This window comes from Dufourea novaeangliae, unplaced genomic scaffold (assembly GCF_001272555.1).
Source record: "Dufourea novaeangliae isolate 0120121106 unplaced genomic scaffold, ASM127255v1 scaffold286, whole genome shotgun sequence".
In the NCBI taxonomy this organism is placed as follows: Eukaryota; Metazoa; Arthropoda; class Insecta; order Hymenoptera; family Halictidae; genus Dufourea; species Dufourea novaeangliae.
Genome location: NW_015374181.1, coordinates 314,626 through 372,988, shown reverse-complemented (window position 1 = coordinate 372,988; position 58,363 = coordinate 314,626). Strand labels below are relative to the sequence as shown.

Here is a 58,363-nt window from a genome sequence, read left to right as displayed (position 1 = left end):
GCTCCTTAGGAAAAATCACAGACAGTATCTCGTGACATTCAGTGACGGTGAAACATGTATTCGTCGCACGAATATTTTGGTATTTTTCTTAACGTAGGAACAACACATTCCTTTATAACAATAAATTCACTAAGGAACAACACATTCCTCTATAACAATAAATTAACATAGGAGCAACACGATAACTAACAAAACTATTTAAAGTAAATAATATGATTCTGACAAGTGGACAGTGTTAGTGACCGTACAGTGAAATAAACACCGCCACACGATGGTTCCAAATGCCTGAATTGCGGCCAAAACTCGGTTTTTTCAATATTTTATTCTGACAAAGTTTGATGAAAACTTTAGTAGAAACATCCTTGGGGATTTTAAAAAGATCTTTCTTCTCTAAGTATTTTTTTTGCGTGAAATCTTAACTGAAAGTTGGCAATAGCGGAAAACGTAAAACAGACAAACTTTGGACACATCATAATATTTAAAACATAACTCTACAATGGTTGAAAATTTGGAGTATCTATCGAGTTTACCACAAACAGATACGTCTAAAATATGAATTTAATGTATAATTATAGAACCTGATAAAGGTCGAAAATATTGGAGGCAGTTAAAAGCGTAACCTGTGTTTTTTACATTTTTATTTTTATTTCTTACTAAATAAATCTTTTCCGAATCTTCCCAAACCAGTGCTATTTAATTTCGAGTGTAAGTAAGAATGTAGTAAACAAATTCGGAAAGGAATTAGGTGCGATCATCTGCGATTTCGGCGTCAATCCGCTTTTACTTTGTAAGCGACAGTGGCTGAGGTGGCTGCAGCGCGCAGCGCACAGCAATCTGTTTGCCATTTTATTAAGGAATATGAATGGTGTTTTATGCCTTCATCAGTACACAAAATTTTAGTTCACGGGAAAGATGTTTTAAACTCGACTAGTCTGCCGATTGGTCAGATGTCGCAAAAAGCCCAGAAATGTAGAAACAAAGATTTCAAAAGATTTCGGCAATTTAACACAAGAAAATGTTCGAGGTATATAACAAATGAAGACTTGATGCATAACTTGCTAATATCATCAGATCCTTTTATTTCGAATTTGAGATCGCAATGGCCAACTCCATCTGTCGAACTTGAAGAAGGCGCAAAAAATCTTTTATCAAATTGTAGCCATGAAGAAGACACGGAAGATGTAGAAAACATGGAAGAAGGCTAACGTTTTCTTGATAAAATCTACATTATTTGATCAATATTTATTTTTTATGTTATCTCGATTTAAGTTTTTATATAATTCCTATCGAAATATTTTGTTCGTAAAATTAATTAAATTATAATAATTCATGAATAATTTACCACTAAATATATATTTTTGTTTCGTGTTTTTAGAATTTGTTGTTTTTAGCTTACTGTATTTATCTTAACAAATATATGTTATGTCTTATATAGGTAAAATAAAGAAATACAGAATTACATTTAAAACTTATTCTAGAAAGATTATTACTGCTGGTATTCGAAATTATAAACATAAATTTTTTGTCCCTGCATTTATTACTTCGTTTTTATCCTTCGTATTATCCTTGTGTTTCGTAACATAGATACTACAGTAATATTTTTATGAAAAGTAATTGCATTAGAAGTGCATTTGGTGGCATATTGATAATAATTTGTGAGAGATGAATTCTGAAAATATCCAATTATTTTCAAGGAATTCTACATTCTATACAGGAAATACTCGCCTATGTGATATCTGGCGCGTTTAGTCTGCAGTTTGCATGAAGAAAATGTAATCTTGGCACTTGTTATCACGGTACATTTATGGCGCCTATATTTGTTTCGGTGTGAGGTCTAATCAATCTTTGGAAGAACAAAGAACATTCTACGCTGAGTCTTACTTAAAATTGGCAAGCACAAATTATCATTTAGCATTGTAAAATTTCGTTAACAACAAAATTCACTTTGTGAGTATTTAAATTTAAATGTTTAATAAATGTGTTACGAATATTTTCACTTATATTATCACTTTTATGTATACTAGAGATACGCTCTTGTTCGCCCGATTCGTGCGCTACAGCGTAGAATATACATATATGTAATGCAGAATGGACAACTAACTATATTTGAAACTAAAGCATTATCAAAATACACTATCCTAGAGTGATTATTATTAGATAATTATACAGTTTTCTTTGTGTGTAGGTATAACAACTTAGGTGATCAAAATAATTTTGATCTTTTGAGTAGAGTAATACATATTTTTTTTATCATTTGAAGGTGTTTTGACATCGGCACAACAATTCACAATATAAATCCGCTTATGGTAAGCATAATCATAAAAAAGTTTTAAATTTCTATATCAGAATAAGTTTTTGCAATAGATGAAACTTGTTCACAAGAAACATTTCAAATAATCGATAAAATTATCGATTCAATGCTTTAAATTTTATATGTCGTAAACACCTGCAATTATGAAGAAAACAGTATTAACATGTGACATTCATTTTTCGTCTTGTAACTTTCGTTCGACAATATGTTTATAATTATTCTGGTTTCGAAAATAATAATTTACTTATGTGAATATCAACTTATGTTTTTATGCGGGTGTTGTTTTCAATCAGACTATATTCATCAGACTTCTATAATAGTGTTTCATACATACGTAACTTTTCATATTCATAACGATAAATCACGAATTATCAGAGAATGAATATACGGATGTTTTCTAGAATTGAAAAGATTAAATGTATAACCCTGTACGTATTACGAGAAAAACTTTATCATAATGTTGATAAAAAATTTTGAAATAGTGTTTACGTGATAAATAAGTAGACATTATACGAGTACATTTTACAATTTCATTCGATAAAACTAATGGAATATTATTTTCTTGTATTTTGTTATTTTCATCTTTGTAATAAATAAATATCAATACATAACAGAAATATTAGATTGAATAAAACTATATACATATAGTTTAACATATTTCGTGTTTTATGTTTTTCTGATTATTATAAAATCATTAATTGCTAATATTTCTAATGACATTAATAATAATGAATTTACTTAAAGTAGAGTACGTGTGCAATTAACGTAATATAACTTCAGTGCGATATTGTCCAGACACGATGAGCCACCTATTCTGAAACATCTTTTAGAAACCAAATGATAAGAAACAGGATAAAATCAAATTTGTAATCTTAGTACGTTTGGAATAACTATTGTTGTAACTTTAAAAACACCCCCTCTCTCTCTCTTTCTCTCTATTTACATTGTAATTAAATACATTTATTTATTTACCATTCATAACCACATTAATGAATGTTATAGAGTAATGAAAGGAAGTGATTAATTAGTGTAATTAAAATTCTGGAAGTGTTTATCATAAATAGTAGTTGTATTACGGGTACATAATGTAAATTATAACATGTGTACGAATAGGAATAGATTTGTTTTGCGCGGTACAACGAAATCTCGAGAGATCGAAGTCGAATATTCTCGAAGTGTTGCAGTGCGAGCAGTCACAAACTATCTGACATCAGTGCTAACCAGTTAACGCGCATGCATTTTTCTTGATAATTCGTGGTATTAATAACAAACTGTGGGAATTCTCAGAATACTGTGATTCTAGAACTCGACGAACTCCTGCGGGTGAACACACCGAAGACAACAAAGCCCATATACAAAGATGTGTGGCGGCTTTACTTGCTCCAAAAACGCATTGACGGCGCTAAACATACTTTATATCGTAAGCAGAACTTCCGGAAACAGAATTGACAACACCACTTCAAGTAGAAGCAGCTTTTAACTTTAATGATACTGCACTGTAAAGTTTTTTATATATTTCATGAGAGATTGTAATACATATAAAACGATTAAAATAATTGTTCAACTTTTTTTTATTATTTATTGTGAACTATTTACTTTATAGTGCTCATTAAGAAAATGTATTTCAAAGAGACGAATTGTTTATTTAATTTAAATATTTTTGCATTATCTTAGGTATCTATCATTAATTATTAAACATTAGTATACCCAAATTACTACTTTTTAATGCATTTTATAATCTATCCAAATAATTACGATTTAACATCTATAAGATATATAGATACATAAATATCATTTGATTTTTGAGTATATTTCTGAATTATTTGAAGATAAATGACCTTATAATTTCAGGTTGTTGCATTTATTCTAATCGGTGTTGCTGTTTATGGAAGAGCATCTGCACTAGTTACAAATCTCCCTATAATTGGAGGTATTTTAGCATGTGGTGTGATTTTAATTCTTATTTCAATACTTGGTCTTATTGGTGCTGTTAAACATCATCAAGTGTTATTATTCTTTGTATCCTTTTAAATATTCATAGCGAAACATACATAATGTGTTATTAATATATGTTGAAATATTTATAGAGCTGGTAAAAACGCTTGTATGAAATACAATACGTGTTATAACTATGCCGTCTCATTAGAGAATAAGCAAACTACATTTATCATAGAATTTTTACATAATATTTATAATAATGAAGGTGATCTTCATCAGAACAATTTCTTTGAGAAGCCCTACTCAGATGTAAATATTTACTATATTCTTTGAGCCAATGTTGAGTAACTTCAATGTGTTAGTTAAAGTTAAATATAAAGTCTCTGTCGCATTTTATTGCTTAGAAATGTGTTTCTTGCTTCAAGGAAAATTGTAACTGACCGTAACTGCATTGCTGTGTAGATTTTAATGCTGTAAATGTTTTTATTAATGAAAAATAAAAATTGTTTAACGAGGCACTATTCCCATAAGATTACAAATATTCAGATGCTTTAATTGACCAAATAAATACTGTAAAAGATAAAGATATAGCGTTGCACCAAGAAGTTAGTAATACATACTCATCAATGTGTCCCCTTTCAATAGAACTATTTAAATGGACAGTACCTTGATTGTTAAAGATGTCATACAAAAATAGTTTTGTAAAAATAGATCCGTTCTTTCTGGAACAGCTTGCGCTGACTGAAATTTTTGCATTTATAACACATATTATTGTTATAATCATCTATTTACTACTGTCAAATTCACTAAAAAGTTTAATTGTATTCAATGCAGTTTTCATTTTACTTGGAATCTAACTGAAACATTAATAGATAAGGAGCATTCCACGCGAAATCGGACACGTTTTGGAGTAACATTTCAGATTTTGTTGACATTTGGATACTTATGTTGCAATCTTTAGTGATGTATAAACGTATCTTAAAGGATTTTGGAAAATTTTTTAAACTGTTGATTCTACAGCTCTTTGAAATATAGCATCAACCTCTTTCCCAGCTTTGTGGGTGCCTATAGTAGAGACATAACGGTACTTAATCAAAATTATTTCAGATAGAAGTTTACAATTGTTTGAAACAAATGCAATGTTATAATAGCGAGACACTATTAAAAAAATTGAAAAATATTCAAAATGTACTCCACTTTATGAAAAAATTTTCAAAAATATGAAGACTTTAAAATTGGCCATATGAAAATTAATTGAAATTACACCGGTTCGACCGGCCGAGCCGTACCAGTTAGCCTAGTACCATACACCTTGGACGATCGAGCCTATGTAATTCAACGCAGTGTTAACTTCAATTAATTTTCATATGACCAATTTTAAAGTGTCCATATTTTCGAAAATTTGTCCGTAAAGAGGACAAATAGGGCTATATATTCATTTTTTTTTAATTTTTAAATCGTGCCCCGCTATTACAACATTGCATTTCTTTAAAACAATTGTAAAATAAATGTCTTCAATATAAGCTTCTTATGTCTTCACTATAAGCACCCACAAAGCTCGTTTTGATCGGTTTATTAGTTCAACAGTTATGATTTATTGAAAAAACGTTGACACTATATTTCATATAGCTGTAGAATCAACAATTTAAAAATTTTCAGAAAGTCTTCGAGATACGTTTATACAGTGAGTCACGGGAGTATTCGTACTCTCGCAATTCTTGAATTTGGGTGATTAATATTCTTTAGCAATATACATTCTGAAACGTTTATCAATAAGGATACACGTGCAATAAGTAACCTTTCTAATAATATTAATATTGTATATCTTTAATGGAATATAGTAATATATGTAAACGGAAACTGAAGCAAATCATCGAAAATTTAATCTGATAAAGGTATTCTAATTCGTACAGTTTTAGGGGCCACAGGAAATTTACAAATAATTACAAATATTATGATTACTCTTGATACTTTTGTGAGATTCATTTACATCACGATAAATTTATGTAATATGTGACTATATTACTATGAGATTTCATTTATGTTACCGTGATTTGTTATTTTCCAATGAAGTACGCATCATTCGAAAGCTTAGTTATTGCACCACATATCCCTATTGATAAATATTTCAGAATATATATTGTTAAAGAATTATTAAGCCATTTGAATTCAAGAATTCCGAGGGTACGAATACTGCGGTGATTCACTGTATATCACTAAAGACTACAACATATCCAAGTGTTAACAAAATCCGATATGTTACTCCAAAAAGTATGCGATTTCACGTGAAATGCCCTATAATTTTATGCATATCAGTGAAACAAAGACATTTGAATAGGTTGTTGACTTAGACATATCAGCTGTTAAAATAAGTTTTGTGTCCGTGTGCGCGAGTGGAAGGGGAGGGGGGATGTGTGAAATGTTTTAACACAGCAGATTAGCAAGTCTTGCAATATAGCCTAGGTTATAAATTGACCTAGGTTAGTTAGCTTGGGTTGTGTTGCAAGACTTGCTGCTAATTTGCTGTCAATTTGCTTTACCATTTTGTCAGCAGGTTTCGCCTGCAAAACCCCAGCGAAATGCAGAAACAGATAGCTATGGTTTTTTAAACAAATTTTGTCATTATTTACTGGTAGTTTGCTCGAAACTTGCATACAACTGATTATCAGGGTATACAGTAAAATATTGAAATTTATTTCTAGATCTTCATTTATAATTTTCATTTAAGTAATTATTTATCGCGACTATTTGTTAATACTATTTTCAATAAAGTGCCCAGTACTCATACACACAGAATGTACTATAACATGTTTTTTTAATACTTTTCAATCATAAAACTCTCGATTCTCGATTTGCTGCCAAGAATGTAAATAGAAATCCATTGCTTTGTTGAATGTACATAAAAAATCTTCGTCTCTGCTTAGTGTATAAGACACACGTTATAAGTTGAAGAGAAGAAGTTCGGTACTAACCGACGTGCATTTCAATACAATAATGCATACACTACATTTACATACAGTATACAGGATGTTCATGCTAATGTCCACACAATTTTTCAAATGTTCACGACAATGTAATAAAAAAAGTTGTGAACGAAACTTTATCCGTGTCGAGTGGACAACATATAGTAAGAAACATTATAAATAATAATAAACGTTTCGAAAATACATTTTTTCACAGTGAACCCATAGTCACTTTGAGTTTTTTTTAAATGGAATTGTATAATTTTTTCCCCATTATATTGTAAGGGACATTAAAACGAATTCAACCAGTACAAAATGTGACATTTTTATTTACACAATACTACATTTACAGCCGTGAAAGTGGAAAGCTTTCGAAGGTTGACGAATCGGCAAAAGCGTAGAGCACTTCGATTCTGTGCTTCTTTTCGTTCTACTACTCTATTGCTGGTAATGTAGTATGATGTGAATAAAAGTGTCATATTTTGTACTCGTTCGATCCGTTTTAATGTTCTCTACAATATAATGCAACAAAATTATGTTTCAAATTAAAAAAACTGAAGCTGACCTCGGATTCACTATAAAAATAATGTATTTTGGAAATGTTTGTTATCGTTATATTTTTTCATCTCAACGCATATGTATCAAATTTGATTAATAACTTTCTTTACAACATGGCAAATAGCTAAAAGATTGTGCGAATCATTAAAATGAACACTCAATATCTAAAAACAATTAACAAAATTTTAGTGAACATTGTAATATATTTTTTAGATAAATGAGTTTAAAGTTTAGGAATGTCGCCTGGATCAGTTTAATTCGCCTAAATTGTTCTAACTCGATTTCAAACCTTATGGAATTCAGTTTTTTCATAGACAAAAAAAATATATTGGCCAGCCAATTAGTCGGCTTTTTGGGTGCCGATTAATCACATGATTATATTATAAATGCTGTACTCGTTATATCAACACAGTATCTATTTTTCTTCGTCTATAAAAAGACATTTACTTCGTTCTTATATTGTTGTGCTATTCTTGGCCGCGAAAAATTGTACAGTGCCTAAGAATGTCTTAAGGAATGTTTGAAAGTAGTAACAGTTGAAAGCTTTCACTGATTTACTGTTAAATCTGATTTTCATAACGTAATAATCTTGCATATTCTACATTCGACAGTTCTGTAAATGTTTGGCTAGGTGTGGGTTAGGTGTTAGTGCGAGTTATGTTCGGGTCATTCCAAGCAAAGTTGTCTAATGTCATTGCTCGACCATTTTTATAAAATCTCATTTTTTGTGCATGTAAATAAATGTTTGTTTGCATGTAAGAACCGTTTTTGTGTCGTGCGGAACGTTATTTCTTGCGGTTCCGGGGGTTCGTGGAAATAAGAATATCCCAGTGTCTACTAATCACAGCAACATGGGACAAAAAGCATCTTTTTCATAAAAGCACAAGTTCCAAGTACTACCTTACACACCTTTATCCTACTTTTTTTCCAGTAGCTACAAATTGTATTTTCATTGTAAGAAAAATGAGAAGTTCAGTCGAAAATTTTTTCAAGAAGGGGTAAAATCTTGAACTTAATTCTTTCTTTCGTTGATAGAGTACATGCCAATTTAGTTAACTGATAAGTTTCAAGCCTGAGACTGAATCCTTTTTTTTCTATAATTTCTCAAATATTCCTATTTCCGTAACTTTTTCACGCTTTAGTGTTAATTATCTCTGGTAGGGGACTAGATAAAATTCTGAAATTTTGCCACTTATTTGTACTACGTGCATATATTACACAGCAAAAATTTCGAAATTGAGATTCAACTGGAAACTGAGGTACATTGACCAGCAGTGGTTCCCGAAGTATAAAATTTTATGTTAAAACTGTTACATTCTCGGTAAGTTTAAGCCAGCAAATATTTCTCAAGCGGTTAACGACTGACAAAAAATATTAACATCCTTAGAAGTTTTAGATTTTAATGTAAAGTAACATCTAATTTTAGATTTTGATAATAGCACAAAGCGATGCCTTAGTAACCAAATTAAATGCTTAGTCAAGTACCACCATCTTTACGGAAGTTCATGCTGTAATCTACTTAAAATACATAAGAAGTCAATAACAAAAGAACTAAACTTTAGTTAGTTACTTCCGTAAAGATGGTGATATTTGACTAATCATTTAATTTGGTTACTAAGGCATCGTTTTGTGCTATTATCAAAATCTAAAATTAGATGTTACTTTATATTAAAATCTAAAACTTCTAAGGATGTTAATATTTTTTGTTAGCCGTTAACCGCTTCAGAAGTACTTGTTGGCTTAAACTTACCGAGAAAGTAACAGTTACAACATAAATTTTTGCAATAGTTATATTTCAAACAACTCTTTCAAATAATTAAAAATAACAAAATTAGGACAGGAACCGAAAGAATTCTGCAAAAAATTGCTCCTCTGAACGAGCTTCTTCGGACACCACTTCTGGTCATTGTACCTCAGTTTCCAGTTGAATCTCAATTTCGAAATTTTTGTTGTGCAATATGTGCCCATAGTATAAATGAGTGGCAAAATTTCAGAATTTTATCTAGTTCTCCACCAGAGATAATTAGCTCTAAAGCGTGCAGAAGTCACGGAAATCGGAATATTTGAGAAATTACAGAAAAAAAAGGATTCAGTCTTAGACTTGAAACTTATCAGTTAACTAAATTGGCATGTACTCTATCAACGAAAGAAAGAATTAAGTTCAAGATTTTACCCCTTCTTGAAAAAATTTTCGACTGAACTTCTCATTTTTCTTACAATCAAAATTCAATTTGTAGCTACTGGAAAAAAGTAGGATAAAAGTGTGTAAGGTAGTACTTGGAACTTGTGCTTTTATGAAAAAGATGCTTTTTGTCCCATGTTGCTGTGATTAGTAGACACTGGGATATTGTTATTTCCACGAACCCCCGAAACCGTAAGAAATAACGTTCCGCACGACACAAACACGGTTCTTACATGCAAACAAACATTTGTTTGGATAAACTGACGGTAGTTTTGAAGTGTCAACATATAAGGGCAAACATGCACAAAAAATTAGATTTTTAAAAAAATGGTCGAGCAACGACATTGGAACACTTTTGTTGGAATGACCCACTGAATATAATTCCCAAATTTATCATTCGTAGAACGTAAAGGCCGTAAAAATCACAGGCATTTTATATTCAGCAAAATGAAGTCCCCCAAAATGTTCGGTCTGTCGCGTACCTCATCTGTGATAAGGTATTATCGCACTGTTGTATTGTTTACATTATAGTAAATCCTCAATGAGTTTTCGGGGGCTCCTCAGCACTGACAAGGAGGGGTTCCCTGTGTAACGCTTACGAGTTTTTAATAAGGTCTAGCAGAGTGATAAAGCTTGGAATACTGAAGTCAGTGATATTTGTTTCAGTCGTATGTGACCATTGGTTTATGAAATATAATGTTCAATGCCCGGAGCCTTCCAACACTCATCGAAAATTTACTGTATATGTATATCAATACTAATTATTAAGGAAACAAAATTAAATGGAATAAATAAAATTTCAAATACTAACTGCAGAAGTACTCGCTTTAGCGTACGCATTTCTGCCCACGTTGACATTCGTTTTTATCCCCACCTGTTCTTGAAAGAGAGCTCATGAAAACATATTTGTTTTCCGAACCTACTGACTCGTGTCCACGTTACCTCGTGTCGAATATCAATCACTCCCTCACACTCGTAATTTCTTCCTCGGAAATCTACCCGCCCAGGTAACAAGGGGAACTTACGGATCGGCTAATCGCTTTTGGAATGACACTATATAGAAGTTGTAGTACACATATAGTGTTACAAGGTTGGTAAACATAATGTGCGGAGACAGTTATCCAACATTATCGCAGTATATCCCATTATATACTGGATTAATAAATGTGATTACGCAGGAAAGCTTGCAAAACGAAATAATCGCCGACATTTCCAACAATCTCTGCCAGGCATTAATAGTAATTTCTATTCTTTATTGTAACCCCATAGTTCGAAACAAAACATTAACTTGTATTGAATGTCTTTATTTATAGGTACGATTTGAACCTCTGACAAGAAATGATACATTAATTTTGTCGATGATGTTGGACCCATGCTTCAAAGATCGTTTTCTGTCAGAAGAGCAGCGGCGTGAAGCGATTGAAAAATTAAAGCAAATGGCTTCTATTAGTAATCAGAGTCAAAATGAAAACATTCAGAGTACATCATATACAAACAACACTAATAATAGTAAGTTTTCAAAATTACCTACCAGTATATGTATATTATAATTATAATAATTTCTATTGTTTTCTTCTAGGTGAATAAAAATTAATGAAATACTTCCACAAAAAATTAGGAAATTTGGAGGGAGAAGTGGAGACACCTGAAACGTGTAGAAATCGAGAGATACGCACGTATTTCTGCGAAGAAATTTCACCACAAAGTACAGACATTGTAAATTGGTGGAAATGCCATAAAATACCATTTCCGCTATTATCAAAAATAGCCAGAAATTTTCTTGCCATCCCGGATACGCAAACATTGAGCGAGCGTTTGTTTTCGAATGCAGGAAATATCGTTACACCAACCAGGTCGAAATTATTGCCGGACAATGTCGAGGAATTATGTTTTTTACATTACAATTTAACATAATATTATATATGTCTGTATGTTGTACGATAGATTAAATGTCTCTAATACTGCCACTTTATTTATTTTACTTAATAAAAACATAACGTACGAAGAAATGTGTACTGAAGATTGTATTATTAACCTTGTCCAACCGCAAGATTTCGACCCGATCCCGAAATATCGGGTACCCGCACACCCCTGGTGGTTATGCGAGTAAGTCCTTCAAACCACTTTTGACTGGTTGTCAGTTCGCATTGATTGACTGTGCGAGTAACATTAGAAGGTACCGGATCACAATCCATTTCAGCATTTCAAAATACTGTTTTCTAATATTACTCGCGCGATGAATCAAACCGTACTGATAACCAAATACGAAAGTCGTTTGAAAGACTTACTCACATAACACATGTAAGCTTGCAGTAATACCGTCCAAGTGTACTCCGTTGATGCAGGCCTGCGACGTATATTTTTATCGCCAAATCAAAATTTTCATTAAGAAACTTCAAAATTGTACATATTTGTTAGAAAATAATTTGTGTGAAATAAATTTTTGTGCAAAATAATTAATATAAGATAAAAAGAATTATTTGCACTGAAAAGACCGTTTTAAAGTGAAAAAAGAGTTTATTTTCGGATTTCTGCTTTTGTGAAGCTCACGAAACTGGTTCTCCTGAAACAATAAACAAATAACCCATGATCGAACACCTGGTATCGGGATCAACTGGCGTACTCTGCGTCCGAATAAATATTTAAGATTATTTTATACCTTTCCATCACCCTGATGTAGGATGCTGTAGTTCAACCTCCCTTGTAAATATCTGAATATGTGTTTCATAGCACGCCAATGTCTTTCGTCATAAGAATAGAGATAGCGACTGAAATAACTGACTGCAAAACCTAGGTCTGAACGAGTAATTCGTGCGAGGAACATAAGACTTCCAATAGCCTCTCTGTAAGATATATTCGAGTTATCCTGGACCACGCTCTCATTTTCCTTGCATCATGTTGTGTGTGGAACACGGGGAATGCTCACTGGTCTGGCATTCTCCATACCGAAGGGGATGAGAATTCGTTTGGCATAATGGTTCTGGTGAATGAAGATTCTTCATTCAAAATGTTAGAGTTGTTCACAGTTATCTCGAACGAAGATTTTAATGATTGGAGTACTTCATTCATCACTTCCTGCGTTTCCGTTAATAGGAAACTATCATTCACATACAGTGGCAGCAGGACACGTCTGTCCTTAAATTGGCCCCTACTGACGCATGGTTTTTGTATAAAGTTAAAACCCTTCAAAAAACAGTTAAAGTTGTGGTTCCATTAGCGCGATGACTGTTTTAATCCGTACAGGTATTTGATATATCCATATACACTGTTTCTTTCACATCTCGTAACTGACGACAGGAGTGTATGTCTCTTTATAGTCAATTCCATGTTTCTATAAGGAACCCTGTGCACACAATCGTGCTTTGTAACGTGGTTCTTCTCCCGATGGTGAGGGTTTCATTTCAAAGACCCAATTTGAAACTTTCCAATTGGCCCTCATATGTAGCGATGAACAACGCGTCTCCTCTTCGATCTTAGTAGTCTGCGTTGAACAGTGTTGCTTCGAATCGTCTCAGCACCTTGTCTAGTTTCAAGCGCCAGCTCCTTCCAACCTGTCTCAGGCCGTATAAAGATTTCTTCAATAAACAGACCTTGTTTCCCGTTTCCAAATCCTTGAACATAGAGTTCGCTTTTATTGGAATCCTGCTGTCGCTTCCTTCCATTTGAACTCCAGAACTTCTGTCAGGAAGTTCGGAATCTCCATGAATACTTCCTCCTCAGTCATACCATTCAATTACACAATTGTGATGTCGAATTGTTTGATTGACATTCCATACTCAGCCACAAGCGCCACCAACAGGTGAATGGATCCTAGACGAGCTACTGGCACGAATGTTTGATTAAAATGGATTCCCGGACGCTGAGCGAAACCTTCCGTTACTATTCGCGCTTTTCTTCTCTCTAATGTTCCGTCCGGTTTATATTTGTTTCTCAACACCATTCGGTTGTCGATAAATTCCCGATCATCCGGACGCTCTACAAGTTCCCAAGTGTCATTTTTTATGATCGACTTCACGTCGGCGGTCATTGCTCGATACCACTTTGGAGCGTCAGGACCGGATACTGCTTGCTTCGTGGGTATCTCTGCCAGATGGATCGAATATTACACCACACGACGTGTTTCGTTTTTTCGTGCGTCACTTTGCTCGATAATTTTCACGCGAACCACTTCTGGTGTTAGTAATTCGTCGCGAGACACGATTGCGATGGCAAACCTAAAATTTTCGACTGTAGATGGCAGCCTGTACAAGAGCATGACTGACAGCAGATCCGGATCAATGTCTACGCTCATCTCACTCAACTTGTCGATTACGTCGAACATTTTTCCCATGTGTTGGCACACGTCTTCACCATCACCCATTTTCGAAAATGTAAGTTGCTTAAAAAGGGCGCTTTCCGTGCTTGCCCGTTTGACTGGTAGATTGCTTGCAGCTTTAAACACATTTCACAAGACGTTTCGCAGCCCATTATTTGTTTCAAATCAGAAGGACTGATAGGGAAGATGAAATCCGACTTTGCTTTATTGTCACTTTTTATCCATTCATCTGCTCGGGCTGTTGCTGTGGCGTCACCAACAGGAGCTTCTGGTTTTAGGATTTCTCCACTCACATAACCCCAGAAATCGTTTTTTACAAGTAAAGCTTATATTTGCATCTTCCACGTGTCATAGTATGCTTTGTTACGTATCTCGATTCGAACAAACTTTTACGCACTGATTTTGCTTCTTGACTCGTCACAAGGCACGCTAACTTATAAAATCATCTATCATACGTTTCCAGTTTTTCAACACACAGTCACTTTTACCGATAGCCCTGGGCCCATAATCTGGTAAAACACGATTGGGAAGCAGATTTAGGTGTGCAATAAACAAACACGAGATACTATATATACTGGTTTATTAGATACAAAAGGTTATTCTTACTCAAACGATGCGTAGACGTAAGACCTTTATTGCGTCAGCCAAACAAAAGCAGCATTAGAAAAGACAAGAGCACCAATTACTTAAAACTAAAAACTCTAACTTTAAGAGACGGCGCTAAAGTAGCGCTACTGTTGGCGGCGTTGGTATGGCAGTGCGCCTGCATCGCCATATATCCCCCTCCCCAGCGACGACATCGCGATTTGTACTTTTTTTGCTGGGTACGTCTTAAGAAGGGGTTGTTCAGAGGCACCCAGTCTGCAGAGATCCAACTCTTCGTTGGGAAGGTACACTGGTTTCAGTCTTTCAGTGGTAATTGTCGTCGGAGCACCGTGTATCGTCTACCACCTGTGTTCAGTCTCTCTAGTATCTTGAAAGGTCCCGAGTACGGCGATTGCAATGGTCGACGCACCGCGTCCTCACATACGTATACGTGTGTGCATGTGCATAAATCTCTAAAAACAAAAGATACATTCTTAATGTGTTGTGTTTTGGGGCGTGACTGGAGCTGTCGCATGAACCGTCGGTGTTTTTCGACAAAGATTTGCGGGTCCGTGGATGTCTCTTCCTCGTCGAAACACTCTCCCGGGATTCTCAAGGTTGTCCCGTATAACAACTCCGCTGTCGAGGTTTCAATATCCTCCTTGAAACACGTGCGAAGCCCAAGGAACACCGTTGGATGTGCTTCCACCCACGTCGACACCTCATGAAACATGATCACTGCCTTCAGTGTCCGGTGCCACCTTTCCACCAGTCCGTTAGCGGCTGAATGGTAGGTCGTGGGGCGGATTCTCTTACAGTATAGAAGATTAGTGAGGGCTTGGAGAGGAATCGGGATCTTGGAAGATCAGAGGGGCCCCGAACCTTGTCACCCACCATGGCCACTGTGTCAGCCGTAGTGTCCCTGAGCGGGATGGCTTCAGGCCACCTGGAGAAACGATCGACTGGAATTAAACAATAATGATAGTTTTGGCATACCATGAGAGGGCCTATGAGGTCCAGATTACCATGTTAAAAACGCTGATCAGGACCCGCTAGTTTTGCCGGTGGCATTTTCACGTTTCTGTGGGTTTTCGCCCTCTGGCAGGGAAGGCAGGTGCGACACCACAGCTTAATATAGCTATCCATTGCGGGCTATACAAACTTCTCCCAGATGAGACGGCTGATGGGGTGAACCAGACTGTGGACGGCGTCGAAGGCCCCTCTTCGGAGCGTGTCTGGAACGTAGGGCCTGATGCGGTCTGTCGAGTTTATGTAAGATCTTTCCAGCTTCAGTACTGTGCTACCTCCGAGCAAGGCACGGAGCTCATCGTCGGAATCTTGTGCCTCGGCGAGTTCCTCCATGGTAACTGTTACCGGCAATGCAACTGCATCAGTTCTTGACAGCGCATCAGCTACGGCGTTTTCGTCACCCGGAATATACCGTAAGTCCGTAGTAAATTTTCCAATGAAGTCCAGATGTCTGGCCTGTCTGGGCGATCCTCGATCGAGCTTCTGAGTGAACGCATATGTGAGTGGTCGATGGTCTCTCCGTATTATTACCTGGCGTCCCTCGAGGAGGTGCTTGTAATGGTATATAGCGGCATACATGACGAGTAGTTTCCGATCGTATGCGTTGTATCTCTGCGTCGGACAGTTTCTTGGAGAAAAACGCTATGGATTTATGTTGTCCGTCGATGTTCTACTCCAAAGCCGCACCCGTCGCCACGTCCAATGCGTGGGTCGTGAGTGTGAGAGGCGCTGATTGATTCCGCCGGATGCCTAAGCGTTGCTGCGCGAGCCAACTCGGACTTGGCATGCTCAAACACCTCTTCTGCTTTCGGAGTCCACTCTACTGGCCCCGTGTCTCGTTTTGTACTGCCGTTGGGGTATCTGAACAGGATTGCCTGGTATTTTTCCGAACCTCTCATCGGCGGTAATACAGGGTGGGCCATCTAACGTTTGGAATTAGAACTATAGGTTATTTCGAGGTTGGAAGGTTTGATGACATTTCCGATGTGACAGAAAGTTAGTTTTATGTTTCACATTTATGAAATGGGTCGCTTTTCGCTTGAACAAAGTCGGGACATATTAAAAACTTATTTCCAAAGTGGTGAGTCTTCTACTCAAACTGTTAGAAATTTACGACAAAAATTTGACAAAAAGGATGTGCCAAAAACGCAGTTTGTGGATCAATTTGTGAAGCGAGTTCGTGAAACTGGATCGTTGTTGGATAAAACAACCCGTGTACGTACTCGTCCAGTGCGCTTAACCGAAAACATCGCTGCTGTTGCTCAGAGTGTGCGTGAACAAGCATCAACATCAACTCGTCATCGTTCTCAAGAATTGAACATTTCACGCACTTCTTTGAGAAGAATTTTGCATAAAGATCTCGGTATGAATGCGTACAAAGTTCAATTAGTGCAAGAGCTGAAGCCGCATGACCATCCGATGCGTTTTCGGTTTGCTCAATGGGCCGAAGACCGCTTGATCGAAGATGAGCATTTTTACCGAAAAATCATCTTTTCAGATGAAGCTCATTTCCACCTCGGAGGATACGTCAATAAGCAAAATTGTCGTATTTGGGGCTCAGAAAATCCACACGTCATCGTGGAGAAACCAATGCATCCACAACGAGTGACTGTCTGGTGCGGATTTTGGTCTGGCGGCATTATTGGGCCATTTTTCTTCGAAAATGAGCAAGGAAACGCCGTTACAGTGAATGGCGATCGCTACCGCGCCATGCTAAGCGATTTTTTGTTTCCCAAAATTGAAGAGGATGACATAGACGACATTTGGTTTCAACAGGACGGCGCAACGTGCCACACAGCCAACGTAACAATCGATCTTTTGCGCACTGTTTTCGAAAATCGCATAATCAGCCGAAATGCTGATGTCAATTGGCCACCTCGAAGCTGCGAATTGACTCCGTTGGATTTTTTTTTGTGTGGAGTCGTTAAGGACAAGTGTTACGCTAATTCTAACCATCCAGAGACGATTGACGACTTGAAACATGAAATCGAAGTTGCCATTGACGAAATAGAGGCCCAAACAATCGAAAATGTACTGAAAAATTGGACTGATCGAATGGGGTATTGTAAGGCTAGCCGTGGCAGTCATTTGAATGATGTTGTCTTCCATTCCTAAATGGAAAGGTTCAATCTTTCTAATAAACTCATAACTTTGAAAAAATATTCATTAGTTTTTTTTTTATAGCCGATTCAAATTCCAAATCTTAAATGGCCCACCTTGTAATTTATTACGCCCAAGAAACGGCGCAGCTCAGCGATTGTTTCTGATTTCTTGAACTAGAGAATGTTTTCGACCTTCTCGGGTGAGAGTGAGATTCCCTCCGAGACCACGAAAACGCGGAATGGAATTTTCTATGCTCCGAACGCGCACTTTGGCGCATTAATTTGTCACGCAGTCCCGTGGTAAAATCTTGAATAAGCGTTCAAACCCCTGTAATCCCTGCATGGACGTCAGGTCTCGGTCTTACCTTGTCGGACCATATAGAACAGTGCGACGCATGGGCTGTTTGATGACAGAACCCGAACTCGACCATATAATTGTACTCTGTCATCGCCGCTCTGCGCATCTCCAGCGATAACCTTCTCGGTGACGCCGCGACAGGTGGCCCATTTGTCGTTACATGATGTTCTACACCGTGTGTCCTCTCCGTCGGTTCCGGCACGAAGTGAGTGATTCCTGGGAATTCTGTGAAAATATTGTGGTACCTGGATTCCGGAACCACGGTGCTGCCTGCCGCGTGGTCGTTCTGCATTATTTGAGCTTTTGTGACATTCTCGTTATGTTGTCGACCAGCCGCTGATTCTTCAAGTCAACCACCAAAGCAAAATGGCTCAGGAAATCCGCGCCGAGAATTCATGGTCGCACGTCCACCTCGCAAAACCTTCACTGTAACCAAATCGGGTGTCAAAAGCTTCTCGTCGAACCTATCGAATGTGGTGCCGTTTGCTGCAAACAGCTGCACTCCTATCGACGCTGCTTTTTTGTATCTGTCCTGTTTAGGAATGACTAAAATATCGCCGGTACCCAGCAGAAAGTGCAAACCTGTGTGCCAGTCCGTGACGTGGAGGCGCCTCTGTGTAACGGCACCATCTCCGGCCGCCTCTACCGGAGATGGCTCGGGTCGTTTCCCGTATTTGGGAATTTGTCGGCCATCAAGCAAGGGCTCGTACATTTCCAAGCCTTGTCGCCGAACTTGCGGTGGTAGTAGGAAGGTCGTATGCGTGTTGGAGCTGGTGATCTCGTCGTTGACGTCGGCCTGGGTTTATTTCTGGCTCCTTTATCGTGTTTCATTCGACTGCGGTTGTAATTGGCCTCCATGGCCAATGTCGGAGTCACCAATTATGTGGTGATTCCCACCTGCTAAGCCTGTTTGACCGGAGGAGGTTACCACATAAAATTACAAATATGTATTATTACTAACAAGGAGTGTATTTTAGGTGTCCGCCTCCGATTGCTTTGGTTTTCGGATATGTTTTAGAGGACCGAAAAATAAGAGATACGTGTTTTTATAACGGCCCGTTCTCATATTTAGGGGGTGAAACCACCCCTCAAAGTTTCGACCCGGAAGTACTATCTCGAAAACCAGAGGAGATACATGAAAACTTTCAATTGGTGGCTTTCATGGTTTTTTATGTACAATAAACTGGTGTTAACAAATTGTCAAAAATACAATTTGTTTATAACAAAAAAATTTGTTATAACTTTATTTTACAACTTATTGAAATTTGCGTAATGATATAAAATGACGAGCACTTAATTCCAAATCCATTGGTATATTTATTTTTCAAAGTCTGCGAAACATATTTTTCAGGAAAATAACGTCGCCAGAGTTATTCTTGTGCCGCTGCATACGTTCGTTGAAAAACAACAAATATGAATGACACAAGACATCACGTTTGCAAATAAAAGTTGCTTTTGCAAACAAAAAGATTCATAAAAATTATATCAAATTTTTTGAGAAATCGAAATTGACTTTTATAAATTGACCATTATTTAATTTTTATTAATATATTCTCCGAAAACCGAGGCACTCGGAAGCTTAAAGAACGGGCGTGCGCACAGGATATAAATAATAAAAAACTGCGAGACTAAGGAGGCAATTTCAAAAATAAATATACCAATGGATTTGGAATTAAGTGCTCGTCATTTTATGTCATTACGCAAATTTCAATAAGTTGTAAAATAAAGTTATAACAAATTGTATTTTTGACAATTTGTTAACACCAGTTTATTGTACATAAAAAAACCATGAAAGCCACCAATTGAAAATTTTCATGTATCTCCTCTGGTTTTCGAGATAGTACTTCCGGGTCGAAACTTTGAGGGGTGGTTTCACCCCCTAAATATGAAAACGGGCCGCTATTAAGAAATACGTATTTCTTATTTTTCGGTCCTCTAAAACATATCCGAAAACCAAAGCAATCGGAGGCGGACACCTAAAATACACTCCTGTTAGTATAAGTCTGTCTTTTTATTAAGACCTTTATTGCGTCAGCCGAACAAAAGCAGCATTTCAAAAATCAATAATTCCAACTACTTAATACTAAAAATCCTAACTCTAAAAAGCGGCGCTAACATAGCGCTGTTGTTGGCGGTGTTAGTATGGCAGTGCGTCTGCGCCTCCATAACCGTGTGTCGATCCCGATCAGATCACGTTCCAATAGTTATCAGCACACTCCTTGCACGTCACGTACTCGTTTATTAAAGAGAAAACTGTAAAAAAAAATTAGAATTCTGTAGCCAAGAGTTTCTTCTTTAGGCACATGCACATCGTGAGCAGTATTAACATATTGTTGACAGTATGCTGCAAAACAAATTGAGCCTCAGTTCCCCCGCATTTTTGGTGTATATGTGAAATATAAACATACCTATTCAGAGCAATGTAAATATTTTATTAAACTAAGTCTTGTAATAAAAATTGGTTAGTACTAGTGGTAATAGGTTAGTGTGGTCTGAGTAACGTTGATTCGCGTTTACCGTTTTCAGCGCTTGAGAAATGAAAAATATAACTCTTCTTGAACAAATCACGGGCACGCACCTTCGTTTGGGCTGAAAGATCCTCATTGATTCGCAAATCCTGTGGGGATACCCGAGTGTCGCTATTATCTACTTCGATATTTATAATGTCTATACTCTCTTCTTTATTTATTAACGATAGTTTCGCTAATTTCTTGAAATCACGTCCTAGCACTATCGGGTTTCGCATCGTTTCGTCTGCAGCTACACGTAATACCACATTATATTTCCCGTAATCGCAAACAAACGTCGCTCCTACAATACCTAATACTCTTAATCCACTGCCGCTAACGCCAGAAAACCGTTCGCGTCTTCAATCGCTAATTATATATTTCCGAGGAGTGAAACATTTCTTAACAAAACAGATGGCTATCCGAATCGATTTACGCATTCAAATCTATTTTAGAATTACCGTCCTTATTGTCTATCAGCAACTCTACCATCCGCTGGAATTCGTCCTCGTCTCGCTGTTCTTGTATGACACAATTGCTGGAGAATTGCACTGATTCGCTCGATGTTCGAATTTTGTACACTTCATGCAGGACCCTCGTTCCCCCCGTGATTCCGCGCAGTCTGCCCCAAAATGACCCACGTTGTTACAATTGTAACACCTCCTCGACAAATCCGCTTCCCTGGGTTTACGTTGCTTCTTGTCCTGCTGCTGTCCATCTTTGCCTATCACTGGGTAGTCCACATGAAGTGTACCAACATCGCGATGTTGCGTATGAGCTCGGTAAGGAGGTTGCAAATGCCGTCAGCATAGTTTCTATAAATTGGTAACAATGTACTTTAGCCTGCGTGCGTAGTTTCTGACTAGGGATGCCCCCAATGATGTAGCCGATAATTTCGAATCGTAGTGCAACGTGTACTCGGTTTGCCAGTGTCACTTTATCGTGGAAACAATCAGCGAATGTTTCGTCTGCATTCCAGACCTGTGCCTCAAATTCGCGACGTAACATCAGCTGGTCGGATTGTTGACCGTACATCGTTTTCAGCTCTCGCAGAAGATCCTCATTGCTTAGCTCGACGCAGTCAACTCTCGAATGGTACCATGCCAGTGCTTTGCCGCTAAGTCAGATGCACACCAACACTTTTGCACAGTGTTCGCCTATATCATAAGAGGCTAGTAATTTTCTTATTTGTTTGTCCTATCAAATAAAATCAGATCGTTGCCTCTAAATTCGCCGACTAAATCTTTCAGTTCTTGCCAAGCTGTTGCTCTGGCTCGAACAGACGCAGCTGCTTTCGGTCGCGATGACATCCTTTAAGCCTCCAGTCCTCTTCTCAGGAGCTCAGCTTCGTGCGTCGCGAAATCTCTTTCCATCCGTATGCGTTCGATCTCGAGAGCACAAATTGACAGAGCATGGCTTCAAGCACTTGTCCCCTGTTCAGGCTTGCCGGCCTGCGATTCGTGCATTTCATCGGGTGTTTGCTCTGCTGCATGTAATTCTTCAGCACTCGTCAGCGTAGTCGCGGTTAGTTGTAACGTCGTTTGCAGGAGCCCCGCATCCAGCAGCTTGATTATCAGCTCGGGTTTGTTGCCCGACGTTGCGTAACATGCGTGACTGTCTTAGAAACGCCTAACCTTTCAAGTAAAAAATAACATAATTGTAATGACAGGCCTGGCTGCTAGAGGACAATTACGTCATTGTTGTAATATCACTTGTTCACTATCTCCTTTCGTGAGAACATCAACATAAGTGATAATTGTGTCGCAGATGTAAAAAGTCGCTTTGTTTCCGCGAAGGTACCAGTCCACCGGTCACGCATGGCGTCATGTAGTACTCCGGCCAATTCTGAACACATTTACAGGCATTTTATAAATTATGCTGACATTGTATATGATCCTTAATATTATTTGTATAGTACATGTTTATTCTGTTTCTGTTATTCTTGATTCAATTCAGTATCGCTTGTGCTTGCCTTGCCGTTAATACCAAACAGCAAGAGCAGCTAGCAGAACAGGTAATATCACAGTATCGTATGACTTTATTATTTATAACAGCAGCTATATTTTTTATAAATTTTAGGGTTGGAGACGTGTTGGAGATGATTTAAAAGCAAAGGTTCAGACTACTTTTATTTGCTGTGGTTTTAATAGCACCAGTACATTTGTAGATGATCAAAGTCCATTATCTTGCAAACATGTTAATGTAAGTATACTTAAACTAAATAAATATACTGTATAAACATAAACTAATTTTTTACAATTTTTCTCACTTTCATAGGAAATCTGTTGCCCATATCCCACGGAGAACGACTGTATGTGTCCAGCCTGTATGCAAAAATTACAATCTACAATTGATTATGCATTTAAATTATGTGGCAGCATAGGATTGTTCTTTAGCTTCACCGAGGTAAATTTTAATAAATAAATTTTTATTTTGTATAAGATCACTTTCAAGTAGTATACAGTATCACATGTGTAAAGTGCAGTGTGAAAGTTATATACTGTTTCGAGGATACATTACATTTGTGAAGTGTTTCTCTTTGTTGGAATGAACAATGTTATTATGCTGATGTTAACTTGTCTACCCATTGCAGTTTATTGGGGTTTGGTTGACCGTGCGGTACAGGAACCAGAAAGATCCACGAGCTAATCCTAGTGCTTTTCTCTAGTCTAACACCATCGCTATGTCCTCTGTCACCTCATATGATCCTCCTAATAGATGGTGGGTGGTTTCATTTGTGACTTTTAAATTTTATATATTATCATATTGGTACTTAGAACCATATTTCTTATGTTGTGTCTACAATTCGCGTATAACATTACATCATTTAATAGACAAGACTTACAAAAAGATATCAAAGTTCGGATTTAAATATGTTTTTATATCAACCCTTTCGTTCCCACTGTTGTCATGTGGCTACGTATTTTAAATTACAAAATAAAATATTAGAATGATATATTTTTTCATATCTGTGAGTATAGAATAGTTTCTTCTAATGTAGTATAAATGGTATGGTATGGATTTGAATGTACATTTAAAAGTTTTTCGGTACAATACGATATTATTTGTCCTTTATCCCCTTTATTTGATGGAAGTCAGGAGTTCACATTGTTACAAATATAATAGAAATTTATAAAACTCAGATTTCTTTCAAATATTTAAAGAGGGTTTATTGATGAAATGTATGTATTATAATGGAAACTATTATATATAACTGCGATAAAAGTAAAAAGGTTCCCAAATGGCAACGAATGAAAAACGACATTAGACAGTTTCAGAATGTTAAAATATTCTTGTGAATCATTTGTCATGTATTATACACAAAAGTAGAACAAAATAATTCTTGGGTAATATTTATATAATGTGGGAATGAAAGGGTTAAACAGTCTTATTAAATTGTCATAAATTATACACTTCGACTACTGGTGTTAGAAACTTTAAAGGCTGATTCTATATGCCAAAATAAGACGAAAATCAAGAATAACAATTTTGCGTTTAAGGCACCGTTTCCGCATAACAGTAAATTCTTGATAAATGCTCGGAAAGAGTCAAGCGAGTACTGGAACATATCAGCGGCTTCGCTTTCACGAGCCGATGGCTGACAGTTGAGAGCTAAAAAAGATTGAATCTTGAATAATTAAAAAAATACAACTTTTTTATTTTTAATTATTTTGTTATGAAAATTTCATTAAATTAGTGACGAGATTATTCCGATTACAATGTTATTAAACACAACAAAATTGTGGATCATTTGTAATTTATCAGAGGTGATTATGCAAGAAAATGATTTAACATGAAATAAGTAGATATGATCCAAATGATATAATTTGGTATTATTTTAATCAGAAAAATATCACTAAAATGATATTAAAATTTTCATTAACGCATTGTCTGCCACAATAAAATAAGCCGTATGTAGCCAAATACACTTTATTTTGTTTTTAAATCATAAATCGTCGAAAATATATACGATTAGTTAATACCGGCTGTTTGTCTTGTTTTAAAGTACATTACGATATTACTTTTACGCAAAACTTTTGTGACGGTTTTTAAATAACCCAGCCCCTTTGCAATGTTTCAACTACGAATTATCTCGTAGTTGAGAGTTAACGTGTTAACAACGAACTGAAAATAAAATAATTTCATCATTGCATTAGTATTTTCACGCCCATGTCTAGACTTCTAATCTCTGTCAGCTGCCGCAACCGTCGCTGCCAACAAAATATACAGTGGGTAAAAATAGCATTCGTACACCCTTTAAACCAGAACAACTCTTTCATAATTGGGCCAAGTGACTTGAGTTTCTGTGTGAAGTTAGAAGGATTAGTTTACTAAAGGATGTGTTAAATAGTAAATGTCTTTCTTTACAACTTTTTCGTCTGAGACTAATGAAAATTTCATAAATACATTTCAAAAATTTATGTCAGTTATATACATGCTGCAACTTTTATTGAAATTGGTTAATACAGAAACTAGTAACAGGCATCGAAAGATGTAAGAATCTTTAGATATACTACAGTTGTAGGTCAAACGTAGCAAAGATCTGCGATTTTCAACATTTTTAACCGTTTGTATGTCATAACAACGTTAACCGATTTCCATGAAATTTCCAGCATGCATACAACTAACATAAATCTAAGCAACGTATTTGTTAAGTTTTCGTTACAATGTCAGATAAAAAAGTCGCAAAAAGCGACCTCTACTATTTCCTTCGTGATTCCGACCAATTGCAACTTTTTCAACATTTTGTCAACACATCATTTAGTACAGTAATCCTTCTAAGTTCACAAAGAAACTCAAGTCACTTGGTCCAATTTTGAAAGAGTTGTTCTGTTTTAAAGGGTGTACAAATACTTTTCTTACACACTGTAATATGAAGACGAGATGCCAACGCTTGTAAATGCTCGCAAGCGGTCACGAGTTTTTAGCATTTATTAAGAATCTACTACACTGCTTCAACCACCTATAAAAACCCACTTACCTCGCAGCTGAAGTGGTGACTTTATATAACTCCTTGTCATATAGCATGTTAGGATTAAGGGGAAGGCAGTGAGGCGCAGACCGATAACACGTGGATAGTTAAGAACTGAATTCAATATATAAATATATAAGAATACACAGAACTGGATAAAACGCGGTGAAGCGTGCACGAGGTACGACGCGAAGTGTCGCAGACGCTACGAGCGCGCGGGGGCACGCATCAGCTCGCTACCAACCTAAAATCGCGGTACGATGATTGGTTGCCAATGTCGTACCAACACCCCCCTTCGAGTTGATGTGTCTACGCGCCGATCTTTACTATCATTAGACGGGCGCGCCGAGTCCGCAATTTTTAATACACCATTCGTGTTTCGGCCTGGGGAGGCCTTTAGTGAATACATCGGCAATCTGATGTTCTGTAGATTTGTGTATTACATCAAATTGCTTCTGCGTGAGCATGTCTCGAATGAAGTGGTGCCTTATATCAATGTGTTTACTTTTCGCGTGAAAAGTAGGATTTTACGCCAGTCGGATCGCGCTTAGGCTATCGCAAAATACATTAATTTTTCCTAGCTCGTCGAAACCGAGCTCTCCTAAGATTCTCTTCAAATGCACGCATTCCTTGGCGCATTCCGCCAACGCAATGTATTCCGACTCGGTTGTCGGAAGTGCGATCGTTCGCTGCCTCCTCGCGTCCCAGGAAATCGCAGACCCGTGCAGCAAAAAAACGTATCCCGAGTAGGAGCGCCTATCTTCAGAGCTGCTTCCCCAATCTGCGTCAACGTATCCGTTGACCGGTCCGGATTCTGGTCCATACACCAATCCCAAATTGATAGTTCCCTTCAAATAACGCAGGACCCGCTTCGCGGCCCTCCAGTGTTCCTCGCCATAGCAATTGTTGAACTGGCCAAGGAAGCTCGCTGCGAAGCTGATGTCGGGTCTAGTTGCAGTCGCCAAGTATGTCAGGGCGCCGACCAGCTCTCGATACGGCAGTTCGGTGACCTCCTGATCTCGCGACTTGTTCTTTTCCAATTTCAGAATCGCCTGAATTGGTGTGGTCACCGGGGTTGATTCGGTCATTCCGAATCTGCTCAATAAGTCGCTGATGTACCCTCTCTGGTGCATGGCTATGCGATCTTTGTGTTGCGTGAACTCGATACCCAGGCAATAATTGACGTTCCCTATGTCCTTGATGTCTAGATGCTTCGATAGCTCCTGTCCAAGTTTGATGACATCTCCCCGATCTCGCGACGCAACCAAAATGTCATCCACATAAACGGCTACCAGCGTCACGTTTTCTCGTGTGTTGATGTGGTACAGGCATTGGTCTGAATTGGTTGGAGTCATCCCGCAACTTCTTAATATTTGGTCGATCTTGGTGTGCCAGCTTCTTCCGGCCTGTCTTAGGCCATATAAGGCTTTCTTTAATAGGCACACTTTGTTGCCCTTCTTGAGATCAGACAACATCTTTTTCGCTTTAAGACCAATAGTGGTTTCTTGTTCGCTTTCAGCAATTCTTTGCAAAGTTTCATGTAAGTTCTTCGGCGGCTCCATATATAACTTTTCTTCAAGTTCTCCGTTCAGGTATGCTGTTGTGACGTCAAATTGCCTGATTTGCATTTTGTATGCAGCTGCTAACGACGTCATCAGTCGGATAGTTCCGATCCGAGCCACCGGTGCAAATGTTTCTGAGAAATGAATGCCCGGTTGTTGACTGAAGCCTTGCGCCACTAAACGCGCCTTGCGCCTTTCCAGTGTGCCGTCGGATCTGAATTTATTTCGAAGTACCATACGACTTCCTATAACCTTTTCATTTTCAGGGCGACCGACCAGTGTCCATGTATTATTTTTGATGATCGATTTCATCTCGTCATCGATGGCTTTGCTCCATTCATTTGCCTCAGGGCTGGATAGAGCCTGCTTTATGGGAACTTCGGCGAGATGCGCTTGTTCTTCTTCGACGGTGTTCGCATCTTCTGTTACTGTATTGAATAATCGTCGTGGTCTTCCCCTCATGCCCGTTCTGATTAGGGAGGGTTTGTCGCGACCTCTTCTTGGGGGACCCTGAGTGTTCTGTTCTCGTTGAGTTTCAGGTGTACTTGGTTCGATATTATTCGAGTCGATACCATTATGCAATTCGATGTCTGTGTGATGGGTTGTGGACGCATCTTCGTCCTCGCCTGGTTGCTCTTCAGGGGCGAAATCTACAAATTTATTTTTGTCTTGTGGCGTCTCGTCGACGAATTGCTGATAATGACCTTCCTGTCATCTGTCGACCAGATTCGTAAACCCTTGCATTCCTCAGCGTATCCTAGAAATATACCTTTCTTTCCGCGAGGATCAAATTTTCCTCTTCCTAGTTCTCTGTTTAGGAAATATACTCGGCTGCCGAAAACACGAAAATGATTTACGTCGGGTATGTTCCCGGTCCATACCTCGAACGGCGTCCGCCCGTTTAAACTTTTAGAGGGTGAGCGGTTTCGAATATAATTCGCTGTGTTAACAGCCTCTGCCCAGAATGAAGGTGGAAGACCGAATTCCATCATTAGACATCTGGCCATCTCTACGAGCGTTCGATTTCTTCGTTCGGCCACTCCGTTTTGTTCCGGATTGTATGGGATGGTTAATCTTCGAGTTATTCCGTTCTTCTTTAGGTAATTTTCGAAATCGCGATTAATGAACTCTTTTCCGTTATCGGATTGTAAACATTTGACGCTCGTTCCCTTTTGCTTTTCAACGAACGCGATGTATTCAATTGTCGCCTTCAATGCATCTGATTTGGCGTTCAAAAAACGTACTTCGCACCACCTAGATTTGTCGTCGATAAATTCTATAAAATACTTCGCACGACCTAGTGATTCGACACGCATGGGCCCGCATAAGTCTGTGTGAATTAAATCCAATACATTTTTCGACCTATTCGACTTCTTGGGAAATGGGTTTCGCGTCATTTTTCCCGCCGCGCAAACGTTACAATTTAATTCGCGAATTGTTTCTCCGTATTTGATTCCGAGTATTGCTCCGCTACGTCTGGCGTTTATAATATCTTTTGCATTTACGTGGCCCATTCGCCGGTGCCATAATTCGAGCGCATCGTTAGGTTTTGATACATTCGCGACGTTACATGTGTCTGTATGGTACTCGCGTACGTAATATAAATCGCCGTTTCGCTCCGCGCAAGGTTTCACATCGCCATTTTCGGTTGATACAAGTGCCCTATCCTTTTTAAAATGAACTTCTAGTCTTTTGTCGGTTATTTTGCTCACGGACAATAAATTTGTTCTAAGATCGGGTACGTGCAACGCGTTCCCTAGAAAAATATTTTTCCTTTCGCCGAATACGTCGGCTTCTAAATGGACCGTTCCCGTAGCGGTAATTTCGGTTAATGAATTGTTTGCTAAATTCAAAACAGCACGATCTGTATTACCGACTTCGCTGAAGTTGTCTATTTCGTGACACAAATACGATGTGGCGCCACTATCGAGACACCACTTTCGATCGCCTTTTCGATCGCGATCTATCGAGTCGGCGCGTGGCGCAACGGTGGTGTTTAGACATACATTCTCGGCGCATCTCGCCGATTCTCTATTGTTAACTCTCCCGGATTCTCTATTGTTCATTCGCGCGGGTTCTCTATTATTCGTTCTCGCGTAGCATTGGTTCGCGGCATGACCCACTCTATTACACTTATAGCATCTAATAATAGATTGACTTTGTCGTTTGAAGCTTGAATTTTCGTTTCTATTGTACGCTTCACTTTTCTCCCGCCAATCGCGCGCGTTCGCGTGTTTCCTCGCAAACATGGCGTCCGACGATGATGACGCCGCGCGTATGTCACTTTTTCGCGCGTCGCTCTCCTCCATTATTTTTATTCGCAGGGCCTCGGGGTCCGGCATTTGATCGCGCGATTCGATAGCGCATCGAAAATTCTCGAAACTCGCGGGTAAACTATATAGCAACATGATTGCTAACAAATCGGGATGGACGTCTACGTCCATGTCGGTTAATTTATCGACGGTGTCAAAGAAATTCTTCAGATGCTCACGCACGTCACCATTGTCCGCCATCTTTTGAAGAGTCAGCTTCTTCAACAGCGTGGCTTTTCTGGCCGGTCCTGTTGATTGATGGATGGTTTGCAGTTTTTGCCATATTTGGTTCGACGTCTCGCAATTTTTAATTTGTTTCAGCTCGCTAGGGCTGATGGCCAAAATGATGTCCGACATAGCCTTGCCGTCGCTTCTCGTCCATTCGTTCATGGCGGCAGCATTCGCGTTCGTCGGCTCTGGTTTGACGATCGTCCCGTTCGCGTAACCCCACAAGTCGTTCCGTATGAGGATTGCTTTTACTTGAAGCTTCCACGTGTCGTAATTGTTCTTGTTTAAGAGCTCGATTCTCACTGTTCCCGATACACTCATTTTCGTTCTGTACGTGGACCGTTACGTCGCTCGCGAGAAGAAAAAAAATGAAATTTATTGCTTCGAATACTACTGTTTAAACGCGTAAAAACTTGGGCCCATAACCTGTTAGGATTAAGGGGAAGGCAGTGAGGCGCAGACCGATAACACGTGGATAGTTAAGAACTGAATTCAATACATAAATATGTAAGAATACACAGAACTGGATAAAACGCGGTGAAGCGTGCACGAGGTACGACGCGAAGTGTCGCAGACGCTACGAGCGCGCGGGGGCACGCATCAGCTCGCTACCAGCCTAAAATCGCGGTACGATGATTGGTTGCCAATGTCGTACCAACATAGCAATATCTTTTTCGAAAATTTTCTGGAACACTCAATACGAATCATTTACGACATTAAAGCTACCTACTCGCTAAAATCTACATGGGCTTATCAAAATTCAACTTGAAGGATTGCCGAGTAGAGAGGGTAAATACCCTTTTTTAGCCGACTTCGAAAAGGAGGAGGTTACACAATTGGATGCATATGTATGTCCAGCGATTACTTTGTAACGAATTGACCAATCTAGATGAAACCTTTTGCATGCTGTACAGGATGTTTCTATGGTGTGTTGCATTTCTACGGCACTCACCATAAACTAATAGCATATCCACTTTTTCACCATGACTAAAATTCATTTTTACTTTTATCTTACTGAGATAGTCACCTATAAACACTGATGATAACTTCAATACTGAATTACGAACAGAATAGGCGATTACGATTCCATACACAGAATCGGTCATGTTGATAAACATTGTCACGTAAACTCCGCGGACTTACGGAAATCTTTGCTGGTATTGAATCTCCAACTTGATATTACGCACAGATCATTTTCAAGAAACAAAGTGAAATTATTCGTTAATTAGTAGGTGTAAAGGCCAATAAAGGTCAGTACTGTTTTACTAAAAATTTAACGTTTTTCGATATTTTGGCATAAGAAATATAGCATTCCATTTAAAAGAACAAAGTTGACCTTCAAATCTCCGAAACGCCTCCATTTACAAAAAAAATATATGCATTACATAATGTATCCCTCCAAACCATACAACTTTTCTATAAAAAGGTTTTTCATACAATGCATACTTTAGATTTTAGAAGTTACTCGGGGTGAACAAGTTGCATGGACCACCCTGTATTAATCTCGCTTTTGATAACACCTTCGTAACATACGATATCGCTATGCGGTTCAATATTTACCCCTTTGGATATTAAATCGCAATTTAATAATGATATCGGTCTTCCTGTATCAAGAACTGCTACTGTTTCGCCTATTTCGAGTTGTATTTTAATTGTATAAGAAAGAACACCGCACCAAATGCGTAGTCGTGTCCCCAGCTGACGCTGCCGGTCGCGTCTTTAAACTCGCCGTCCGTTGCGGATAAAACCTTTTCTGATGGTCGTATTATATGTCGTATTATATTATTATTCGTCATATTCGGATTCAATACCCCAAAAACCATACAAATGCCAGGTTTTAGCCAATTATTCTTAAAAAAAAGAGGATTTTGCCGTTTTTCGTTTGCGCCCCAATAATATGGATAGAATAGGTCTATTCCAGATATAATTTATATAATTTCTTAGTTACGATGACTACTTTCAAAAAATATATTTCAAATCGCGCAACTCCATTCCCTAAAAGTGAATGTTTACTTGTCAGAGGATGACTCAGTGTTGACGATGACGTTTGGTGATAATAATAGAAAGTTTTATTATGAGTAATATTACAACGTTAGAAAACAACTGTACATATCTTTATCCGCAATCTGCACAATTATTTTTCTAATTTCGCTTTTCAGTTTGGCTTTGTGGAAGTCTGATTTCAATGATCTCAATTCTAAGGCCACATACTGTCCGAATTTGTCATATTCGTCGGGTTCTTTTTGAGGCCGTTTTTTTATTGCCACTTTATACATTCCTTCATCAACGTCGTCCTCTGGTTTACGTTTTGTTACTGGACGCATTACTTTCTGTCCGATACGATCCTCGCGAGTTGTCTCTTCTGTTTGCGTTACAGTTGCATTTTCGACCTAAAAAGTAGATAATACTTTTCTGTAAATAATTTATGGTAAAGTACAATCATTCATTCGACGTGCGTTACGAAAACAAGCACGTTTCATCGTTTCCCATAATAATTAGCATTTTTTATATAATTGAATGGTCCAGGGGAAAAACGACGAGAGTCCATCAAACTTGATTTTCTAGAAATCAAGAAACAAACTTTTAAGTCTACTTGTGGCAGTATTCTATTCGCATAAATCTTTCCAGTGGAAAAAAAAGCAATTTTAGTGATTGCTTTGTTTGTAAACCCCTAAAAACAGCAATTTTGACTTTTCCAAGTCCTCTAACTCGTGATTTTTGAATGATTGGCGTTTTCAAACCCTGTAAAACCACGATTTGGAGTATTCCAAGTCTTGTAACCCGTTATGTCGGTGTTTTTGAACCCTTTAAATAGAAATTTTGACATTTTCAAGTTCGATAACCCGTCATTCTGCAGCGAGGGGAATAAAATAGTAAACGTCAATAGAAAAATCAGTGTATTTTAGTATAACTCAGTAAACATTGAAAGAACTTGATGATTTAAATAAACAAGTTGAAGATACTGGAATAAAAAAGTGAAAAAAGATCATTCAATCACAATCTTCCATGTAATCGAGAAAAACAACTTTCTGATCTTCCTGGACAGCGTCGGTTGTGATGAGGTTATCATATAAGTTTATAGCGTCTTCGTTCTGGAGGTACTGTTTCAGATACTGCAAGGCGTTGAATTTTGGTTGAGAAATAGACATTGGCTCAGCGTAGGAAATCTGCAGTGGCTTTCTTGACAGGGGAGTTTTCCCTTTATTTTTCCTCGGTGATTGCCATCGCACGTTATTTGACAACAGAATGCGGTTAATACCTTAAATTTACAAAAAGTGAACTCTCATCGTTTTTCCCCTGGACCCTCCAATTGTAAATAGAACATACATAATGAATTGATACATTTTTAAAATATTTTCCCTCAGCTTTAAAAGAATTCTGCGTGTGTGTCTGTGTGTATTGTACATGTCACATTCTTCGATAATACTCCGTGGTCTTGAATTTTTATGACGCACGTGGCTTGATTAACAAAAGCCGATGAAGGATGAACGTGCGGGTGCGTGTGTGAGTTCCACGTGGCACGTACAGTGACGGACAAAATGATAGGACGTTTGATATATTTGAATATTTCGTATAATTAAAACAACAAAATCTACATTTTACACACTCTATATACTGGATGCATCCTCTAATGTGAACATAATAAATTTCAAGTATGTATGGTATACAAAAAGGAAGTGAGAGGAAATAATATAAACTTGAGCTGATCTGGACAGATAAAATGATAGGACATTAGTAGTAAATTGGCGTTGTTTTAGAAAAATATTTTATTAAACATGATATTAATATTTGGTAAGACCACCTTTTCGTTGTACAACATCCAACAAACGCTTTGGAATAGTTTTATATAATTTTTTTATTCGCTTTTGTTTTAATAGGGTCCAGCTTTTAATAATACTATTTTTAATTCTTTTACATCACTAAATTGCTTCCCACTCCCATATACGCTTCTTGACAGGTCAGCCCAAACATTCTCAATAATATTGAAGTCAGGAGGCCAATCCAAAACTGTCACATTTTTCGAAATAAAAAACTGTTGAACTGCTTTTGCAGTGTGAATTGCAGCCTTATCTAAAAATATAATTGCCACTTGCAATGCGAACCGCGGAGTGCTCTAATTGTTCACCTATTAATTTAATATATTTTTCGCTATTTATACAGCCTTGTAAAAAATTTATTTCAGTTTTACAATGGTATCCTATACCGGCCCATACCATAACACTACCGCCTCCCATTTGTCGACGGCTTAAACATGCTTCCTCTTTCCTCAAATCGTGAAAATAAAAATTCCATCGATCAGGGCCGTCTAAATGGAATTTTGTTTATCACTCAAAACCACATTTCTTCACTTCTTTTTCCAAAGAACATGATCCCTTGCAAACTTTAAACGGGCTTGCTTATGTTTTTTATTTAAAGGAGGCCGTTGCTTTAATTTTTTACGTTTAATAAATTTACTCTATTGCAGAATACAACGCACATTCCTCGCGTTAGTTGAAACTCTCGCTTCTTCAGCGATTTTTCTTACGGTTCCCTTAAAATTGGAAGCAACGCGTAAAATAGACCGTCTATCACGGTCTGTTGTAGTACGGGGTCTTCCAGTTATTCTTTTTTTTTCGTACATTTTTGGATTTTTTAAGAGATTATATATCACGTTACGGCTTCTATTGACTAATTTTGCAATTTTTGTGATGGTATAATTTTCTGACCGCAACAAGATTCGATCGATTTCACTTTTGTTTAATCGTTTTCCTCTACCCATTTTTTATTTATTCTAGAATTAGATGCACCAATATTGAAGCTAAATGAAATGTTTGCACGTTCGTTTTGAATCACTATTGACTAACTACTGACAAGGAACCTAAGAATGGAAAATAAGTCAAGTGTCCTATCATTCTGTCCGACCAAGATCAGCTCATGTTTATATTTCTTCCTCTAACTTCCCTTTTGTATACCATACAAACTTGACATTTTCTTCTTGTGATTATACAAAATATTCAAATATATCAAACGTCCTATCATTTTGTCCGGCACTGTAGCAACGGTCTCTGGAGAATCCTGAAAGGTTCCAGATTCCTGATATAGCGACATTTGCAAAAACAATTGATACGTCACCCGGGTTAAAATGCTGGCAACCCATTTAAGGTGGTTCGTACCAAATTCGAAAGACTAGATAATTAAATAAAATTCATACAGATCGTTTATTAGAACGAAATACACACACAAAAAAAGTTAGAGACTCGGTCGCCGATCAAATAAATAAGAAAAAGCTTATCAAAAATTAAGTTTTCAACACAGCTCTTATGGCAGTCTTACGATTTCTTACCGGAAGTATAATCTTTTCTATACACAAAAGTTAGAATTGCTAACTAAAAACTAGGTACTGAAAGTATAAATCCTGAGTTTTCTGATAATGAACTAAATTTCGTACCATGTCTAACATTCCAGGAAGATATTTGACAATAACGTCTAGGATATGTAGGTTATTGAATGATTGTTGGGACTATGTGGAGGACTTGGCAACATTGCTGAAGTAGAGTCATACGGGTCATATCAGGCATACCCGCGAAATACAAATATATTTAAAAAATGTTTTACGTATTTTGTGTTTTAGTAAATTCCAATTTTCTAAATTATAATGTACGAGAATATAATTAACTTTACATATAATGATATTGAATATTGGTTACGCGGGAAAACTGACACTCACCACGTGTACATATAGATATGCGTGCGAAAACAACGTTGTCAAGCGTACCAGAAACGAACACAGTAGAGTCATACGACTAACCCAAATATATTTTTTATTTGCAATATAATGATAAATGATCGATGGAAATGTTGAATTACATAGATGTAATTTTTATACATTATTGAAATGTATTAGCGGGTGTTTAATACCAATTATTAATATGATGCTTTATTGACTAAGGAGTCAGGTACGAACCACCTTAATGTGATGGTAATATTATTTTAATTTCCAACTACGACAGATGAGTGGTTACTACATTCTGAAGCTTTTTATCGCCAATGGAATTTTTCTCATTGTTTGGGTGCCATAGATGGCACACATATTATAATGCAATGCCCGAAAAATAGTGGGAGCCATTATAACAACTATAAGGGAACCTACAGTATTGTTTTATTAGCTGCGGTTGATGACGAGTATAAATTTATTTATGTTGATTTTGGGTGCAACGGAAGAGTATCTGATGCGGGAGTTTTCCGGAATTGTTCATTAAGTAATGGATTAGGACGAGGCACTATACATCTCCCTAATACTGAACCCCTGCTTTGGCAGAGAAATGCCTGTAATTGTTTTGTCACCGATGATGTATTTGCGATGAAGTCGTATATTTTAAAGCCTTATCCATTTCGAGATCAACCCGTACGAAATCGCATTTTTAACTATAGGTTGTCGAGAGCCCGCCGCATAGTAGATAATTCTTTTGGAATAATAGCCCACAAATTTCACGTTTGACGAAAACCAATGATCCTAGAGCCAGAAATTGTAAGAGATATTGTTCTATCAATATGTACGCTACACAATTTTTTATTGACCTCGAATCTTTCAAGTGCACATTATTTAAATGCAGGATTGGTTGATGATGGAGACGAATGTTATGAATTAATATCAGGCAGTTGGCGAGACGAAAACGTTTCTGAATATATTTTCTTTCCGTTAAATTGCGTAGATCGAAATAATTATACGACTTCTCAAAAAGAAGTAAGGGATGAATTCAAAGAGCTTTTTATAACATTATCTGGTGAAGTTTCGTGTCAGTATAGACACATATAATTAACATTCTTCTATGACATAGTCAATAATTCAATTCAATGTTTATATTATATAATACATATATAAACTGTTTTTACTTACAATAGATACTGAAGCTTCTGTGTAGGAAGACTGTGTAACATTGGTAGTTAGAATCGGTGTTAAAAAATGTAACACACGGAAATATTGCCAGGTACACACGTTTAAATCATCTGTGCCACTTCCGCTTTTTCTTTTCTTAATTTTTTTTAATTCTTGTGACATCTGTAATTCGAAGAATTAAATAATTTGTTCATTTAATTTTATTTACTTTATTATATCTTACCTGATTCCGTAAATTGTGTATTTTCCGCTGTATTTCTTCTTTTGAACACTGAAATTTTGCCGCAATTTCTTCCAATATTTTATCTCTCCGTTCTCTGTTACGATATTCGGCACTTTTTCTATTCCATAGTATGGGATTTTTTTCGTAGACACTAATTAAATTATTGATATCGTTTTCACACCAGTGTTTCTTGCTGGACATTATGTTTTTCGTGCGACAGTTCTCGCAGAAATACGAAATTGTTTCGTTCTCAGCGAGCGACTGTCGGATAGAATATTATTGACTGCCGCGAGTTGCTCTCGAGAGTACCTCTACGAGTGGATCGCTCAAGTGCAGCGTTTCTCAAACTGTGGTACATGTACCACTAGTGGTACATTATGTTATTTTTAGTGGTACAATTTTTACACAAAATATGTTGACCCTTTCCCAGATAGCACACAGACGGCTTCACGACGGCGTAAAGACGCCTGTTTCAGTCGCCTTTCAGGCGTCGTGAATAGCTTACGAACAGCTTAGGCACAACTTCTGACCGCCTAATGTGACAAATCAAAGCGCCTTCAAGACGTCTTAAACAGGCCTGGATTAGGACTGAAGCAGTCGTTTAAAATACGTAATTCGTCGTATTTATCGAATTTAAATTAGGTCAAATGCATCTCTTTAAAAAACGCCATGAGCACATATTAAAAATGGTTATCGATACTGATTAATTGTAATATAAATTTAATCAAGGAAAGCGTCATCAAAATGTAATCAAACTTAATAACAATTCGATTTACTATATTTATACAATATTTAAAATTTGATCACATTTCTTTTTATTATTATTATTGCATACCATGCTTGGTAAAATACATCATCCACTGTGTGTTTACAAATATTGAAGAGCTATATTTACACAATATTTAAATATTACTTGTTTGTTATACGGGCACATATATGTATGTAATATATTTCTATTATATAAGATTAAATTATGCACGAAATAAATACAGACTACACTTACAAGAAGTATGTAATACACATATAGTTAATACACAACCGAATATACAGAGTATACAAAGTTCACAGAACACACAGAATATATGCACGTCAAATACATATAGAAAAACAATATAAAGAATACAAATACCATACGTTAGAGTATTACAGATTTTACAACATATACAGAACAAAATAATATACAGAATACGAGGAATATACATATAGAGTATATGTCAGTGCTTCTTAACACTAGTGTTCCTCAAACTTGTTAAAGGTGTTTCATGAAATTATTAAAGCACAACACACTAACTTGGAATCTGTATATGAGTTGTAATCTATAATTTTTTTGGAAATTCATACAAATTTTTGTTCTTAGTTTTTTAACTTCAGTGAAATTATGTTCTGCACATTTTTCTTACAATTAAAGATGTTATATAATGTCGAAAATGTTATGATTTACTTATCAGTGTATGTGCTTACAATAAGTGTAACATGTTTAACGTAATAGAATCAAATAACTACAAGCTAAAACGCCGCATGACGGTACCTGCCTCCTGTTTCATGCACTGATGCCAGAATCGTGGGATTTCCGCGCGAGCTCTTACCCTCTCCATGCCTCCCGTGGGTATTTTATGCAAGCATATTCTAGCCTGTCCGTGAGCTCTGCCCCCACTACGTCCTACTCGGCGACTCCCCACACAAGCATTTTCTACCTCTGTCCGTGTGCGCTCTGTTTCGGGTGTTCTCGGCAAAAGTCCTACGTCCGCGTTTACAACGCAACGGTCAAGTGGCCCAAACCAGGTCAAAATCTTAAATCTCAAGTAACCTAAAGTTTACGTCCTAAACGCCGAGAGCTGCATGATTTCTTTCATGCGCTCATGATGAAGACCCCGTCCGAAACCCCGTTCGAATCCCGATGTGACGGTTCTACTTTTTATTTTTAATTATTGTATAATTTAATTGTGTAACATGTCAGTAAAATAGAAACTTCGAAGATATTGATTTAAGAAGCATTTATAAAAAATGGGAGATGTATTTATTCCTATTTAATATTTAAATGTTATATTACACAAATACATATTCTCTTATATATACACAAATTATTCTTACAATTAGATGTTACTTTTATTCTAACCATTGCAGTACATACATATGAAAACATTGGAAGAAAAATCCATTACATTAATATGTTACGTACAGTAAAATGAAACCTTGGAAGATATTAATTGGAGAACCATTTTCAAAATTAGATTTTTTTGTTAAGCTGGTCCACGCATATGCATTTTTTGTTAGATTTGATGCATCTTAAAGGCGCCTTTGTTACCAATCAGGACATTCAGTCGTTCAATCCTAAAATCGCTATAAAATGGATGTCTTTAAGGCATCATGTGTTATCTGGGTTTTGTTTGAAAATAATAAATAACGAATATTAAATATATTCAGTGAAACAGGCTTATCCTTCGCATTAATTCTCACCAATAATAAATCTCCTTAGTATTTGGTCATTATTACCCACCATTTACTATATTTTATTATAATGTAAAAGTTTCATTTACGAATATAATTAAATAAAATGAATTGAAAATGTTTTATTCTTTTCTTATGAACACTCCATTCGGAATATATTGATTTTTAGTCAAGAAATGCTTATTTGGTGATATACATATTTTTTTGATTCTTAGTTATGTGGTACAAAATTTGAAAAGTTTGAGAACCCCTGCTCAAGTGTATGTCAACTGTCTGTGTTCGTTGTATGCGTAACAGTACTCTCGAGCGCAACTCGCGCGAGATACTTTCAAATGAACGGCTGCCTTAACACATTGCACGCCGATTAAATATCAGCCGCTGAAAGTCTGAATGCCGACCTCATATGCTTGTCTCTGAAGAATGAGCAGTTAAAGAAAATATTAAAAACCTTATACATTTTCGTAAAATAATATTTTTTGATTGACTATTCGTCATATATACTTTAACAAAAATTTTTAACAGAAAAGAAAAGGATTTAACATTTAAGGCATGTGTGGTATTTTTCGAAGCACAATCCAAGTAATAAAACATACAATAAAATACATAGTTCCTGAAAAAGTGAAACTTATTCTAAATAAATTAAAATTAAATTGAGTTAAATATTTCTAAGTATTAATGATTTACAAATAAATAAGGTTACATAATAAGACAAACGTCAAAAAGATATTTTTTTAAAATTTTCAATTAAAATTTCTTTTCTTGATTTTAATTTTACAAAATCTTTTATTATGTTACGTACGAAGATACTCTCGTGACCTCTTGACCCTATCGGGAGTTGGAATATATCCGGTCAGATTACGTAATTGCCCACGGGGTGTTATGGCGTGGCCAGATTTTCTTGGAAAACAGTTTTCGTTGAGAACAGGCGTGTCCCTTGCTACTTTTAGACTCGATTTTCGGGATATAAAAAGGGACGCGTACAGCTCATCCGCGGATCATACTCGTATCTGAAGTCTAGCTAGTGAGATCGGGTATTAAAGTCCTTGTCAAGCATTTCTAATAGTAAGCTAAACTCTGCATAATAACTCCCCGCATTTCTCAGTGCGTGAAAACCGAGAACGTTGGAATTAGCTTCCGCGACTACTCTTTATAGTACCATTTGTAAAACCTTTACTTTATTGAATATACTTTTATACGTTCATATATTTATAATTCAGTGTTGTTCATTACAACTCTTGAATAACATCTAACTTCCCAGCTAGAAGCGAACCCACAAAGGCACACTTTTACCGCTTGAAGTGTACCGAATTCTTAAAAGTTACCAGGCCCATACCAACAATCCCAGTGGCTCCCTGAGATGAAATAGGCTCGGGTTCGTCCACGAAAATCTTTCCTAGTGGCTCGCTGTGATGAAATAGGCACAGGTTCGTCCACGACGTCTAAACCATCCTAGTGGCTCCCTGTGATGAAATAGGCACAGGTTCGTCCACGACTACCAACCTCCTAGTGACTCCCTGTGATGAAATAGGCACAGGTTCGTCCACGACGTCTAAACCATCCTAGTGGTTCCCTGTGATGAAATAGACACAGGTTCGTCCACGACTACCAACCTCCTAGTGGCTCCCTGTGATGAAATAGGCACAGGTTCGTCCACGACTACCAACCTTCTAGTGGCTCCCTGTGATGATATAGGCACAGGTTCGTCCACATCTACCAACCTCCTAGTGACTCCCTGAGATGAAATAGGCACAGGTTCGTCCACGACGTCTAAACCATCCTAGTGGCTCCCTGAGATGAAATAGGCTCGGGTTCGTCCACGACAACCTATCCCAGTGGCTCCCTGTGATAAAATAGGCACAGGTTCGTCCACGTAACAAACTTTAAAACACCAAACTCGCCATTTCTTCGGCTCTCGCAGCCGCTTAGCCCTGGCTCGTAACAATTAAATCTTCAAAATCGATAGATCTTAATAATTCACCTTAATTGCTAAACGTGTTAAGCATGATAACCGATCATTTAACATAGTCGCTGTAAACATATTCTTCATTCTCTTCAATACGAAAAATGATCTTTCGGCCTCACAATTTGCGATAGGAGAATTTATAAATAATCTGTATGCAATATATACATTCGGAAAAACATCCATTAATTGTCGATCTACTATCCAATTCAACACTTTCAAAGGAGACAGTGAGTTATCTCTTTGACCTTGAATTTTTGGGCGATTAGGAAAAAAACCTTCAGGTTGTAATTTTAATAATGCAGTGAATTGCTCTAATTCACAAACAAAACTATCCTGTAAATCTTTCGAATAGATTTTTACTAAGTTAGAGCTTTCATTTGCATTTCATCTCTGTCTACGGTCAGTAAGTTGCATATAAATCCAAATAAATCAATGATGTGAGTTTATCAATATCCGACCATATTTCACTATGACTATACGATTCTGTGAACATATCGCAACCACTAGAATCGTCGGAATCGCTCGAATATTGCAACGGAAAACGGAATAGATCTTGATGATTTTCTTCTTGAATCAATTTCTTCAATTGAAAAAATTTCTTCAGAATCTTCTGAGTATATCGAATAATCCGATAAAGGATCAGCAATATACTCATTAGTAAATTCACTCATATTATATGGGTAAAAAGGCACAGAATAATAAAACTTAATCTTTTCAATCGAAACCATTTTAATTTAACGCGACCATGGCGCGCATTATCTCTATATGCTTCCGCCAAGGAACACAAAGTATTAGACGTCTTTTAGTTTTATCGCTGTGAGATAAAGTGCGTATCCATTTGTTACGTATCCTCGTACCGTATCCCCGTTGCGTATCATTGTATGATACCACCGTTTCGTACCATCGTATCGTATCACCGTTGCGTACATCGTTGCCTGCGTATCCGTATAAAAACGGAGAATACAGTAGTGTTCTGAGAAGTGTGAGTCGATTTGCTCACGATAAGTGTGAAGTCGTCATCCCCACCACTGGGAAAGGGGATCGTGGAACCAGTCAAGCGTATAATTTTTTGCCCGGCGCGCCACGGTGGCTTCCCTTTTACGAGCCGATGACTGAACAAGGTGAACTAATGCAAGGATGAAACTTTTTGTTTTTTGTTTTCTGTTAACGAAACTTTTACGAACATATTCGTGAGATTTTTCTGATTAAAATGATATCAAACACGATATAATTTGGACTCTATTTACTTATGATTTATCAGAAACGATAATGAACGAATATGAATTGTTAACACTTTGTACATGAGTAAATATGATTCAAATTATGTCGCATTTGGTATCATTTTAATCAGAAAAATCTCACCAATATACTAGTAAAAGTTTCGTTAACAACGAATCAAAAATAAAAAAATTTCATCGTTGCATTAGCGTTGTCTCGCCGATACTAGGGAATGTAATCTTTTCTTGATCTCCCCTCGTTCAGCCGTCGATTTGACTCGTCGAAAAAAATCTCTTTCTTCTCACCGACTGGCACAACGGATTCGACGGACAGAGGGGGGAAATGTATATGTATATGTACGACGCTTCGTCGAAGCGATTAAGTGTCAGCGAATGCTTAGAGAGCTGTCGACGTTACAATGGTAGCTGGATCACCTCAAGCCACACGTATTTTTATTATTGGCCGACACGGTACAAACACAATCGGACTGTATGACAAAGAGAACGAACGAGACACATCGAAACCGAGTAAGATAACGCGACCGCAGCGATTACAATGTAACCATTGGCCGATGGAAGCGTTGCAGGCGAGCTCACGAAGTCGAATCGAGCGGAAAGAGATGCTTTCTTTGTTTGTTTTCTACATCGCTTGTCCTTTTCTATGTCGGAACACTACAAAGGCAAGCTGCCGAGGCTCGAGCTTCAAGGAAAAAACAGATTGACGAGGTGCTGACAACTGTCCGTGCTCACCGTGAGTGTGACTCTGCGGAACCGAGGCATTCACATTTATCAGGACATTACTGTAGAATCTGACACGAAAAATAGGCTGTTAGTTTTTCCTGTGACTAGAATGAGTTCAACTCTTGAATTAGCAGCGATATCATACATTTTTATACATTATACCTGATGCAGCGCGTCATGTGCAAGAAAAATTGATAAACAAAATCGACTAATTATAAGGCTCGCCCTGTGCCGCGGACGATTAGTATTTTTCGTGCCACTTTCGAATTGATTTGTAATTAAATGTATTAACCTAACCCACACGGCAACACGGAAATTTAAAATAAAAATAATTCCTACATATTTAACATAATTTAATTACCGTACTCAATGTTTTCTTCGGTTTATTTTTATCCAATAAAATTGTAAGCTTTTAAAAGCAATCCAGGAAATTATATATTTCTCATCTGTTCCTAAAAATGAAAACAAGAATGAACCTCAAGTTATCCAACTTAATCAGAATGACTTACCTTTTCTCGTTACAGCATTTTTTTCCATCTTCATTTTCTCTCTATTCAGAGCCAACTGAAAAATTGAAGATGTTCTATTTTCTTTTTACACTGATCCACGGCTTTTCCCGTTTCGTTCACAATTTATTTTTAATTCTATTGTAGTACTGGCTATTATTGGGGTTCCATAGGATATCCCATTTATGATACCTACATATCTATAAATTTGATAGTTTGTTCTTGAGTCATGCCCATGCTGTAGTGTCAACGCGTACCTTTTGGCAAGAAATGAGCGTGGAGAACACTCCCTATCCAAAAGTTGTTAAAATCAATATTGCAACATCCTTTGATATAATGACAAAAAATCGACAAATGACCGATCGGTTTGTTGGCGAATCTTCGTATCACATTCTCATACGCAATGATACAACGCTTGCCCGTCCCGTCCACAGTGATACGCAACGGTGATACGATACAAGGATACGCAACAAGTGGATACGCACCTATCGATATTGTACATGTATATTACGATAGCAGCGCTGTGTAGCTAGCAAAAGATTCACGAAACTTTTTGCTTCGCTAAGGGATCACCCCTTCCACGAGAGTTTCCGGACCTGTATATACGACCGTTGTTCAGATTAAAATGTAATGAAATCACTCACTGTTCAACGGTTGTGCATAAGTTCGCTGAGCGCAACCAATAGCGCAGCTTAACTCGTCGTCTATTTCACCGGTATTTACAACAATTAATAATTCGGAGACGAAACCTCCATCGCAGTTTCATCATTCTTGATTTTCGTCTTATATTGGTATGTAAAATCAATGTTGCTGAAACCAGTATCTAAACATACATATTTTTAATTAAAGTAATATATGGTATACTATTTATATGTTTTAAACTAATAGAATAAGTACAACCCTAGATTTGAAGATTGAATTGTTTACTTTGTGTATGTTTTTAAGTGTACTGTGTACTAAATACTGCCTTTTTTAAACAACATTTTATTTACGATTACTACAGTGTCTTTTTGAAAATTGTTTATTCTTGGAAAAAGAATATATTATTCTGATCAATTTTGTAACTAATAAATTATCTGTTAAATACAGACTACAAATTCTAATTACAGATTCAACTTCTGACATGGGTTTTATATTACATTGAAAAGTGATTTGTACTATCTTATACCGTATAAATTTTCTATGTATATATATTTGATCAAAATGAAAAATTTGATTTATGACCTTACTGCTGTGATATCTGTTTGTAGGTGTAGTTCACTAGTGCTAATACGTTTTAAAAGTTATAAATAACAATGATTTAATGTAAATAGTACATAAATTATGTTTTCAGGTAATTGCAGCTTTTTTGACAAGACGTTACAGAAATCAGTTAAATCCACATCAGAAAGCTGTTTTCTCTCAGCATAATAATTATTTTCATTAACGTGATTTACATAGTGTAATGTACAATAGATTTACAAATAGAAACAGTACTTCGAATTATTATATTTTTTAGTAATTCAGTACATCGTCGAGTAAACCTGTTGTAAGTGCTTCAATACTATACGTAAGAATAGTTAATCATTTGGAAACCAAAGATTTATTTTATATGTCATAGTATATTATTTTGCATGTAATATAATTTGAAGGAAACTGTGTCTTTCACTGCAGTTTATAATGCTCAGTAGAAAACATACGTTCAGTTAATGACAGTCATACAAATTAGCACAGAATAAACAAACAGCAATTGAAATATGTGCTCTAATCATCCATTTAGAACAATTGTACTAAGCCTCAATGCGCCTTGTAGTGTAATATTTAGATATCATTTATGCGAACACGTTTTTACAAAATTTGATTACTTCTAAAAGCCATTTTACAATTTATTGTTTATCATAATCAATAATCTTGCTTCCTATCAAGAAAGTAAACTTTTTATCGTGCACAATTGTTTTTTAACAATCTGACACCTTCTAAATTTAAAAATATTGTATTTCAATTTTTAATGATGACTTCTTGATAATGATAGACAAAGACTTTTTTGTAAAAGTGTTCGGAATATATTTTGCGAATATTCATTTATAAATTGTACAATAACATATGAATTTAAAAAACAACTATTCTTTTATTATAGTTACCTTAAATAAGTTTTAATTAAACTATCCTCCACTAACTATTTTAATCTAAAGAAGTTACTTAATAGTACTATTGCGCTAATAAATAATAGAAAGTACAATATGTATGATGCGGTAAAGAAACGTTTCATCTTGGTATATTATATTACTGCCACTTATATTCTAATATTGTCATAATCATCATATTACAAGATTTTAATTCATAATAATTTCTCATTTTTACATATGCTTTACTCATATAATAGTTTATTAAGTCCAATTCTTATCTAAGACATATTTCAATTAATTATTCTGAAATTTGTAATTACATGTTATAATAATCATAAGAATCACAATTGTATGATCATTACATTAATTGTACTTCTAAAATTTATTCCTGTATTAATTTTTTATATGATTTAGTGTAATTTTAGGTTGGTCTACATTTTATGTGAATAGATAATAAATATACATCACACATAGAACATGTACACCTATGTATTATAAAATAATCATGTTAGAGGATGTATTCTTATTTATGCATGCTAACTTAGCACTTGTAGTCGTATGTATATTTGTTTCACAGGAATGTAATATTTTTATCATAAGAGATACAGAACTTATGAATTCCGTTTATGTCAAAATTAGAGTTTAAATATACCTTATACTTTATTTTAAAAAGAGGAATAAAATCTAAAACCGAATCATTATGTATGCTATATAATGAATTATACTGGAAGATTTTTTTCCTTTTATTAAAATCATTAGATTTTTTTCATTTTATTAACCGTTTGCTACATGAATTGCATACTTCCTGATGAACAACGTTTCACGAATTCAACAATGGTATATATAAAATTATTGTATTAACATAGCAAACTTTACAACCAGAATACATTGTATTATATTATATTTTGTTATTTTGCCCACAAATAAGTAAATATGAACAGCATATTTTGTACTCATAATTAAAATTGTTACATATATATATGACTAACATGCAATAAAGAATTAATAAAACATTTTAATTTTTTTATTCTATGTTTATCAAAAACGTGTTATTACTACACAGAATAGACATCATGTCATATACCTACATTTGCAATTACTTAACGTGTTAAATATGTATCACATTCCCTTGATTAAATAAGAAATAATTATAGTTTAATATATTGTATATTTTGCATAATGGAAATGATAAACAATTTAGTAATATTATTCTATCAGTACCACCAGAAAGGAAATGGGAGTGCTAACGCCAGGGGTTCAGTCTTCGGTGTTCCCGGGCAAGTACTGCCCCCGTGGTCCACTTTATCATATACAAGAACACATGGTCCACTTTAGCATGAACAAGAACCTATCGTGGTCCATCTTAGCATATATCAGAACCACAAAATTTCGCGTCAGCAAAGCCCTTTACCATTCCGTGTCACAATCTATCGTATCAATTGAAATTGGTTTTGAAAAAAATGAACAAAATTTCATTCATCGTTACCTTATCTGTTTATGTATATACTGAGTTGGATTGTATTATTTATGTACGTATGTATATATTGCATTGTTTGTACATGTATATATAATATTTCAATGTGTTTTGGAACATCAAATGAGTGGATGGAGTAATTTAAAAAATCGAAACGTTAATAATAGTTTTGCGGATGTGTAATAAAGACCAGGTTACTTAAATTGTGATTGTATTGTGTCCCTTTCTAATTGTGGAAATGAATTTGTTTCTCTACAATTCTATTCTCGTCTCCAAGTTATATGTATTTTAATAACATATCTTTTAGATTTTGAAGTTTAAGGTTTTTTGTTTATAAGCAAAGGAAAAATGAAATAAATGAGAAAGGAACAAATATTAAAAATCATCAAACTTATCGGAACTGAAATACGCGACCTTACGAATATGTGCCGTAACATCCACAAAGTCGACCACGACGCACCTCTTGGTTTGTAACGTAACATTTTTAATTATATTGCACTTCAAAATCCTTTTTTCATTTTTCTCAGAAATAAGGGCCTATAGAAAAGAAATCTAATAGGGTTAATCTCTGACAATGTTTTCTTGTGAGCTTTGTCGAACGTAACGCCACTCCGGCTCCGCACATTCGGTATTTGTTTACGAATATTCGATATTCGCGATAAAACACGCATAGTTACAATATTCGTGCTTTCATATTATATCCGTGAATATTCATATAACTTAACGAATAATAATTGTCAACGAATATTTGTAAACCAATACCAAATGTGTGGAGTCGGCGCGGCGTAAAAAAAGTTAACGCAAGTGAAAGTAGGGAGGTCCGAGGGTCAGGGTGAACAAAAAAAGATATGCTGAAACAATAGTAAAGTGCGCGACAATAAAAATTTTTACTCATACTGGGAATGGTATTTCATAGGTACATGCATATCTATGTAATTTCATGTATGTATTTCGAAATAAATTGTACAAATATTATACACATATGTATTCTGGATACTTTAGATGCAATTTCAAAACGTAGAATATGACACAATACAATACAAATTTGCTGTTTGAAATTATGTTTACTTATCATTCATTGACATACATGTTGGAATTAATTTTATTTTTTACAACAGTACCTGCTTGCACTTGTGGCGGCACTACCTCCTACATTCGCCACCAGAGGTCTACCGAGTTGACACCATTCCCGCAACTACCTGAAGCCTTCCTCGTTTATATATATACGTCTTTAACCGACCATCGTATATCCCTGCGTCTAAGGCAGGGTCTACTAGGTAGCCTTACTGACGAGTCCATTAGCAGGCCCAAGACGAAACGCTCCCTCTCTCCTTTCCTTTTCACATTTTCCAATCAACAGATTGCCGCGACATCCGATTACGAGCGGGCCAGCGAGGCAGGCTAATTTTTCCAGTTAAGAAGGCATACCCACAAAGAGGAAGAAAGAGAAAGGGTGAGAAAATGAGAGAGCGCAAGCGGTTGTACTGTTGTAAAAAATAAAATTAATTCCAACATGTATGTCAATGAATAGTAGTTATATTAGGCCGATTCTGGATAAAAGTTCCAACGAAAATATCGTTGATAACGGTATTGTACTCGTACATATCGCAGACCTAACTGACTCCAACGGAAAGTTCTCACGCTATTGCACGCGTACATAAGTCAGACCTGATCTTGATACAATTTTTGGAATTATTATGCTATTGCACTCGTACCTATACCAGTTCAAACCAACGGAAAGTTCTCACGCTATTGCACGCGTACATAAGCCAGACCTGATCTTGATACAATTTTTTGAATTATTATGCTATTGCACTCGTACCTATAGCAGTCCTAGCTAACGGAAAGTTCTTCAAATTATTATGCAAGACCTGACCTTGATAAAATTGTTGGAATTATTATGCTATTGCACTCGTACCTATAGCAATCCAAACCCCCACCCCCCGATTCCAACGGATTCGCATTCTTGGAATTATTATACAATAACATACGACAGTCCTTCACGGAATTTTAGTTTTAATAAAATTATATTATTACTCTACTGCACTGGTACATAAGTGAGACCTGACCTTTGATAAATTTTCGTAAGCGATGACGGTGGTGTGGAGAGATTTTGTCCCGACACGCATCATCTCAAGTTACAGCGGCGGCAGCGGCGGGGCGCGATAACAGACCGCGTAACGATGATAAAACGACGATGATGACATAGTAGGAGGAATGGCGGTATAATATAATATAATATAATATACAATAGGTACATATGCTGTTCAGTTTTTTTTTATTAATACGCTTCGTACAAGATTGTGTTTTAACACAAAGCCAATAGTTCACAATCGATCAAACTGTTCTTTTCAAAATATTCATCGGACATCGTTATCGCATTTACAGGATCGTTCGTACGCGCTTCTTTCACAATTTCAACGAATTTTGCGAACTTATATTTAATCATAATAATGTTCTCCGACAACCATCAATACATATGGTCCATACAATACTCGAAATCGTATAAACATACTGACTTGTAGCGTTAACGTGTCACCGATTTTTACGATTTCGTTTAGCGTATGATGAGGTCAGCAACAATCGTTGAATGTCCACTTTCGTTCGTAACAGCTCTTTCCACGTTGACATGGGAAAAGGTATCTCGTTCCCTCGATTATGGCCTATAGCCAGCTCAACGCGGCAATCCCCGACAATGTTTACACCAATATCGAGATACTTGAAATAGTTACTGGTCAATGAAAATTTTCATTTCTATCTATATCCTTATTCGAAGATTTATTCGAAGGCTTGAAACAATTTCGCCGAGTATCTTTTATTTGAAGCTGGGTCTCCAAGCGTCCGAACGTGAAGCAAACAAGGAAGTGTTCCCTGTCTGCTAACTACATACATACAATGTAAGCATTTGGAAAGATCCGTGTCAAACAATACGGAGTTAAACCGAAATGTTAACAACGCCTTGGAATATGAGCTCCTTATTATGATATCCTTAACCAAAGCCTTAAATTTTTAATTTTAAAAATAAACGGATTGCTCAACTCGAATAAGTTAATTGTTTATGTAATAAAATAGTTTATAGCCTAAAACCATTCCCGAAAATTGCACTACACCATAAAACCAACCACATCGAAATTCATTCAGTAGTTCTTGAATTATAAGCTTTTCCCCCTAAAGCTCGGCTGGGCTCGGGCCGTTTCGATTACCCATATACAGGGTGTAAGAAAAATATTGCAGATCCTTGAAATGAGTCACTCGTGAGATGATTTGGAACAAATTATCCGGTTGCAAAAATGTTATTAGAGGATTCGTTAACGAGATATTAACAAAAACCCCGACCAATAAGAACGCGAGTCTGCCGATCAAGTCCCGCGGTAACGTTGGCTAGCAATCGCAACGTCTAACCAACGTTACCGCGGGAACTCGGCCAGCAGACTCACGCCCTGATTAGTTTTTCGTTAATATCCCGTTAACAAATCCTCTGATATCATTTTTGCTAAGGAAAAAATAGTTTTAAAAACTTCTTGATGTGCGTTCCTTTTAAAAAGTAAACGGATTTATAGATAATTTATATTTGTTCGTCATACCTAAATGCATTCGCAGGTAACATTTGGTTGTAAATATTTTGCTACATGCATACTTTTATTTAATAAAATAATGAAAACACAATTTTGTATCGCCTGATAAACTCTGTCCCAACGAAACTGCAGACCTGCAGGGATACCGTGTTATTGTTATTTGTACCAACTAAGGATGGAACAAAACAGAACCATTTGACTTTTGCAAAAGTATACTATGGCATTGCAGTATTTGTTGAAAAACTTCACTTTATATTAAAATGTTACTAATAGTAAATAAAGAATAATCATGTTTGCATAATCTGTAAAACTATTACAAACGTAATATGCGTAGAGTAAATTAAAAGTAAGTAGTTTACAAATTATACCTTTTATTTTTAACATACTTTTTATAATGCAAGGTGAAAGCGGAGAAATCTTTTATGTATAGGGGAATACGGACTTACAAGATGTACGTATTTCCTGTAGTTGACAAGACTTAGCTCTTAGAACGGATAGTGCTGGAGCATATAAAGAGGACGTAGATTGCCTATTGTCGTTGTAGTACTTACTAAAACGTTCCAGAATGCTGGTCATCATCAACAGAAGTATCTTTTTTTGTTCGGTGATGTATTACAATTTAATATTCTTTCGCACGATATAATTAGTATATTTCCTGAAAAAGTATAAGAGCCCAGATAGCACATGACGCATTGAAGACGGCTTAAAAGCGCCTTAGACCAATAATAGCCGTAAAAAAGGGGTCTTTAAGGCGCATGTGCTATCTAGGAGATAGTAACAGGTAACAAGAAAGAATTTGTTTCGATGACATTTTTTATAGTACGAAAATTTAATAAACCGTAGAAATGTTTGTAAGTAGGATCAAATGTTTAGAAGTTGACAGTATCTGTCTGTTATGTTCTATAGTTGTATGCCCAGATAGCACATGACGCCTTGAAGACGCCCATTTTACGGCTATTTTAGGTCTAAGAAACTTTTAAGCCGTTTTCAAGGCGTCATCTACTACCTGGGAATGGTAATCATATACTTTTAAATGTATATATAATAACACAAGATTTTCAAGCAACGGGAACTTGTGGCATATTAGTGAAATAGTAGATTAAAGCATCCATTTAGATATATATTTTATTTTAATATCCGTTAATAAAAACAAAAATGAACCGTTCAATTTTAGAACTCATATTTTCGTAATTTATTTCATTTCATTTCAAATTATGTAATCACGTATTTCTGCTACTTTGTTTAGAAATTGTGTATTTCTGTTCATATTTTTCTTGGAATTAGTATAGTCAGCATTCATCAAACTTACACTAATGTGTTATGTCAATGTCTCATGATTATTATTTTATATTGTTTTCAGTTTTCATTTGTACGCTCGTGTTCTTTCAAAATTTATACCTTTGAAACCTCTGCCCTCTTATTATTAAATAATAAAGACATTTTGTACATTTTTTATAAAAAATATTGTGCTCTAAACTTGGGCAATTATGGGAAATGTAAAAAATTAATTTACTTATACAGTATGACTTGAAGTGTATGAAATTTTTCGTAACTAATATACTAAAATGTCATAATTTGATCCATTTCAAAATTTAGCTACCTTTAATACTCTTTTATAATTTTAAACAATGTTACAAATTGTTGATTATTGAAAATTTTTCAGGAAAGAATTTAAAATTAATGTTTTGCGCCAATTTATCGTGATAAAATTGTACATATTTGCAAAAAAAGTCCATTACTTAGGTTATTTGAAAAATACCATTTTGTTCAGGTATCAGCCCTCGTTTTTAGTATGTACCAGATTTTTGTGAATATCATTATTTAAGAAATTAAACTTATTTCTATGTCAATTCTACCTTGTGGTATTATTTTAGCAGCACCATTGTATCGCAATTATTGTTATATTTTGTAAATGATTATTATTTTCTCCTACACTCTATACGTTTTAATCAAATGCAGCATTTCTTTGCTCATTAAATCATGTCGATATACCGGTACTTTATTACCTAGATAGCATATGACGCCTTACAGGCGCCTATTTCACGGTTATTTTACGTCTAAGGCGCCATTAAGCCGTCTTCAAGGCGTCATGTGCTATCTGGGTTAGTATGTAGAAAAAAATATCTTTTTTTTAAGTTTCTATTTTTCTAAAAGAATATTTTGATGTCCGTTTATTGTTACTAACAATTTCATGATTATGTTTCAATAAATGTCATTCACTTTAGTAAAAGTATATAACTTCTTATAAACCTGTAAATAGTTTTTATTCTTATATTCCGAACAATTGGTTGCATATACAATTAATTGTAAGTAAGAAAAAGATATCCAGAATTCATGAGTTACTACTTGCAATTATTTGTTACATCGACATTGTGCCAACAAATGTAATATAGTAATTTTAGTTTGAAGATGTAATATGGAAACTGTCCAATTCAGGTAATCTTTGCTTGCTTGATGAATGGTATTTTAACAACAAAAACACTTCAGAATTTCCCACCAATGCCGAATTTGTTGCTGTTTCCGCTTCGTGGTTATCTCCCCATTACAAATACTACATTTCCAAAACTTCCACAACATGTTGTTTTCGTTAACCAAACATTGAACAACGGCTTGGAAAATCTTGGAGCCGCAAGTAAAGGCTTTATTGAAAGACGAACTCAAGTAGGATACTCATATCTGAAACCATTATCGATCGACATCGAAGTACCTTTTAAGGATCGGGAGACTAAATCCATCACTGACAAGCAAAGGTGAGAATTTAAGATTTTAAGACATTTAACAACTCAATTCATAAGTATAGTATACATCAATTCAGAGTTAACAAGAGTTGTTATTTTTCATTGTTTTATTATTTTAAAGATTAAGTATTATTTTCTACATTATAATATGTGACATTTATCGTAAAAATAAATAAAACAATAAAAGTCACGCCACCACACGCATCTACTAAAAGATGTATGGCCACACAAAAATATTAACACATCGATTGTCACAGTGAAAATGGCTGTACGTAGTCAGATACACTTTATTTAAAGTCATAAATCGTTGAAATTGTATGCCTTTTGTTATTACAGGCTGTTAGTCGTGTTCCAAATAATACTGCAATATTAAATATTACGCGAAAATTTTATAACTCTGAGAAGAGAGCAAAATCCAATTTTTTTTTTCTAGGATGAGGCAAACTTTTACCGTCTTTAGTATAATACTTATACACTTATACTATCCATAGCAATAATAAAAATATGTAGTTCTATTTAAAAAGTTACATTGCTATAAAAATCTCTGTAAATAACAACGAAAAAAAATCAAATAATCTATTAAGTTTGTTCCATTAAAATTAAACAACTTTCATATAAAACAGTATTTTGCATTTTTAATATTTAGAGAAATAATAGCGTGTATACACTTAAACCGGACATACTGTATATGGTATCTATTTGCCTAAATTTAATTGTGAATTCTCCAGGCATTCGAGAAAGCATCCCAGATTGCACATGATGCCTAATGACGCCTTGAAGACAGCTTAAAGGCGCCTTAGATTTAAAATAGTCGTAAAATGGGCGTCTTTAAGGCGTCATGTGCTATTTGTGTTAAGTCATTAATAATGTCCGCTATTTTACTGTAATATGCTGGACAGAATATTAATTCAATAATAACATATTATTAATTTACATTTTAAGATTGCCGAAAGAAATAAAAGATAGCTATAAAATGGCAACAACGAGAATACCAGAAATATCAAGACCAAGTAATGTGCCGAGGCTGCGAGCGGAAGATGCCCGCGTTCCCTGGCGGAAGTCGTACCAAGTTGTAGAAGAGAGTGATGAATACCTAACGGTTAATTCGGATTATGTTCGATTGCCGTATCGTGAGAAGGTTCAGACGATAGATCCCCATCGTGATTCCCAAGACATAACAACGGCCATCAAGACCCTAGATCGCTTCCTAAACGGGGTTTTAAATAGTGGCAGTTCCAACAGTGATGTACATCCACCACTCAATCCTGTTTTTGCCCTCATTCTGTCGCGATACGGACGATACGTGTTTGGAGCACAAAACCCTCGCGTGTACGCGTATATGGCTGCAAACAATATACACAATAACAAACCTTTTGGTAACTATAAGGTGGAATACGAAGAAGTACCTACTTATGTTTGAAGATGTTTGACGTTTATTCCTCACTAGACTTATCTTCGATTCATTTTCCTGTCATCGCAACAATTAATTCAACGATCATTGGAAATGTACCATCTGCCTTCATTTATAATAAACTCAAGAATTGATTTTATTTTCGGGAAATATTCAATACCCCCACAACAGTTTAAGTACCTTTAAAAACGAACGACGACATAGATTCTGCAGTGAATTACTTAACTCACAATATAATAAAGGTAATCCGGGCTTCTACTCCCAATCTGAAATATCTGAATTGCCAAGACTACTCAGATTTTATAAGTAAAAGAATTGTCGAAAAATGAAAGTTTCGGAGAATCTGGTATAATTACAGGCTTCTTCGGAATTTTAAAATACCTAGCAAACTTATCTCCTACAACTGGTACTAACGACTCGCTCTGGAAAGTCGTTAATAAACAAAATTTAAAATATGAAAAATTAAAGAAGTAAAAATTTCGGGCTTAAACAAATTTTTTTACAAAATTGGTTACGCTAGTTGTTAATACCTTGTCGAACAATCCCATATTAAAGCAAAATTCATCGTTCTACATTAATTTGTTGCAGAGGAAATCTGAATTTTTGCGACTCGGCTAAATATAACGCACGAGTTCAACTTTGAGCCGTACTAGCAGCGCCGACGTTATTTTGTTTTTTATTTTGCGCTCTAGGCCAAGCTACTTAACGCGCACCCTATTTTATAAATTAGTTACGTTTTTTTTTTCAAATTGAAATTACAAAAAAAGGAAACAATAATTTGAATCCACATATTTATTATCAATTGCACAAAAAAAGTTACACATGGATCATATAAAATTTTACACACCAGATGTAAAACGTTCGCAAACAATAAGCGGGAATAAATACATCGACGAGTCAGAATAAATCTTGGAAATTAATAATTATAAGCTTGGCCTGTAGTAACTAAGAATGTGAATGTTCGCGCTGAGCGCACAATTTTCAGGGTGAGCTCATAGCTTGTACGTAATGCTTTTTCGCTAAAAAGTTCCACTACTCCAGTTGCGCCTTCCTATGAAAACAATAGAAGCATTGACTAACGCTTAATCGAAATGCCCGAATTAATAAAATTGTAATCTGTCTCAAAACTGACGCAAAGAAGGAAATAAATGTCAGCAATAGAAGCATTATTGTTGCAGTGTACTTACAATTTCAATCATGAGCTCCTCCGCGAATTTAGTGCGAGATTCGCCGATATATTCCTTGTATTTATCAGCGTGATACATGTTATAATGCCTCTGAATATTATATTTTTTGCATATTATATGTAGGAAACACAACAGACATTGAACATCCGTACCATGTTCCCGACGAAAATAAGCTAACATCCAATCGGGGTCAAATTTGGCAACTTTTATGCGCTTTGAAGGAGGATCCATGAGTGAACAAAACGAAAAAACACAAAACAAAGTTATTATAAATAATTAACAAACAAACACTTAAATTAAATCTTTGTTAACGTATAAACAATGTTGATAATGCAATAGTATACTCAGTGAGTACTCGACACAACAAACTTCAACAAACAACAAAAACTTTCCGTTATTTAACCTACTAATCGCAATAATATCGAAACTGTTTTTTAATGGTTACTTTCATGTGCATTCTCAAAATCGTTCTTCACTTGTATTGTAAACAGTGTCGGTCCTGGGTACTTGGTAGCCCGTGTGCAGACCCATGTTTGACCACTACGTTATTTCATTATAATTAAATTTTGTGAAAATACAAAAATAGTCGTACTTCATACAGGGTACGACAAAAAAATGATTTCACTTGTAAAATATGTGTTATGCATTTTATTTTAATAAATCTTTACATAAAAAAACAAAAATCTTTATATCTTTTAAAATATTCTAAAATTAAATACTTTAATAAATGTACCTACGTATTCAAAACAACCCTCCTGGCTTTTAGAAACGCGAATTCGCGTATCATTTTGGACAAGTCTATACTATCTGATATTTCATGTTCAATACAAATAAATGTAAGACTACTCACAAGGGATCTTCGCGAAGTGATACCCGCCGATTTTTTCGTAAATTTGCCCAATTGTTTATGGGAACAACCTAAGAATTTTATCGTTCTTGGCTGCAATTATCGCTTGCGAGAAAACTTGCCACCTAGCGGTCGTTACCAAAAACCCAAGCGACTGGGAGAAACGTCTCCACAGACCGCCTGTCCTATCAAATCTCCTACATTACAACAGTTCAACAGTGACAACGAATGCATGTATATTATCAAATATCGGACTAACAGTATATTTTTATTCTATATTATTATATATAAGTGAGTAATACGTATCAAAAACGTAATCGAAACACAGATTTTTATTACACCACAAACATCGCATAAAAGGTATTTCGTTATATTGACATTTGTAATAATTATGGATGTTGCGGGGAAATCAATATTATTGACATTATGGAACATATAACGAAATATCACTGTACCACTTAAAAAAGTTTTAAAGTTCCATTTATATCATTGTCCTGTGAAAATGTTCATACTTCCAGCAGCATTCATATTCCAATCAAAGAATTTATAGAATAAGGAAAAGGAATCTAAAGTAATTTTCCGTAGTTCCATATATCTTTATCTCGAATAATTTTCTAAAACATTCAAAGTACTAGACATTTTTACACTTTGAATCTCATATCGATTTCTAAAATAATCCTAGTTCGATGTAATATAGAACGTGGTTTTATGAGATAGATTCGAAGTGCGCAGCCATTAGCTCGATATTGTCTTCGGTTTACAGTACTTTACCAACGATAATACCGATTGCCCAGGCCTCACCACGAGGAGGTTGCTGTGAATGGAGGCCCAAGGCAGGTAGATGGAATCACAAGTTCTACATCTACCCACCTTTCACAATAAACCTTATAAATAACTTAAATCTTAACTTTCTTGAGCCTAAACCTATAAAACATTAAGTTCCCTCGTCGGTTGTCTTCGTTCTTCAGCTTAGAACTAATATTATCTTAATATTCTAATTAATATGAATTAATGCTATTAATACAAAATAACTTAAACTAAACGCAACGTAGTCGCTAATACTCAAACGAAAGAGATAGACGGAATGGAAAAAGTTCCATCGATCATTTCGTTTACGCACCTAATATAC

At 36.1% G+C, this 58,363-nt stretch overlaps 2 protein-coding genes across 2 annotated transcripts; both read left to right on the top strand.

The window, feature by feature from the left end:
• The first annotated feature begins 3,525 nt into the window (after positions 1-3,525).
• Positions 3,526-23,562, top strand: LOC107192129 (tetraspanin-31-A). The gene is made up of 6 exons (XM_015581324.1): positions 3,526-3,731; positions 4,163-4,330; positions 22,764-22,862; positions 22,928-23,050; positions 23,126-23,254; positions 23,442-23,562. Exons 1-6 carry the CDS (start codon positions 3,672-3,674, stop codon positions 23,514-23,516), a joined length of 654 nt encoding a protein of 217 aa, XP_015436810.1. The 5' UTR covers positions 3,526-3,671; the 3' UTR covers positions 23,517-23,562.
• Positions 23,563-53,550: 29,988 nt separating this feature from the next.
• Positions 53,551-55,209, top strand: LOC107192121. The gene is made up of 2 exons (XM_015581317.1): positions 53,551-53,801; positions 54,732-55,209. Exons 1-2 carry the CDS (start codon positions 53,551-53,553, stop codon positions 55,207-55,209), a joined length of 729 nt encoding a protein of 242 aa, XP_015436803.1.
• The last annotated feature ends 3,154 nt before the right edge of the window (positions 55,210-58,363 follow it).

Bases quoted from the DNA above. Each gene is read 5' to 3' on its own strand.
- LOC107192121 (XM_015581317.1), top strand. From the start codon at position 53,551: ATGCCGAATTTGTTGCTGTTTCCGCTTCGTGGTTATCTCCCCATTACA. The intron at 53,802-54,731 runs GTGAGAATTTAA...TTACATTTTAAG, and splicing joins TCCATCACTGACAAGCAAAG to ATTGCCGAAAGAAATAAAAG.
- LOC107192129 (XM_015581324.1), top strand. From the start codon at position 3,672: ATGTGTGGCGGCTTTACTTGCTCCAAAAACGCATTGACGGCGCTAAAC. The intron at 3,732-4,162 runs GTAAGCAGAACT...TTATAATTTCAG, and splicing joins CGCTAAACATACTTTATATC to GTTGTTGCATTTATTCTAAT. The intron at 4,331-22,763 runs GTATCCTTTTAA...TTATTTGTATAG, and splicing joins ATCAAGTGTTATTATTCTTT to TACATGTTTATTCTGTTTCT.